Here is a 72,089-nt window from a genome sequence, read left to right as displayed (position 1 = left end):
TGCAATATAACAATATAATTTAGAAATTGTTCATCTACTTTTGTGAAAATTAAGTGAAAATTCTCAATAGAAAGTTAACTAGAAAATGTTTCCATTAAAATTTTGAAGAAATCAACACCTTTAGATGTAAAAGATAGTACACATTTATATAGCCAATAAACATCAGTGTATATATAGCAAAAAAAATGGTCAGAGTCTCTTTATTTCAGAGATACCATATATCCCAGCTCTTAATTTCTAAATCTCTATATTCATCTGAGTATAATTCCAAAAACAAGAAGCAAAATGACTGCTGAATCATGAAAACTATAAAAGTGGGGAAAATGTATTTTCTTCATTTTATCTTATTCTTACATTTTCTTTATCATGTTTTCCTTTCAAAGTTGCAATGTTGCTAAAGCTTTTTTAAATTGCATAATCTTCATTTTTTTTTTCTCTTCCTACTTTCATTTTTTTTTTTTTTTATTTAATAGCCTTTTATTTACAGGATATATACATGGGTAACTTTACAGCATTAACAATTGCCAAACCTCTTGTTCCAATTTTTCACCTCTTACCCCTACCCTCCCTAAATGGCAGGATGACCAGTAGATGTTAAATATATTAAAATATAACTTAGATACACAATAAGTATACATGACCAAAACATTATTTTGCTGTACAAAAAGAATCAGACTCTGAATTATTGTACAATTAGCTTGTGAAGGAAATCAAAAATGCATGTGTGCATAAATATAGGGATTGGGAATTCAATGTAATGGTTTTTAGTCATCTCCCAGAGTTCTTTTTCTGGGTATAGCTAGTTCAGTTCATTACTGCTCCATTAGAAATGATTTGGTTGATCATAATCTTCATTGATAAAGAAAAATGTTCTAGAATCTACAATTAAGCATTAATTAAGCTTTTAATTATTTAAGCACAATTAAGTAGATTGGTAGATAGATAGATATAGATAAATGACAGATAGATAGACAGACAGTCATCCTGCCATCTGGGGAAGGACATAGGGGGAAGGAGGGGAAAAATTGGAATAAGAGATTTGGCAACTGTCCATGCTGTAAAGTTACCCATACATATAATCTGTAAATAAAAGGCTATTAAAATAAAAAAAAAAGATAGACAGACAGTTCTGACTTCCAATATTAAGAGAAAAACTAAGCAAGAACCTAATGTGAATTTATTGAAAAATTAAGTTATTAATAATATAGCCTAATTAATTGAAGAGAATATGAATATGTACCAATAGAATCATGACCCCAAAAAAGAATAAAAGAATTTTATTTACTAAGGAAGGATAGTAGACTAATTCACTTCATATTTATCACAAGAGGAGCTAATACTAATCCACTGCTACTCCAGCAAAATAGTGCATGGTTAACCTCATTATGTATAATATTTGATTAACAAGAATATTATATGCCAATATTCTAGTGAAATGAAGTTTCATAGTACAAAATTTAATGTCAAGGGTGAACTAATCACTTAATTCTTTGATTACACTAATTTTATAGTTTCTTTTTCAAAAGACACAAATCCAGTCCTCATTCATTGTCAGAGTTTGAGATGTTAGGCAGTGGGGGTAGTCTTTTAATATGTTCTGTGTGGGTTGAGAGTTTTTAAATAGTACTGTACTATTATATGCAATGTCAATTTCTTTGAAAGGTTATAAATATCTCAAAGTAACTAGCACAATGATCTGTCAATGCTTAAAGGCCCATCACTAAAAAGGGGTAAAACTTACATACTTATATTTGTGGCAATCAGATCAATTCACTCATGTCTTCCTGCCTATTTGATGGCTCTTTCTTCACCTGATGGACAGCACTGAAATAGGAATGAGTAATTTTGAGAAGCCCTGATATATTCAGTACTTGGATTTTTATAGGCTTCTCCCCCCCAACAATGACTTCTATGCCAGAGAATTTTTAGAATCAGAACTTCTGAATCTCCTTCTAGCATCAATTACAATATTAAAGTTCCATCTCCAAATATTTTGCATGGCAACAGTTACTAAGAAAAATCTGTAGTCTAAAAAACCAAATTGGAGGCATTCAAGTTTCCTTCAGTGTTTCTAGCACCTGATCATGACTAATTATACACACATGGCCAATTGCTGCCACTGCAAGGATATTTTGATAACAGAAAAGTGGACTCAACTCACTATCCAAATCTGTGCTCCTTGTGATAACTGCATTCTTGAGAAATCATAAAAGGAAAAGTATAAATCTTCTTGCTTTTTAAAACTAAAATCTAATGTACATTACTTCTTCAGAATAGTATCAAAGGCATCATCTTCCTCATGGTAGCAATTAGTCAGAAGCTTGCCTCAGTTCTTCCTCAAACCCACTAAATGTTTTTTCAATAATAACTGCAAACCAGTTCCAGAGCTACAGAACCCATAATTGAAAAGGTCATCAAGAAAAAGCCTGTTGAACAGCTCAGTCCAACAAATGCTGTACTAGCTCAGACTGGACCCCAGCAAACAAGAATCATATCTTGGGGGTTTCTGAACTCAATGGCAGCAGCATGATTTCCAGACTTCTTAACTCACAGATGATAAAAAGCTTCAACACTGGGTCAGAAGATTTGCAGGGATGCCTTTGCTGGCACCAGAAGTAGAACTTACTTACATTACATATGCTTGAATCTGAGTCCCAACTGTGGGTCTTAGTCACAATGCATAGAGGAGAAACACTAGCACAACAGAGATTTTGCCAAAAACAGAATTACAGGAGGGAAAAGAAGGCTGAGAGTCACTCACAAACCATTGAACACTACAAAAGAATATTAATACATGTCTTCCTAGATCATACCACTCTGGAAGAGTCCAAAAATGTATAGGTCCCAAGAATTACATCTGAAAACAGTTGCACAAAAACAAAAATTGGAAATGTCCTTCCATTCATAAAGTAGATCACTACTTTAACAGAATTAATGATCATGATATAGACTGGGGAAAAGAGCTAACAGGAGAAAAATAATTCTGGCTGTAGAAAGATGTTATAATGACAAGGAAGATCAAAACATACTCCAAAGAAGACGAAGTCAAAATTTCTGCCTCCAAGCCCTTAAAATATGAATTGGCCTCAAACCATGGTAGAGCTCAAAAAGGATTTCAAGAATCAGGTAAGGGAGGTAGAGGAAAAAATTGGAATAAAAATAAAAGTGATGAAAAAAAAAATCTTGAAAAAAGTCAATGGCTTGGTAAAGAAAGCTCAGAAATAAACCAAAAACAACTTTAAAAACAAATAAGCAAAATTGTTTTAAAAAAGAGGCATTTAAAATCATGGAAGACAAGATCTCCTTAAAAAGTAGAAAAAGATGTACAAAAGCTACCTGAAGAAAATAACTCTTTAGATGTTAGAATTAGGCAAATCCAAGTTAATATTTTTATGAGAAATCAAGAAACAATCAAATAAAATTAAAAAAATGAAAACAAAAGACAATATAAAATATTTCATTGAAAAAAACAACTGACCTGGAAAATAGATCCAGGAAAAATAAATTTTAAAATATTGAATTGCCTGAAAGTCACAATAAAAAGAAAGAGCCTAACATCATCTTTCAGGAGATTATTAAGGAAAATTGCTCTGATATTCTAGAACCAGGATAAAATAGAAATTGAAAGAATCCACAAATCAGAGATACCAATATGAAAACTCCCAGGATTATCAGCCAAATCCAGAATAAATAGATCTAGGAGAAAATTCAGGAAACGGCCAAAGGGAAACAATTCAACTATTATGGAACTACTGAACTACTGACTACTTGATCACACATGTCAGATCAGTTAATAATGACAGAATATTAAAATGATAATTGTTAACAAAAATGTGGTAAAATTAACACTTTAACACACCAGTAGTAAAGTTGGATATAGATTCACCCATTTTGAAAACAATTTGAAATTATGACCAAAGGACAACAAATCATACATACCCTTTGAACAATTAATACCATTATGAGACCTGTATCCCAAAGGAAAAAAATACAAAAAGGAAAAAATAAGGCCTAACTATACAAAATATATTTATAGCAGCTACTTTAGTGGTGGCAAAGATTTGGAAACTGAAGGGATATCCACCAATTGAGAAATGACTGGACAAATTGTTTTATAGGATTATGATAGAATATTATTGTGCTTTAAGAAATAATGATCAAGGGGCAGCTGGGTGGCACAGTGGATAGAGCTTAAGCCCTGAAGTCAGAAGGCCTGAGTTCAAATCTAATCTCAGAAATTTAACACTTCCTAGCTATGTGACCCTGAGCAAGTCACTTAACCCCAATTGTCTCAGCAAAGAAAAAAAAAAAGAAAGAATGATCAAGATGGCCTCAGAAAAACATGGACAAAACATGAACTGAGCAGAACCAGGAGAACACTACACAACAAAAGTAATACGGTATGATATCCTAATATGAATAACCTAGCTATTCTCATTAATATAATGATCTAATACAATCTAATACATCAAAAGTAGAACTTATGATGAAAGATAATAGCCATCTTCAGAGAAATAACTCCATAGAGCCCAAATGCAGATCAGAGATGCCTTTTTCTTTATTTTAATCTTTTTGGTTTTATTTGTGTTTTCTTTTACAGAATGATATATATGGATATATATTTTGGAAGACTACACATGTATTACATATTAAATTACTTCCCATCTCAATGTATGGGATGGGGAAAGTGAGGAAGAGAATTTGAAACTCAAAAATTAGGGAAAAATGGAATATTAAAATTGTTTTTGCAAGTAACTGAGAAATAATAAAATATTACATGAGATTCAATTTAAAAAAGATGAATGCCACATAAAAGGAAAATCTAATAAATTCAATATGAATTCTCTAGACAATATTTAAAGGGACTTAAGAAAAAAATAAGATGGGATATAAAAGTAGAAATCAATTTCCATTCAATTGGATTCACAATCACATGACTGAGGCTGTAAGATAATAGATGCTAGACCTACATAGAGAAAGGAGAATATTCATACTTATATATCAGAAAAAATGTGGTATAATGCACAAAGAGCTAGCCTTTTTAAAAGGAAGGCATGAGTTTAAATTTTTTTAAAGCTATACTTAACAGAATACAAAATTAAAAAAAATAAAAAAGAAATACAGAAAATGAAAATTAAAAAACAAACAAACAAATATTGTCATGCACCCAGCAGAACATCGGGAGGGTTCATAATATATAACAATAAATTTCCATTTAAATAAAGCATTTTAATTATAAATTATATTCATGAGTGTTCATCTTTCCTTTGTTTTCTTGTAGGTTATTCTTTTATTCTCTGCTGTGCAGATTGTGTTTACATCTTTTACCCCCCCCCCCAACCTCTTCCAAGCAGGCTACAATTAAATACATATGCACACATATGCATATAGACATATAGACATATATGTGCATATATATTCACACCCATCTACATAATCACATATATATTATGGATATATATATAGATATAGATATAAATGTATTAGATATATATATATATATATCTAATATTTAATACTTATCTTTAGTTGGCAGTAATTTGGGGAGGGGGAATATTATACTTATTCTTTTTACCAGCCCAGAGCTTAGCAAAGTAAGTCCTTAATGAACGCTCATTAAACTCAAAACTTAGAGACAACTTTTTTCATAGCTAAGTTAAATAAGTCAATTTTACTTTGATCACTTGTTAACAATTTCTAAGTTTCACTTTTTGGGTTATTGTTGTGTATCTCAATATTAAGCCTGAAAATCAGTCTGAGGGGCAGAACCAACAGGGTAGAGAGAAGCAATGCAGATACCTGAGATCTCCTCAGTTGCCCTTAAGGAAAAAAAAAATCAAATCAAATCTCTTAAAATGAGCTGGAGTGACAAAATCCACAAAAAGAAGGAATGAAAAAAATATATTTCCAGCCTAAGATAACTTAGAAGTATTTCAAGAAAAGTCTGTCTCACTTTGATAAAAGGGGAGCACAGATCAGGGCAGAGAATATTAAGCACATCAGCCAGAGGCCCTGCACCACAGCATAGATAAGCAATGGAGACTATGCAGTTCTGACTCATTAGGCCAGTGAGACAGCAGGCTAGTTAAAAGGCCTCTAGCCTCAATGTGACAGATAAACTGTCAGCCTCCAAACCCAGGACATAATAGATACAACAAGGCCAGGCCACCATGGCACAATGGACATGCTATCAGTCATAGAAGACCCTACATACAAAGTCATGGACCAGACCCAGACCCCCAGTCCATAAAACTTGGGACAGTGCCCTGTGTACTTCAGGAACTGAACTCAACTTTTAAAAGTGAGCAAAAAACAGGAGTTCTACTATGGGAAGCTGATATGGTGAGAGGGAAGATAAGCTTAAAGGATGACAACAATGTGAAAGTGTTTATATGTGAAGGCTGAAAGGGAAATATGTATTGGTTTCAAGCTCCATAAGTCCTTTTGGAAGACCTAAAAAAGGATTTTAAAAATCAGATAGGAGAAATAAAAGGAAAATTGGAGAAAGAAATGAGAGTTATGCAAGAGAACTATTTTTTAAAATTGTTAACTTAGCAATTTGGAAAGGGGAATGCAAAATTGAGTGGAGAAATGAACTCCTTAAAAATGGAATTGACCAAATGAAAAAGAAGGTACAAAAACTAACCAAAGGAAAAAAAAAATTCTTTAAAAATGAGATTCAGGAAAATGGAAGCTAATGATTCTGTGAAATATCAAGGAACAATAAATAAAAAAAAAAGATTATTAAATAACAGAATAGAAGAAAATATAAAATGTCTCAATAGAAAAACAAATGACCTGGGAAATCAGTCTAGGAGAAATAATTTAGGGATTATTGAACTACATGAAATTCATGACCAAAAAAGAGCCTGGACAGCATTTTTTTTTTAAAAGAAATCAGCAAGAATGATAGCTTACAACTAGAAAGCAAAATAGTCATTGAAAGAAGAGATCCCAAAATGAAAGATTCAAGAAAGCTTCAAGAAATTGTAGCTAAATTTGAGAACTATCAGAGCAAGGAGAAAATACTACAAGCATCCAGGAAGAAACAATTCAAATATCAAGGAGTCACAGTCAACATTACACAGAAATTAGCAACTTTTGTATTAAAGGAAAGAAAGACTTTGAATATAATATTGCAGCAGGAAAAAGAGTTTGGATTACAACCATTAACCAACTACTCAGCAAAATTAAGCATAATCTTTCTGGAGGAAAACTTGACATTCATCAAAATATAGGAATTTCAAATTTCCACGATGAAAAAACCAGAGCTGAATAGAAAATTTGATCTTCAAGTACAACACTCAAGAGAATCATAAAAAGGTAAATAGGAAAGGAAGAAATGGGTATTTAATGAGGTTAAATACATGGGAAGGTGTTACTTGTATTCTTAAAATTTTCTTTTCTATTAGGACAGTTAGAAGGAGTTTACAAAGATAGAGTTAACTTTGTTGTAATGATAAAAATAATTAAGGGGTGAAAAAAATACTTCTACTGAGAGAGGAGGAAAGGAAGATACAAAATGGGGTTAAATTATATTACATGAAGAATTATAAGAGACCTATTATAATAAAGGGAAAGAAAAGAGAGAGGGAGACTTGCTTGAACCATATTCTCATCATATTTGATGCAAAGAATGAATAACATACTCACTCAACTGGGCAGAGAAATCTGTCTTTCACTATGGGAATTAAGAGGGGGAAAAGGGAAAAAAAAAAGAAGGGCTGAAAGGAGGGAAGATAGAAGGAAGTGGTGGTCAGAAGCAAAACACTGGGGAGGAAGGATAGATTGAAAAGAAAAGTATTAAAAGTGAAACAATAAAATTGAGGGAAATATACAAAGAAAGAGAGAGACAGAGAGACAGAGAGACAGAGACAGAGACAGAGACAGAGACAGAGACAGAAAGAGACAGAAATATTGAGGGGATGAAAAAAATTGAGAGGATGAGAAAAATACACAATCAGTAACCATAACTGTGTATGTGAATGGGATGAGCTTTCCTATTAAATGAAAGTGAGTAAGAAGAATGGATTAAAAACCAGAATCCTATACTATGTTGTTTACAAGAAACACATTTAAAACAGAGAGATATTGTTTCACAAGAAACAAATTTAAAGCAGAGAGATACACATAGAGTAAAGCTGAAGAGCTAGGGCAAAATATATTATGAATCAGCTGAAGCTAAAAAAAAAAAATACCTAATTGAAAAAAATAAGGAAGGAAACTACAGCTAGCTAATAGGTACCAAAGACAATGAAGAAATATCAATAATAAACATAGATATAAAACAAAAGATATAGCATTCAAGCTCTTTTTAATAGCTTATTATTGACAGAACTTATGCATGGGTAATTTTTTACAATATTGTCCCTTGCACTCACTTCTGTTCCAACTTTCCCCTTCCCTCCATCCACCTTCCCTACTACCTATCATCCACCCCCTTTCCTAGATGACAGGCAATCTCATACATATCAAACATGTTAAAGTATATCTTAGATATAATATATGTGTGCAGATCTATACAGTTCTCTTGTTGTAACAAGAAAAAATGGATTCAGAAGGTAAAAATAACCTGGGAAGAAAAACAAAAATGCAAATAGTCCACATTCATTTCCTAGTGTTCGTTCTCTGGGTATAGCAGATTCTGTCCAGCATTGATCAATTGGAACTAAATTGGATCTTCTCTTTGTCAAAGATAGCCACTAACATCAGAATACATCCTTATACAGTATTGTTTTTGAAGTGTATAATGATCTCCTGGTTCCGCTCATTTCACTTAGCATCATTTCATGTAAGTCTCTCCAAATCCCTTTGTATTCATCTTGCTGGTCATTTCTTACAGAATAATAATATTCCATAACATTCATAGACTACAATTTACCCAACCATTCTCCAGTTGCTGGGCATCCATTCAATTTCCAGTTTCTAGCCACCACAAAAACGGCTGCCACAAACATATTGGCACATACAGGTCCCTTTCCCTTTTTTTAATATCTCCTTGGGAATTAAGCACAGTAGTAACACTGCTGGATCAAAGGGTATGTACAGTTTGATAATTTTTTGAGCATAGTTCCAAATTGCTCTCCAGAATGATTGGCTCCATTCACAACTCCACTAAAAATGCACCGGTGTCCCAGTTTTTCCACATCCCCTCCAACATTCAGCATTTTCTTTTCCTCTCATCTTAGCCAATCTGACAGGTATGTAGTAGTATCTCAGAGTTGTCTTCATATGCATTTCTCTGATCAATAGTGATGTGAAAAACCCTTTCATATGAGTAGAAATAATTTCAATTTCATCATCTGAAAATTGTCTGTTCATATCGTTTGACCATTTATCAACTGGAGAATGGCTTGATTTCTTATAAATTAGAGTCAATTCTCTATATATTTTGGAAATTAGGCCTTTATCAGAACCTTTAATTGTAAAAATGCTTTCCCAGTATATTGCTTCCCTTCTCATCTTGTTTGCATTGGTTTTGTTTGTACAAAAGCTTTTTAATTTGATATAATCAAAATTTTCTGTTTTGTGATCCATAATGATCTCTAGTTCTTCTTTGATCACAAATTCCTTCCTCCTCCACAAGTCTAAACTCATTCTTTATTCATATTTATATTTTTATTTATTTATTTATAACCTCGTTCTTTATGCCTAAATCATGAACCCATTTTGATCTTATCTTGGTGTATGGTATTAAGTGTGGGTCCATGCCTAGTTTTTGCCATATTAATTTCCAGGTTTCCCAGCAGTTTTTGTCAGATAATGAATTCTTATCCCAAAGTTGGGATCATCAAACACTAGGTTGCTGCAGCTATTGACTATTTTGTCCTGTGAAGCTAACCTATTCCACTGATCAACTAGACTATTTCTTAGCCAATATCAAATGATTTTGGTGACCACTGCTTTATAATATAGTGTTAGATCAGATACAGTTAGGCCACCTTCATTTGATTTTTTTTTTCATTAGTTCCCTTGAAATTCTTGACCTTCTGTTCTTCCAGATGAATTTTCTTATTATTTTTTCTAGGTCATTAAAATAGTTTCTTGGGAGTCTGATTGGTATGACACTAAATAAATAGATTAGTTTAAATAATATTGTCATCTTTATGATATTCACTCAGCCTATCCAAGAGCACTTAATATTTTTTCCAATTGTTTAAATCTGACTTTATTTGTGTGGAAAGTGTTGTATAGTTTTGCTCATATAATTTCTGACATTCCTTTGGCAGATAGATTCCCAAATAGTTTATGTTATCGACTTTTTGATGGAATTTCTCTTTATCTCTTGTTTGAGTTTTTTGGTGATGTATTGCTGAGGATTTATGTGGTTTATTTTGTTCCTCCTTTTTAATATTTTTATTATTTCTAATAGCTTTTTAGGGATATCTGGGGTTCTCTAATACACCATCAATTCATCTGCAAAAAGGAAATTTGTTTTCCTCATTACATCTCTAATTCTTTTTTTTTTTTTTAATTTAATAGCCTTTAATTTACAGGATATATTGGGTAACTTTCAGCATTAACAATTAAAAACCTCTTGTTTTTTTCCTCTTTCCCCCAACCCCTCCCTAAATGGCAGGATGAAGTGATTTAAATATATTAAAATATAACAATACACAATAAGTTACATGACAAAACATTATTTTCTGTACAAAAAATGACTCTGAATTTTACAATTAGCTTGTGAAGGAAATAAAGTGGGTTATAAATTAGGGACAAATTCAATGTAATGGTTTTGTCATCTCCCAGGTTCTTTTTCTGGGTATGCTAGTTCAGTTCATTCTGCTCCGGGAAAATTTGGTTGATCCGTTGCTGAGGATGGCCTGATCCATCAGGACTGGTCATCATCTAATTGTTGAAGTAAAATGATCTCCTGGTCCTCTCATTTCATAGCATCAGTTCTTTAAGTCTCCCATTTCGAAATCATCCTGTTGGTCATTTCTTGAACAGTAATATTCCAAATTTCATATACCACAATTTATTCAAAATTCTCCAACTGGTGGACATCCATTCAGTTTTCCAGTTTCCTACCACTCAAAAGGGCTGCCACAAACATTCGTGCACATGGTCCCTTTCCCTTCTTTATAATCTCTTTGGGATATAATCCCAGTAATCATCTGGATCAAAGGGTATGCACAGTTTGATAACCGACAGTTCAAAACTACTCTCAAAAATGGTTGGTTCGTTCCCTCACAACAATGAATCAATGTCCCGTTTTCCCACATCCCCTCCAACAATCATCATTATTTTCCCTGTCTTTGCCAACGGAAGTTGTTATCTTAAGTTGTCTTAATTTGCATTTCTCGTTAAATAATGACTTGGGCATCTTTTCATATGCGAAATGTTCAATTTTTCATCAAATTTCTGTTCATATCCAATTTTCAATTGGAGAATGGCTTGATTTTTTTATAAATTAGGTTAATTCTCTATATATTTTGGAAATGAGGCCTTTATCAGAACCGACTGTAAAAATATTTTCCCAGTTTTTGCTTCCCTTCTAATCTTGTCTGCATTGTTTGTTTTACAAAACTTTTCGTTTGGTTAATCGAAATTTTTATTTTGTGATATAATGATCTCTGTTCTCTTTGGTCATAAAACCTTCCCCTTCCACATTGGGGGTAAATTCCTTGTTCCTCAATTTTTTTAATTTCATTCTTTAGAAGGCGAACCCATTTGACCTTATCTTGGTTGGCGTTAAGTATGGATAAGCCTAGTTTTCTCCATAGGTTTCCAATTTTCCCACAATTTTATCAAACAGTAAGTTCTTAAAAGCTGGGATTTTGGGTTTTCAAAGGGTTGGTTGCTATTTGTTGACTGTTTTTTCCTTGAAACTAATCTTTCAGTGATCAATAATCTTTCCTTAGCCAATCCAAATGTTTTGGTAACTCTGCTCTTTATAGTTTTGATCTTTTTGGAACCACCATCATTTGATTTTTTTTTATTAATTCCTTGAAATTCTTGACCTTTTGTTTTCCATTGAACTTTGTTGTTATTTTTCTAGGTCATTAAAATAGTTTTGGATTGATTGGTTGGCCTAAATAAATAGATTAGTTTGGTAATATTGTATCTTTATTATATTTCCCCCATCAAGACATTTAATTTTTCAATTGGTTGTCGACTTAATTTTGTGTGAAAAGTGGTCTGTTTTTGCTCATAAAGTTTCTGTTTTCCCTTGCAGATAGATTCCTAAATATTTTTATATTATGTGTTCTTTAAATGGAATTTCTCTTTGTAACTCTGCTTTGGTTTTTTTGTATATATAAGAATGTGATGACTTATGTGGGTTTATTTTATAACCAAAACTTTCTAAAGTTGTGGTTTTTCTAATAACTTTTTAAGAATCTCTGGGGTTCTCTAATTTACCATCATGTCATCGGCAAAAAGAATAATTTTTTCCTCATTCCTTTATTCTTTTCCTTTAATCTCTTTCTCAGCTCTTTTGCTATAGCTAGCGTTTCTAATACAATATTAAATAGTAAAACGGGATAATTGGGCAACCTTTTTCCTCCAGATCTTATTGGAATGGTTTGGTTTGTCTCCATTACATATGATGCTTCTGATGTTTTTTAAATAGATGCTGCTGATTATTTTAAGGGAAAGTCCATTTTTCCTATAACTCTCAAGTGTTTTTAAAGGAATGGATTTGGTTTTATCAAATGCTTTTCTGCATCTATTGAGATGATCATATGGTTTTTGTTAATTTGGTTATTGACATGGTTAATTGATGTTTTCTAATTTGAACCAGCCCCTGCATTCCTGGTATAAATCCTACTTGATCCGTGTATTATCTTGGAGATGATTTTCTGAGTCTTTTTGCTAATATCTTATTTAAGATTTTTGATCAATATTTTGGAATTGGTCTATAATTTTCTTTCTCTGTTTTCACCTACCTGGTTTAGGTATGTCCATGTCTGTGTCAAAGAAGAATTTGGTGGATCCTTCATTCCCTATTTTATCAAATTTTTATACATTGGGGCCTTGTTCTTTAAATGTTTGGTAAAATTCATGTAAATCCATCTGGTCCTGGGGATTTTTTCTTAGGGAGTTGTTTTTCCTTTCTATTTCTTTTTCTGAAATGGGACTATTCAACAATTCTTTTCCTCTGTTAGTCTGGGAAGTCTGTATTTTTTGGAGGTAGTCATCCATTTCATTGGTTATCAAATTTTTAAAAGTTGAGCAAAATAACTCTATTATTTCTCTAATTTCCTCTTCATTGGTGGAAAGTTCTCCCTTTTCATTTTAAACTACTAAATTTCATTTTCCCCCTCCTTTTTCTAATAGATTTACCAAAAGGCATCTATTTTATTGGCTTTTCTAAGAACCAACTCTTAGTTTTATTAATTAGTTCAATAGTTTTTACTTTCAATATTTTTTTTCTCCTTTTAATTTTAAATTTCAATTTAGTATTTGATTGGGGTTTTTTTTTTTTTTAGTTTTTATTAAGCCCAATTCATTAATCTTTTCTTTCTCTGTTTTATTCAAGTAAGCCTCTAAGGTATAAAATTCCCTCTTATTACCCTTTGGCTGCATCCCACAAATTTTGGTATGATGTCTCATCATTGTCATTATCTTGGGTAAATTAATTTTAATTATAATTTGCTCTTCAAATCATTCTTTAAGATGAATTGTTTAGTTTCAATTACTTTTTGGTTATTTCCCCTAACTTTTTTTGAATTGATTGCATCATGATCTGGAAAAAAAGCATTTACTATTTCTGCTTTCTTGCATTTAATTTTGGTCTTTATGTCCTAATATTGGTCAATTTTGAATAGGTTCCATGAACTGCTAGAAGAAAGTATACTCTTCTATCTCCATTCAATTTTCTCCAAAAGATCCAAATACCTAATTTTCTAATATTCATTTACTTCTTTAATTTCTTTCTTATTTGTTTTGTGGTTTGTTTGTCTAATTCTGATAAGGTTGGTCTCCCTATTTAGTTTTGTTGTCTTTTTCTTAACCCTCTTAACTTCTCCTTTAAAGTTGGTCCATACCACTTTATATTGTTTAATATTGATATTGCTTCATTGTTTATTTCCCTTTAGCAGGATGGTTATTCCTTATCTCTTTTAATTGATCAATTTTTTCTTTTTCTTAGTCGAGATAAGGATGGCTCTTTTACCCACCTGGCATAATAGATTTTCTCAACCTTTTACTTTTTATTATATTCCCCCTCTTTAAATGTTTTCTTGTAAAAACATATTGTGGGTTCGACTTTTGATCCAGTCCTATCTGCCTCCTCTTTATGGGGAGTTCATCCCAACATTTACGTTGAATTACTAAATCTGGTTTTTCCATCCTAAAACCCCAATTTCTTTCCCACTCCCCCCCCCTCTTTCCCCCTTTTTAAACTTTGCCCCTCTTGTATCCTATCATCCCTTTTTCCTTCCCTCCCCCGGTCTTTTCCCCCCTTCCCCCTTATTCTCTTTTCTTCCTTTTTCCTCCCCCAATGGGGGCGGGAAAATTTTCTCTAAAACAAATGTCAATTATTTTTTTTGAGCCAACTCTGTGGAGTAAGATTCACCTGTTTTCCCCTCTCAAATTCCCTCAGATTGATAGTTTCTTAGCCTCTTTTTGGGATGTGGTTTCCCTCTTTTTTCCCTCCTTCCACCTTATTCTGCCATCATCCCTTTTCCATTCTACTTCCTTTTTATTTATATCGGTACAGTCAAATTAACATGTATTCTTTTGTATATCCACAACAGAAAACTTCTCAAAGTTATTTTACCTTTTCTGCATCTCTTGGGTTCTATCTTGGAGATCAAATTTTTTTTTAGTTCTGGTTTTCTTCAGAAACAAATGGAATTCATTTGTTTCATTAAATTCCATCTTCTTCCCTGGAAGAAAATGCCACAGCTGCGTAGTTTATTCTTTGGCTGCATCTAAGTTCTTGTGCCTTTCGAATTCATATTCCAGGCCCTTCTTTTCCTTTAATGTAGGCGAATCTTGGTGATCCTTATTGGGCACCTCAGTAAAATGGTTTTTTTGGCTGCTTGTAAAATTTTTTCCTTAATCATAGTTCAAATTTTGCCACAATATTCCTTGGGGTTTTCATTTTAGGGTTTCTTTCAGAAGGTGTTCAGAATTCTTTCAATCCTTTTTACCTTCTGATTCTAACATCTGTGGAGTTCTTTTGAGTTTCTTTGAAAATAGTATCTAGGCTCTTTTTTTTCATCATGTTTTCAGAAAGTCAATAATCCTCAGATTATCTCTCCTAGATCTATTTTCCAAGTCTTCGTTTTGCAAGTAGATAATTCCGTGGTTTTCCAGTTTGTCATTTTTGTTTTGTTGACTGATTCTTGCTGTCTCAATGAATCATTAGTTTCAATTTTTGTTCAATTTTTAAAGTTTTTCTTCAATGCTTTTTTACTTCTTTCTGTATATGTCAATTGAGTTTTTAATGTATTTTTTGGTTTGAATTTTTCCATTTCACTAATTTTTTTTTATGGTTTTTTCTTTTCAATTACGATCCTACTTTTCCGTGTTCTTTGTCTTTTTCCATTTCAGGTCCTTTCTTCAGTTCTTTTTTTCCAATTCACCAATTTTGTTTCCCTACTTCCCCAAAGGAATTTTTAACTTTTCAATTCTATTTCAGGAAGTTGTTGTCTTTGGCTTCTCTTTCCTTTCCCAATTTATCTTCTAATCTCTTTTGAGACTTTTAATGGTCTCTTCTTGGGACATTAGTAAAAGGAGGACAGTCGATGCATTTTGCTGTTTGGGTCTCTTCAGGTTTGCTGACCTGCTCTTTTTCTGTAAACTGTCATTGTTCTTTTCTCTTTTTATTCATGTTTAAAACCAGGGTGGTCTCCCTAGGCAAGGGGTTCCAGCTTCCTCCGGAGCAGGAAGATGTAAACGTTTCCCGCTCCAGTATGGGGTGCTCGGGTGAGACTTTTCCCTTCCCCCAACAGGAAGTGGATTCAGCACTGGCGACTATCAAACCTTAGTAGGGCTGGTGGATTATCATCCCTTGGCTGGCTAAGTGGTGAAAGTGTCCCAGCCGGAGGCCTCTTGGGGACTGTGGTATAGCAGCTGACTGCAAAAGCAGGGACCCCACAAACTCTGCCCAGCTCTCTGCCCCAATGCTCGGCCCTGGAAAAGCTCATAAAGCCAGCTCCCCCCGCAGATTGGAGCTAACCCAGGCCTCCTCCTGCCGTGCAGGATCACAACTCCCAAGGAAAAGCCCCTTACTGCGGTTGGGGATGCCGCTTGTGTGAATCTGTGCCTTCACCCTCGGTTTGGACCTCCCGGAACTAATTTTCTATCTGTTGATCTCCCCCCTTTGGGGAACCAACCTTTTTTGGCGGACTCAATTTTTCGGCTGGTGGTTGTTTTACTTCTTTCTTTACAATTGTAGCAGTCAAGACTATTTTTGAGGCTCGATATAATATTGATAAAGAGGGTAAAAGAGCTTAGAAAGACGCGTGTGTCTTCTCCGCCATCTTGGCTCCACATACTCTAATTCTTTTAATCTCTTTCTCAACTTTTATTTCTGAAGCTAGTATTTCTAATACAATATTGAATAGTAATGTTGATAGTGGGCAGCCTTGTTTCACTCTTGATCTTACTGAGAATGGTTCCAGTTTATCCCATTACATATGATGCTTAATGTTGGTTTTAAATAGATGACGCTAAGTATTTTAAGGAAAAGTCCATTTATTCCTATACTCTCAAGTATATTAATTAGGAATGGATTTTGTATTTTATCAAATGCTTTTTCTTCATCTATTGAGGATATCTATTTTGTTTTTGATTATTGAATGGACAATTATTTGATGTTTTCCTAATATTGAATCACCCCATTCTTGGTATTCCTACTTGGTCATGTATTATCTTGGGAATGATTTTCTGTAATCTTTTTTGCTAATTTTTATTTAAGATTTAGCTAATATTCTTGGGAATTGGTCTTAATTTTCTTTCTTTGTTTTTCAGCCTAGGTTTGGGTATCAGTACCATGTCTTGTCATAAAAGGAATTTGGTAACTCCTTCAATCCCTATTTTTCAAATAGTTTATATAGCATTGGAGTTAATTGTTCTTTAAATGTTTGGTAAATTCAAGAAATCCATCTGATCCCCGGGGATTTTTCTCAGGGGTTGATTAATAAACTTCTTCTATTTCTTTTTTTTTAAAATGGGATGTATAATCAATTTCTTTTCCTCTTTAATTTGTAAAGTTTTTTTAAGTTATTCTTCCATTTCATTTAAGTTTAAATTTATTGACATAAAAGTTGAGCAAAGTGACTCTTTATTGCCTAATTTTTCTCTTCTTGTGGTGAATTCTCCCTTTTCATTTTAAGACTAAATTTGATTTTCCTCTTTCCTTTTTTTAATCATATTTACTAAGGGTTTTATCTATTTTGTTGCTTTTTTCATAAAACCAACTCTTAGTTTTATTTACTAATTTATTAGGTTTTCTATATTTTCAATTTTATTGATCTCTATTATTTCAAATTTCAAGTTTAGTGTCTGGCTGGTAGTTTTTAATTTGTTTCTTTTCTAGCTTTTTTTAGTTGCAAACCCAATTCATTGACCTTCTTTTTTTATATTTTATGCAAGTAGATCTCTAGAGATATAAAATTTCCCCTTATTACTCTTTTGGCTGCATCCCAGACATTTTGGTATGATGTCTCATTATTGTCATTTTCTTGGATGAAATTATAAATTATGTATATGATTTGCTGTTGCACCTAATCATTCTTTAGGGTAAGATTATTTAGTTTCCAATAATTTTTTGGTCTATTTCCCCCCTGGCATTTTATTGAATGTAATTTTTATTTCATTGTGATATGAAAAGGATATATTTAATATTTCTGCCTTTCTGCATTTTGGGGGTTTTTTTTTAAATATGGTTGGTTTTGTATGGTTCCATGAACTTGAGGGAAGAAAGTGTATTCCTTTCTATTCCATTTAGTTTTTCTCCAGATCTTCATACCTAACTTTTCTATATTCTTTTTTCTTTGACTTCTTTTTCTTTTGTGGTTTGATTTTCTAATTCAGGTACAAGGTTGGGGTCTCCACTATTTAAATTTTCTGTCTCTTCTTGGCTCTCTTAACTTCTCCTTTAAAAATTAGATGCTATACCAATTGGTGTATTTATGTTTAGTATTGATATTGTTTCATTATCTATGCTATCCTTTGGTAAGATATAGTGTCCTCCTTATTTTGTTTTTAATTGATCAATTTTTACTTTTGCTTGATCTGAGATCAGGATGGCTACTCCTACTTTTTTTACTTCATCGGAAGCATAATAGATTCTGCTCCAGCCTTTTACATTTACTCTGTGTGTATTGCCCTGCTTCAAGTGTGTTTCCATTAAACAGCATATTGTAGGATTCTGGCTTTTAATTCAGTCTGCTATCCACTTCCACTTATGAGGGAGTTTACTTCATTCGCAGTTATGGTTAAAATTACTAATTCTGTACTACTTGCCATCTTAATCCCTGCTTATGCTTCTCTCTTTTCCTTCTCCCTTACCCTCCTTCCCAGTATTAAACTTGTGAGTACCACTTGCCTCTCACAGTCCTAGCTTTTTAGGATCCCCCCACACACTTTAGAGTTCCTCCTCTTTTCTTACCCTTTTTCCTCACAAGTTTTGTATTCCCTTCTACTTAGCTTACTCCTTCCCTTTTCACTTTTCCCCTCCCACTTTTCAATGATGTGGGAGAAGTTTCTCTGTAAATCAAATATGTCTAACATTTTTCTCTTTAAGCCAATTCTGGTGAGAGTAAGATACACACTATTTTCATCCCTGTCTCTTCTTTCCCTCAGATATAATTGATTTCCTTTGCTTCTTCGTGTGATGTAGTACCCCCCACTTTACCATTTTTCAGGTACAATTTTCTTTCCACCTCTAGTTTCTTTTTTTATATTATAAGTGTAAAACCAAATTATACATGTGTCCTTTATGTATATTCATAACAGAAATATAGTTCCCAAGATTTCATTTTACCTTTTTATGTTTCTCTTGAGTCCTATATTTAGAGATCAAACTTTTTTGTTTCGTTCCAGTTTTTTCATCAGAAATAGATGAAATTCACCTATTTCACTGAGTGTCCATCTTCTTTCCTGGGGGGTAAAAATGCTCATTTTGGCTGGGTAAATTATTCCTGGCTGCATACCAAGTTCCTTAGCCTTTTGGAATATCAGTTTGGGCCTTAATCCTTTAATTGAATGTGAAGATCCAAGTTCCTTATTGTGGCTCCACTGTATTTGAATTGTTTTTTTCTAGCTGCTTGTAGTATTTTTATCTTGGTATGATAGTTCTGGAATTTAGCCACAATATTTCTTGGAGTTTTGATTTTGGGGTCTCTTTCAGTGGTGATCAATGAAGTCTTTCAATGTATATTTTACCCTCTTTTTCTATAATATCTGGGTAGTACTGTTTGATAATTTTCTGGAAAACAGGGTCTAGGCTCTTTTTTTCATCATAATTTTCAGTATGTCCAGTAATTCTCAGGTTATCTCTCCTAGATCTGTTTTCCAGGTCTGTTGTTTTCCCAAGTAGGTATTTAATATTTTTCTCCTTTTTTTTTCTTTTTTGTTTTTGTTTTATTGGTTTACTTGACTGATTCTTGGTGTCTCCTTGAGTCGTTTATTTCCATTTGTTTAATTCTGATTTTTAATGAATTATTTCCTTCACTTACTTTTTTTTTAATTTCTTTTTAATTGTACAATTGAGTTTTTGAGTGAGTTGTTTTGTTCTATGGAATTTTTTTCCATTTTGCCAATTTTATTTTTTTTTCTTTTTCCAATTCACTAATTCTGTTTTCCTTGGAATTCTTTACCTTTTCCAATACACTAATTATGTTTTTCAGGGATTTGATTTCTTTATCCACTTTATCTTTAAATGAGTGGGATGACTTATCCAGACTGCCTTGTTAAGCTTCCCTTTCCTTTCCCCCCTCTTTCTTCTAGCTTTCTTGTAAGATCCTTTTTAATTTCTTCTATGAGAGCTTTGTGTGGTGGGGATCAGATCATATCCGTCTTTGGGGATTCACCTGAAGACACTCTGTTTTTAGTCTCCTCAGAGTTTGAAGTCTGCACTCTATCCATATAAAAGCTATCTATAGTTAGAGTGTGCTTTAATTTTTTGCCCATTTTGACAAAAAAGAATCAAAGAAAACAAACAAACAAAAGCAAATGTGGTCTGCTTTCCGGGCAGTATGATGTTACCAAGCTTCCTCTACAGACTGCAGGAAGTAACGGTGAGGCAGCAGTGGAACAGTAATGGCTACGCTGGTTGCACAATGGCCACTCTCTGAGACTCTGAGAGTGTGTTGAGTCACTCTGGGTATTGGGTGGGTGTGGTCAGGTCCCAAGAAACCCAGTGTTTTGCGATTGAAGTCTTTACCCCTGTGTTTATAGCTTCTCTACTGCTCTACTGCTCAGAGCAAAGAAGTTCACACTGGGTAGAGCTCTCACTACAAATTTTCTGATGGCTGAGGCTACACCCCGCCCCCCCTCCAGTCTGTTCAGTGTGATCTGCCTTCTATGCTCTCACTGCCTGCCTGCTGTCTGGGACTGGTCTAACTATCCCCACCCATGAGGAAAAACAGACCTTTTCTGGTGAATTTTGAGGATATCTTCTGTTGGTAACCTATTCTTGGGTTTTTTCAATCAAACACTAATTCTGAGGTCATATCATGAAAAAAGTATTCTGAGGGCAAGAAAGGGCTTAGATAGATGTGTGTGTCCTCTCTGCCATCTTGGCCGGAAGTCCACCTATTCCAGCATCCAAATTCTTAAAGTAAAAATAAAGTGAGTTAAAGGGAAAAATAAACAGTAAAACTATATTATTAAGGGATCTCAATCACTTTCTCACAGACTTAAATACATGTAATCACAAAATAAGCAAGAAAGATACAATGGAGTTGAATAGAATTTAACAATATTAGCTATTTTAGGCCTCAAGGAAAAAAATTAAGGAGAATTTAGAAAAATATATCTTTTTCTCAGTGATACATGACATATACACAAAATCTGTGTATTAAGGCATACAACTTTCACAAACAAAGATAGAAACATGGAGATATTATATGTATACTTTTCAGATCACGATGCAATACAAATTACATTCAATAAAGGGCCAGGGGAAGAGAGATTAAAAGTTAATTGGAAAATTAAAAAAAAAATCTACTTCTAAAGAATGAGTGAACAAAGCAACAAATCACAGAAACAATCAATAATTTAATTGAAGTGAAAGACAATAATGAAAAAACATACCAAAATTTATAGGCTACAGTTAAAGCAGTAATTAGGGAAAATTTTATATTGTTAAATACTTACATGAATAAAATAAAGGCCAATTTTAAAAGCCAGAAGAAAAAAAAGCAAATTAATTCCACAAATAAATACCAAGTTACAGATACTAAAAATCAAACAAGAGATTAACAAACTTTAGAAAGAAAACTATTGAACTAATAAATAAAACAAAGGGCTGGTTTTATAAAAAAATTTGATAAAATTTATTTAATTCAGTTTTTTTTTAAAGAAGGCAACTAAATTGCCATATCAAACATGAAAAGAATGAATTCACATCAAGGATGCGGAAGCTAAGACCTGTAATTAGGAGACATATTTCCCAACTGTATGCCAATAAATCAGACAATCTAATGAAATGGATGAATATTTGCAAGTCTATAAATTGCCCATATTAAAAGACGAGGAAATAAAATATTTAAATAACCTCAGTTTTAGAAAAAGATATTGAATAAGCCACCAATGAACTACCTAAGAAAAAATCTTCAGAAACAGATGGATTTTCAAGTGAATTCTACAAAATATTTACACAACAATTAATTCTAATATTACATAAAATATTTGGGGGAAAAGGAGGAGTTCTACAATTTTCTTTTATGACTTAAATATGGTGCTGATCCCTACACAAGGAGGAGCCAATACAAAAACAAAACAATATACCAATTTCTTAATGGATATTAATGAAAAAAATCTAAAATAAAATAATAGCCAAGACATTACATCAATCTATCACCTAGATAATATATTATATCCAAGTGGGATTTATACCAGGAATTCAGGACTATTTAATAGTGTCAGCATAGTTGACCATATCAGTAATCAAACTAATTAATATAATATGATTGTCTCAATAGATGCAGAAAAGAAATTTGACAAAATAAAACACTCATTTCTGTTAAAAACACTAGAGAGTATGGGAATAAATGAAGTTTTCCTTAAAGTGAAAAGTAACATCTATCTAAAACATCAGCAAGTATTTTAATAAAATTACATTTTTTGTAAAGGGAAGAAGCTAGAAGAATTCCCAGTAAGATCGAGGTGAAATAAGGTTGCCTGTTATCATCATATTATTCAATATCATATTAGAAATGTGAGCTTTAGCAATAAGAAAAGAAGACAATGTAGGAATTAGACTAGGCAGAGGAAAAACAAAATTATCATTCTTTGCAGATGATGTGATGGTCTATATAGAGACTCTTAGATAATTAATTTGAAATCTAAATGAAACAATTAACAATTTTAGCAAAGTTGCAGGATTTGAAATAAATCAACACAAATCATTAGTATTTTTATATATTATCTACCAAACACAAAAAGAAATGCTAGAAATAGAAATTCCATTTAAAAAACTGCAGACAATATAAAACATATATGAGTCTACTAGCCAAGAAATGTACAGAAAGTATATGAAAACAATTATAAAATACTTTTCCCACAAATGAACAGATTTAGATTGTTGGGGGAAAAATCAATTGCTTGTGAGTAAGTCAAGCTAATAAAATAAAAATTACAATTCATTCCAATCAAACAATATATTATTTTAGAGAGCTAGAAAAAAATAACAAAATTTACTAGATCTAAAATCATATTATAAAGCAAGAATCATTGAAACTATTTGGCGCAATTGAGAAATAGAGTGCTGGATCAGAAAATAGAGTAGGTACTCACAAAACAATTGTAAATGACCAACAATAGCCTACAGCTTGGTAAACTCAAAGATCCCAGCTTTGGGGATAAGAACTCATGGGAAACAATAGGATACAAACTAGGTATAGACCAATATTTCACACTATATACCAAGATGAAGTCAAAATGGGTACATGATTTAGACATAAAAGGTGACATCATTAGTAAATTAGAAAATCAAAGAATAATTTGCCAATGAGACCTATGGGAAGAAAAAAATGCATGATCAAACAAGAGAGAGAAAATATTACAAAATGTAAAACAGATAATTTAAATTACATTAAAATTTTAAAAAATACAAACAAAATCAATACAACCAAGATTAAAAGGAAAACAGAAAGTTTTGAAACAATTTTTGTAGCAAGTATCTATGATAAAGGCCTCATTTCTTAAAAACACAGAAAACTGAGTCAAATATATAAGAATATGAGCAATTCCTCAATTTTTAAATGATCAAAGCATTTGAACATGCAATTTTCCCATGAAGAAATCAGAGCTATTTATAGGCATTTTAATTTTCTAAATTACTTTTGAATAGAGAAATGCAAATCAAAACAACTCTTAAGTACCACTTCATATCTATCAGATTATTTAATATGACAAAAAGATAAAATGTTAAATTTTGGAGAGGATGTGGGAAAATTACCACATTAATGTGCTAATAGTGAAGTTGTGAACTGAAAACAATTTGGAATTATGCCCAAAGATCAACCAAGCTCTGAATATCCTTTGATCCAGCAATACTACTATTTGGTCTAAATGTACTAAAATATTTATTACAGCTCTTTTTGTGCTGGCAAAGAATTAGAAATTGAAAAAAAATGATCATCAATTGGATTTACTTTCTACAGAGATAAGTGGCTAAACTATATAGAAGAAGTCACAAATTAAAATAAGTAGCAGTCAGTTAGATGTAGAAGGAATGCATATACATCCAAACAAGTTGAATGACAAGAGGAGATATAATTAGAGCGAAAACTGATATGGAGGGACATTCTGAATTGGATGTAACCTCTTTAGTATACAGTCTATGAGGAATCAGGGAAGAGACTTGCAATTCAGGGACAGGATATAAAAAGTATGCTCAAATATTTCAGGTGTGCCAATTTCTGGACATTCAGGCATGCAAACTTATGAATAAAAATCCTTTCTTCTCTTCATCAATAGATTCATAGAATTCTTGATAAAATGCTTGTCTCTTACAGGGAGAAGATAAGAGAAGGAAAAGAAAAAAATTGAAACTCAAAATCTTATAAACATTTAATATTGAAAACTATATAAGTAATTGAACAATAAAATATTATTTACCAAGCAAATAAAGTTTAATGCAATTTTGAATTTTGTCTCCTCATTTTATCACAATGTTAAAAATGCCATTTATAACTCACAAATTATTATCTTTGTACATTTTCACAAATTTAAAACCCATATGAGTAAGACATTATGAAGAATGACATAAAATCAATAAAAGCTACCACAAAAGAATTGTTTTGAAGAATGAATACACAGTGAACTGAATAAATTAGGAAAATATGTTGGCATAATCATAAATTTTCAAAAGATTAAGTCAAATCTTCTTAAATTCTTCAAATGAAATCTTTAAAGATTTCAAAGATATTCAAATGCATTTCATTTTGTTTCTAGTTCCAAAGTGACAGGTTCTTATTGTTTCAGTTCATTTTATTTCCTAAGCTAGAATGTAATAACATTTCATTTCTAACACTTCCATCTCTATAAGTAAAAAGAAAAAAAAGTAGTTGGACTTGAGGTACACCATGACACAGAGGTTTATTGTCTGTTTATTTTTAATATACTTATTCTGAGTGCCTTTAATGTGATGCAGGTGCCGATTATATTAAAGGAATAAAAATGTAAAAGTACTGAATATTACATACATTTAAATCTCAGAAGTAAATCATTTTAAAATGGTAAAAAATGTAAAACTTATACTGTAATGGGCTGAAGTTTGAGTTGATGCACTGAGGTCTCAAGTACATGAGGCTAAATAGTAATTGGGCTATACTCTATTAATATACATGATTGGATAAAGAATGGTCCCTGCCCACTCTCTGTGCAAGTCCTGATGTGTTGTACAGAAAGTGACGATTTTGGTGGGTGGAGGCAGAGAGAGGAACAGGAAGAGAAGCTGGGAGAGATTGGGCCTGGGTCCATTCTCTTAGCTGCTGGTCATGTGGCTGTGGGTCTAGCTAGCTTCTTGACTCAGCTGCACACATTGCTATCGCCAATTCTCTTCCGCCTCCGATCCGTCTTCACTGAGAATAAAGACTGACGATTTTCCCCTAACCTGAACTCCGGACTCCTGCTGATTTAAAAATACACGGTCCTCGCATTTGGCGCCCAACAGTGGGAACCAAGGACTGAAGAAGTCTCCAGTGACCAGGAACTTGGGTGAGTATTGTTAATAGACAAACAGGGAACTTATTTTCTTAAAAACTAAACCAATAATCTTTTTTTTTGGCTAAGATGGGACAAATGCTAGCTAAAGAATCTCCATCCCCGCCCCCAACCCCTTCAACCCCTTCAACCCCTTCAGCCCCACCCATGAGTGGTGCTATAGAAAGCATGCTTAAGCTGATAGAAGGACAAGGGCTACTTATAACTTGGGAATAGGTAGCTAGACTTCTGGGTACATTAAACCGCATCTCCCCTTGGTTCGTAGAGCAGGAGCAGATCTCTTGAGAGATCTGGTCCCTGGTTGGACAACAGTTGTCTGCATATTACGGTGAAAACGGTCCTCATTCAATTTCTATTGAGGTATTTTATTTATACAATATAATTCAGTTAGCACTGAGAAACCCTATCCCTAGAAGAAGGAAAAAAACCATTGCTCCCGTTCAGAGTAGCCAAAGAGGGAGGCCTGATATTAAGGAGGAAGGCAATGAAGAGATTAATGACCATATATCCCCACAGGGCATGGAGACTTAAGTGAGCAAGGGTGTGGTGACTTTCCACCTCAGGAGGCAGCTTCAGCCCCACCTCAGGAGCAAGTGATTGAATCTTCTCCATCAACTCCACCCTCCAGGATGGAGGGAGGAGGGGCAGTGGGGGAGGCAGTGACAGCACCAGCATCTCCCCCCCACCATCCCAAGTATCCAGTTATGAGTAGATTACAAGAAGGCTTAATGAAGGCCAAAGAAAAGGGCGTGGACGTCAGAGAGCTCCAGCCACATATCTTTCCTGTAATTTCCCAGTTTAATGCCTCTGGACAACAAAGTCGAAGATACGCCCCTTTTAACATAGAAATCATCAAAGACCTAAAAAAGGCATGCACTCTTTATGGGGCTACATCAGCTTATGTTAAGATGCTATTACAGAATTTGGCTTTTGAAATCTTGACTCCTAATGACTGGAAATCTATAGCAAGAGTATGCCTAGAACCTGGACAAAATTACATGTGGCTTTCTGAATATAGTGAGCTCTGTAGGATACAAGCCCAACAAAAGAGTCAAAATGCTGTTCATGCTGCGATCACCTGTGACCTACTAACAGGTATAGGTCCCTATGCAGACGTCACAACACAGATTAATTATCCAGTAGCAACATATGAGCAAATTGCTTCTAATGCTATCAAAGCGTGGGCTTCGATTCACAATAAAAATGACAAAGGTGAGGCCTTCACAAAAATAACACAAGGGCCAGATGAGCCTTTGCTGACTTTGTGGGACATTTGCAGACTGCTATCACAAGAACTAATGGGGAAAATTCATCAACAGATGTTTTAATAAGGCAACTTGCTAAGGAAAATGCTAATGAGGTGTGCAGAAGGATTATACTAGGACTGCACAAGGATGCTCCTTTAGAGGAGTTCATAAGATGCTGTGCCACAGTGGGCACAAATGCCTTTTATAGCCAGACTATGATGCAGACTTCCCAAGATCCCAACATGGGTAGACAGGGTCCCTTCCGGCAAGGAACTTCTAGAGAGACACGTCAATGCTTTCAGTGTGGTAAAGTAGGGCATCTGAAAGCTCAATGTTGGTATAGAGGCAGAGTGAGAAAGCAGGGTGGGAGAACAAGACCCAGTACCCCATGTCCAAAATGCAACAGAGGCTTCCATTGGGCCTCAGAATGTAGACAGGTTCAGGGAAACGGGATGAGGGGCCCAGCCCCAGAGCCCCAGGCAAAAAACACTTGGAGCATAATGGCAGCCAATGATGCACCCAGAGAGTGCCTAGAAGTCCAATACCCAGACATGACCAATCAGCCAGGAAGCCATATGACGGGAGAAAGGGATTACACAATTCTCGGGAAGCAACCTGAGGGAGAAAGGGATTAATTAGGGGAGAATAGAGTTGTATACAGCTGAACAACTGAGATACCCCTGAGAGGTAATTGTTCCTTCCAGCCATGGATCCCTTTGCCCCAGGCACAGAAGGCTTGACCATTTTACCTCCTGAGGGCATGTACAAAACAGTGTCCATCCACACACTGATGTGGGAAACTGGGAATGTAGAAATCCCAGTCACCAATAAGGCAGAAAATGTGGATTATCACCCAGGAAAATGTGATCAGGTTGACTCATTCAGAATTTAATAAGAGCTTTGGGGATAGTCACCTAGATTCCAATTTGACCAAAAACAAGAAATATTGGAAGCAGCTAAATAACTGACCAACCTATGCTCATGATTTAATAAACCTTATTGGAAATTGGAGATACGGGCAGATGGACAGTCATTGAGGTGCCAATTGGCCCAGTCATCCAAAGATTAAAGGGACAATTTCTGGGTAGGAGGACAATAGGCTGAAATTAGTGCTGCCCCTATGAGGTAACTTTTTAATTTTTTTATTTTTAAAGCCTTTATTTAAATATACATGGTAATTTTACAATTAATAATTGCCAAACCTTTGTTCCAATTTTTCACCTTTACCCCCCACCCTCCCTAGATGGGGATGATGTAGATGTTAATATATTAAAATATAAATTAGATACAAAATATAATGACAAAATTATTTTGTGAAAAAAGAATCAGACTTGAAATATTGTACAATTATTTGAAGGAAATCAAAATGCAGGGGGCATAAAATAGGGATTAATTAATGTAATGGTTTTAGTCATTCCAGAGTTCTTTTTTCTGGGAAGGTCAGTTTTTATGTCTTTTTGGAAATGATTTTTGATCTCGTTGTTGAGGATGGGGTCCATCAGAACTGGCATCATCTTATTGTTGTTGAAGTATATAATGATTCCGGTCCGCCTTTTCCAACCAGCATCAGTTCAAAGTTTCTCCAGGCCTTTCTGAAATTATCCTGTTGGCTTTCACAGAACAGAATATTCCATAATATTCATATACATAATTTATTAGCCATTTCCAACTGAGGAATCCATTCAGTTTTCAGTTTTTAGCCACTACAAAAAGGGCTGCCAAAACATTCGTGCACAAAGGTCCCTTTTCCCCTTCTTTTATAATTTCTTTGGGATATAATCCCAGTAGTAACACTGTTGGACAAAGGGATGCACAGTTTGATAACTTTTTTGAGCATAGTTCCAAACTACTTCCAAAATGGTGGATTCGTTCCAACCCACCAACAATGCATCAATGTCCCAGTTTTCCGCATCCTCCAAAATCATATTATTTTTTTTTTCATTTTAGCCAATCTGAAGGGGTGTAGTGGATCTAGAGTTGTCTTAATTTGATTTGAGGATAAGGATGGCTACCCGTTTTTTTGACTTCACTTGAAGCATAATAGATTTTTCCCTCCAGCCTTTTTTCCTTTATCATATGTATCTCCTGCTTTAAATGTTTTTGTAAACAACATATTGTAGGGTTCGAGTTTGATCCAGTCTGCTATCTGCCTCCCTCTTTATGGGGGAATTCATCCATTCACATTTACGGTTAGAATTACTAAATCTGTATTTCCTACCATCCTAATAACCCCAGGTTGTGAGTTCTTTGTCTTCTCCAATTCACAGATCCTACTTTTCTAGTGAATTTTTTTTTTCCATTTCACAATTCTTACTTTCCTGAGATGTTTTTACTTTTTCCAATTCGTATTTCAAGAAGTTGTTGCTTCTCTTTCCTTTCCCCATTTATCTTCTAACCTCTTTTTGAGACTTTTAATGGTCTTTCTATGGAGCATCATGTAAAGGAGGACAGTCTGATGCATTTTTTGTTTTGAGGTCTCTTCAGGTTTGCTGACCTGCTCTTTTTTCTGCATAGAAGCTTTGTCGAAGTTCTTTTCATCTTTTTATCCATGTTTTAAAGCCTTTATAGGTCTCTAGGGAAGGGGTTACCCCCTTCTGGAGCAGGGGAAAGATGTAAACCTATTTCTCCTGAGGTTGGGAGGTTTGAGGAGAGTTTTCCTTCCCCAAAGGAAGTGGATTCAGACGGCGAGTATCAAACTGCTTAGTAGGGCTGAGGGTTAGAGATTGCCTCGGTAGAGACTAAGGGTGAAAGGTCACTGCCCCAGGCCAGAGCTTTTGTGGGATTGAGTATTAGCACCTGACTGCAGACCCCAGACGCAGACCACCGCAAACCTGCCCAGCGTCTGCCTGATGCAAATCGGCCGGAAAGCCATGGCCCGTGACCCCCCACTGTGCAATTGAGGCAACCTGGCGGTCCTCCCAAGAAGGACCAATGCCCCCAAGGAAAAGCCCTGTACTGGGTTGGGGCTGCCCTTGTGCTGAGATTTGGCTTTCACTTTGGTTTGAGGCCTCCTAGGAACCTAATTTCCTCCCGCTGAGTGATCTCCCCCTGGCCCCAGAACCAAGTTTTTTTTGAGATGGATTTTCTTTTGGCCAGTGAATTGTTCTACTTTTATCTTTACAAATTGTAGCAGTCAAGACTATTTTTGGGTCTATAATATTAAAAGAGGGTGAAAGAGTTAGAAAGTCGGTGTGTCTTCCCCCATCTTGGTGTTTGTTGAAAAAGAACTGAAATGGAGTATGTTAACATTTGAAAAGAGAATAGGAAACTTGGGAACTCTTCAACCTGACTTCCATCTCCACTAGTTGCCAGAGAATGGCCCTTTTGGGTCATGATATTAAGGATTTTTTTTTCTTCCCTCTGATAAGGAAGATATGAAAAGATTTTTCCCAGTGCCCAGGTTAACTTATGAGCCTTTATAAAAGATATGAATGGAAGTTTTGCCAAGGGAATGAAAACAGCCCTACTATGTGTCAAAATGTTGTTGCTGTTTTGTCCAGTAAAAAAGATTCCTGTTAGATTACATTAATGGATGAATATTGGGATGATGAGGAAAAATGTTGAAGGTTCAAAAAGACCTAGAAACTAAGGAATTAAAATTATACATAGACCAGAAAAATTAAAGACATGCTCCTTTTCAATATTTAGGATATGAAGATATTAAGGTTTACAGTTCAAAACTGTCCTTAAAACAGAAAAGCTAAAAATTGAATGATTTTGAAATTGATAGGAGAATTCCATGATGCGACAGTGTTATTTGATACCTATCAGTTACAACTGTTATATGGCATTTTAAGGAGAAGTGTTTAAATTACCACGCTAGCTTAAAAGAAGCTAAATTTGAGAGAAGTTAATGGTTTTATCCAATGTGGTTGAAAGAGAAAAAAATCCTTGGAGATACGTTTTTACACAAAGAGGAACCACAGCAGTCCTTCATCAAGGAAGTGGATAGAGGGGGACCTTCCGCACAACCAGAACAAAGCCTTAACTTACCCAGTACTTGTGGCTAGAATTTTTATTAAAGACAAGTGAGCAGTACAATTATTGGGACAAGACCTGACGAGATATAATTTTTATACCAAAAAAATTAATTTGTGTTGTAGAATCCCTAAATTTAATTAGATGGTCCTTTTTTAATGGGTCTCCATTAAAGATAATCGACATTACATAATTGGTGATGTTTTTGAAGAAAAAGTTTCAAAGTTCCTCTTAAAGGACCAACTATTTCACGGATGCATCCAAAATAATATTTTTGGGGTACTGTTTAATTAAAAAAGAGTCAAAACCCTTTTCAGTCCATCAGCAGAATGAATTGAAGATCATTCTAGCTCTTACTTATTATCCAGGAGAAAAATATAATATCTGATTCCCATTCAGTAGGGTGGTAAAAGAATTGCCACGCCCAAATAAAATTTGGCTTAATTTATATATCAGTCTTTAAGAAACTTGAGCAAGGGAAAGCATCCGGTAAGATCTTATATTACATGTCCATTCCTAGTGGACTTCCAGGTCCCATATTTGATGGAATTCAAAAGGGATAGCCTTAATATGTTGATCAACCCTTTATTCCAGGAAGCCCAGGATCTCATTCTAAATATCATCAGGTGCTGGAGCTTAGTTTTAATTTGGAAAACAAAGAGGAAGCTAAGATAAAAAATGTACAGCTTGCCTTCCTTTTCCACGCCCTACACTGCCTCCAGGGGAAGAACCCCATGGTTTGAGACCCAATGAAATCCAAAATGATGTACCCATTATAAATCTTTTGGTTCTGTCTTTCATCCATGTTGTAGACACCTTTTTTGGGATTCACTTTTGCAAGCAAGAAAAGAGACAGCCTGAGTGGTCACTGAATTTATACAAGATTTGCCATTATGGGTGTACAAGAAAAAAAGACAATGGTCCTGCTTATACTAAAAACATTTTTGACACTTTTTGTGAAGTATAAGATTTTTTCACACCACGGGCATACCTTTTCAACCTCAAGGACAGGCAAAGTGGAGAGGAGAAACAAGATAAAGACGCCCTCCAAAACAAAAGAAAGGGGGAGCCACAGGTAACCCAGAGAACTTTAAATTAGCCCTTTATATTAACTTTGATTTTTAAAGATGCATGGTCGTGAAGGGTTTTATAACCCACTGGAAGGTCAGTGTCCAAAGGGAGCAGCCCCTACTTTTTAGATAATTGCTAGGTGATGGGAGAGACCCAGAAAGTGGTGAATGGAAAGGACCAGATAGGCTAACTGTTTGGGGGAGAGGGTTTGCTTGTATCTCACAGGTGGAGAAGGAACATATGGGTGCCAATGAGCCATATTCGCCTTGCCATCGCAGAGAGACAGAAAGACCCGAAACAATGGAGAAGACCCAAGAATATCAGGTGGTTCTGTTGTGATTGTGCCACTATTGAAAAAGTGTGGAGTTATGGATTTGACCATGGAACAAAGATTGTTGGATTCCCAAAACCTCAGCAATCATTGATTTTCTGAGACATAGATTGATAACCTGGGAACCTTTTTGAGAATAATTTGAAAACCTCAGGAGCTTGGATTTTCTGAGAAATGATAAGATGTTACAGGACTTCAAAATTGCTGGAATCATTGGATTCCCTAAACATAAAAAGACTTTTGCAGGACTTCAAAACTCAGGGGGATCATTGGATTCCTTGACATGTGAATCAATGGACAGTAGATTGGTTTTGGACTATCTCTTGGCTGCTGAAGAAGGTTTATGTGTGACTGTTTACATATCCTCCTTCTAGGACTTCTGGTGATCTTTTCCAACACCATGTTGATTTACATTGTTTGCTATGCCGCTACTTGTGTGTACAATTCATGTTTGTTACACCACATCGAGCCTGCACTGACTGTGGGGAGAGTCATCCCTAATAGACTCTGCATTATTGCTAAGTGCTTGTGTAATAACTCCCATGCTGATGGGTTTGTGCATAATAAGACCCTTCAGCCCAGAAACCTGCAGCAACCCCCACTTCCCTTTGGTGTTTTCATCTCCTTCCTGAGAAGTCAGGGAGGCTGTGATCACCTCCCTTGGGGCTCTGACCTCCTGAGGAGTCAGGGATGCAGACCACCTGTGTTCTAAAATAAAAGAAAGTGGGAGACGTAATGGGCTGAAGTTTGAGTTGATGCACTGAGGTCTCAAGTAGGTGAGGCTAAATAGTAATTGGGCTATACTCTATTAATATACATGATTGGATAAAGAATGGTCCCTGCCCTGCACAGGTCTCTGTGCAAGTCCTGATGTGTTGTACAGGAAATGATGATTTTGGTGGGTGGAGGCAGAGAGAGGAACAGGAAGAGAAGCTGGGAGAGATTGGGCCTGGGTCCATTCATTCTCCTAGCTGATGGTCATGTGGCTGCGGGTCTAGCTAGCTTCTTGACTCAGCTGCACACATTGCTATCGCCAATTCTCTTCCACCTCCGATCCTTCTTCACTGAGAATAAAGACTGACGATTTTCCCCTAACCTGAACTCCGGACTCCTGCTGATTTAAAAATACACGGTCCTCACATTATACAGACTTTAAATGTCTTCCCCATGGGGAAATATAGAGGAAGCTGGTAGGGGAGAATGAAAATAAAACAAAACAACGACAACAAAAGATTCAGATATAAAGAGAACCTTCTAACAATAAACTTTGTGAAACATGAAATAGGTTCTCTCAGGAAGTTTCAAGTCTCATTTCTTGGGTCTTCCAAAACAAAACAAAATAAAATAAAATATTCAATGAATGGCTTTTCAAGTAACCTGCATGCAGCATTCTTTGTGTATGGGTTGTACCACATGATCACTGAGGAGTCTTTCCATTCTGGGATTCTGGGATTTTGTGAAAATGTGGATTTCACAGCTCATGATGTCTTTGGCTGCCCTCGATAATACAAGAATCTTTATAGCCATACTGAGCTAGATGAAAAAATGATATGGAAAAGAGTGTGAAACCTCAGGATGAAAATCTATTCAAATAAATTTGCATCATTTATATATTCAGCAGAAATTTTAGTCCCCAGCTAAATTTAATTTCAAAGATAAGAATGTTTTGATTCTGCTTGATTTCCAGATGTAAAGTTCTGTTTCTATCAAGTTCTAACTAACCAGGAAAAAGAAGAAGAAAATAAATGTGATCAAATTCAATTCTAAATTTTCACAGGCATTTCTTATGGTATGGACTACTCAAGAGGTTTCTTCATCCTCAAAGATCACTAGATAAGAACAAATGCTATTGATTTCTTAGGAGATATATAATGACAAACTAACAGCTTTTACTTCTTCCTACAGGTGGCTAACTCAGTACCCTGAAAATCCCCTTTGAAGTGAACCCTCCACTTTCTTTTGTTTCCTTTTGTTTGGAGTTGGAGCATGTATCTTGTTCTAAAGGGCAAGACTTGGAGTTGGGATAAGAGGTGATTTATTAAATTAAATATAAATTAAATTAAAATATTATTAAATTATTAAAATATTATTTTTGCTGACCATTGTTAGTTAGAGGGACTAGTTTGAAGGTATATTTCAATGATAATAGAATTGATACAATGGGACTCCATAGATGGTTCTTCAAATAACTTCCCTAACTCCCAAAATAGCTCTCTTGATTCAGAAAAAGTATCAATCAGCCTCAGAATTCAAGTTGTCTTAGAAACTTAAAGAGAGACCTTTTCCTCTTAAAGTGAAAGGCCATACAAATCTTTAAATAAATGGCAGAGTGAAACTTCCTCAAAAGAGAGTAGTAAAGTCTTACTGTCTTCGAATAAAGTATTTGGTTTCATTGAGTGTTTCTGTTTCAAGAACAGGAATAAGGAAAGTGTGTGTTCTCTGAGGAAGAGGAAGGGAAAAGTATTAAGGGAAAGAATCAAAATAACATTCTTAATTCTATGGCTTAATGCAGATTGAAATTGAAGCATTTTTGAATGAGCAACTGAATACTTTTAGAAAAAAACATAGACTTTTATTTAAAAATAAAGAAATAAGTATTTAAGTCACATTTTAAAAAAATTAAAAATTAATTTTTCTTTGAAGTTCAGCAGGTTAGCTTAACTCATTTTGATTATTAATTCAACATTAATTTGTTGTTTCTTAAAATTTATTTATTTCATTAAATATTTCCCAAATACATGTAAAAGAATTTTTAACATTTTTTTAATTTTAATTTAAAATTCTTTCTCTCATGGGAACATTGCAGAGTCAGTCAGTAAATTTCAGGCTCTTCAGATTTTCCTCACAAACAGAAAAAATTTGCCCCTCAGGGAGAACATAGACTAATGAAATATCAAAATGGAGAAAGGGGCAGAGCCAAGATGGCAGAGAGGCCACACATTTTTTTTTTCTGACTCCTTGCCATGATCCTTAAAATAACAAATCTAGCCTCTGAAATAGTTCTGGACTGGTAGAACCCATAAATATTGGGAGTGTAACAAATTACCATCAGAAGATAATTTCAAAGGTCTCTAGAAAAGAACTGTTTCAATCAGGCATAGAGAGAGGTGGGCAAAACACAATCAGGCTGAGCAAGCCAGTGCAAGCAAAGCACAGTCCTGGGCCAGTGTGGTCTCCATGTGCTAGAGTGTGATGATCGCGTATTTTAAAATCAGACGGAGTCAGGAATTCAGGTTAGGGGAAAATTGTCAATCTTTATTCTCAGTGAAGAAAGATCAGAGGTGGAAGAAAATCGGCAATAGCAATGTGTGCAGCTGAGTCAAGAAGCTAGCTAGACCAGAAGCCATGAGACCAGCAGCCACCAGAACCGAACCCAGCCCCAATCTCTCCCAGCCTCTCTTCTTGCCCCTGTGCCTCCACCCACCAAAATCCTCATTTCCTCTACAACACATCAGGACTTGCACAGAGAGTGGGTGGGGGCCATTCTTTATCCAAGCATGTATATTAATATAGTCTAATTAAGTATTTAGCCTCATGTGCTTGGGACGTCAGTGCATCAACTCAAGCCTCAGCCCATTACACTTGAGAATCTTCAGGGAGGAATCTACAGCAATGTTGGCTACTCTGCCCTGGTTGCAAGCCAGTTGATGAGTAGAGAAGTTGTAAACCATCCAAACAAAACAAAACAAACAAACAAAAAAAACACACACACACACACACACACAAAAGGTAGGTAGTGAATCCCAAAACACCAGAATTTCAAGAGACTTGGCTATGCACACCCAGCATAGCAAGTTAGTCAGCACAGTCACTATCATTTGTAGAGAAAGCTTGGAGAAGTTCCCTTGCCCTAAAAGCAGATCTTTACTTTAAAAAAATGAGTAAAAAAGCAAAAAGAACTCTGACCATAGATAGTTTTTATGGTGAAAAAGAAGAGCTGATTGAAAATTGTGAGATTCAAAACATATGTCTCCAGATGAAGCCCCAAAAGGTGATATAAATTGTTCCCCATCACATCAGGCTCTCCTAGAAGAAATTAAAAAGGATCTTAAAAGAGAGCTATTTCCCCTTTCTCCTCCCACTCTTATGGGAAATGAAATAGTAGGGGAAAAATATAAGAAAGGGGAAAAGTTATAAAGGGAAAGAGCTGCTTGAGGTAAATGTTTCTCAAAAGTAAAATATGGGGGAGGAAGAAAGGGGAAAAGAAAGAGAAAAGTATAATTTTAGGGAAATATAATGACGAGAAATATAGAAAATGGTAGTTTTAACTATAAATGTGAATGGAATGAACTCTCCCATAAAGCACAGGCAGACAGCAGATGGATTAAAAGCCAGACCCTACAATATACTGTTTACAAGAAACACATTTAAAGCAGAGTGATACATACAGAGAAAAGGCAAAAGGCTGAAGCAGAATTTATTATGTTTCAGGTGAAGTAAAAAAAAAAAAAAAGCAGGGGTAGCCATCCTGATCTTAGATCAAGCAAAAGCAAAAATGGATATAATTAAGAGATAAGGAAGGAAACTATATTTTTTTTCAAAAGGGTTCCATAGATATGAAATAATATCACTACTAAACATATATGCACCAAGTGGTATAGCATCTAACTTCCTAAAGGAGAAGTTAAGAGAGTTGCACAAAGAAATAGACAGCAAAACTATAATAGTGGGAGATCTCAATGTTGCATTCTCAGAATTGGATAAATCAAACCACAAAATAAATAAGAAAGAAGTCAAAGATGTAAATAGAATACTAGAAAAGTTAAGTATGATAGATATTTGGAAAAAACTAAATGGAGACAGAAAGGAGAACACTTTCTTCTCTGCAGTTCATGGAACCTATACAAAAACTGACCATATAGTAGGACACAAAAACCTCAAAATCAAATGCAGAAAGGTAGAAATAGTAAATGCATTTTTTTTCCAGATCATGTTGCAATAAAAATTATATTCAATAATATGTCAGGGAGAAATAGAACAAAAAGTAATTGGAAACTAAATAATCTCATCTAAAGAATGAATGATTAAAACAGCAAATCATGGACACAATAATTTCATCCAAGAGAATGACAATGCTATGTTGTGAACCACACTCAGTTCCCACAGTTTTCTCTTTGGGTGTTGATGGTTCTCTTCAATATTGGACAATTGGAACTGGTTTGAGTATATTGAGTTAAAAAGTGTTTATAGAAACAAAACTAATGTAGACAAGATTAGAAAAGAAGCTCTAAATCACTATTGATCAGACAAATACAAATTAAGACAACTCTGAGGTACCATTACACACCTCTCAGATTGACTAAGATGACAGGAAAAGGTAATGATGAATATTAGAAGGGATGTGGGAAAACTGGGATACTAATACATTATTGGTGGAACTACGAATACAAATAGATCCAATCATTCAGAAAAGCAATTTGGAGCTATGCTCAAAAGGCTACCCAACTGTGCATATTCTTTGATCCCAGCGGTGTTTCTACTGGTCTTATATTCCAAAGACATATTAAAGGAGGGAAAGGGACCCACATGTGCAAAAGTATTTGTAGCAGGTCCTTTTCATAGTGGCTAGAAACTGGAAACTGAATGGATGCCCATCAATTGGAGAAGGGCTGAATAAAATATGTTATATGAATGCTATGGAATATTATTGTTCTGTAAGAATTGACCAAGAAAATGATTTTTATAGCTTTTTATTTACAAGTTTTTACAACATTGACAATCGCCAAACCTTTTGTTCCAATTTTTCCCTTTCCTTCCCCCACCATCTCCCCTATCTGGCAGGTTGACCAATACATGTTAAATATGTTAAAGTATAAATTAAATACAAAATAAGTATACATGTCCAAACAGTTATTTTGCTGTACAAAAAGAATTGGACTCTGAAATAGTGTACAATTAGTCTCTGAAGGAAATCAAAAATGCAGGTGGACAAAAATATAGGGATTGAGAATTCTATGTAATGGTTCTTAGTCATCTCCCAGAGTTCTTTTGCTGGGTGTAGCTGGTTCAATTCATTACTGCTCTATTGGAACTGATTTGATTCATATCATTGCTGAAGATGGCCAGGTCCATCAGAATTGATCATCATATAGTATTGTTGGTGAAGTATATAATGATCTCCTGGTCCTGCTCATTTTACTCAGCATCAGTTCATGTAAGTATCTCCAGTCCCTTCTGAAATCAGAGGATGATTTTTTTAATAAAGCTTTTTTATGTTCAAGACATACACATGGATGATTTGACAACACTGACCCTTGCAAAGCCTTGTCTTTCACATTTTCTCCTTCTTCCCCCTACTTCCTCCCCTAGATGGCAAACAATTCAATATATGTTAAAATGTTAAAATATATGTTACATTCAATATGTATAAACGTATTTATATAATTATCTTGCTGCACAAGAGACATCAGATCAAAAAAGAAAGTAAATGAGTAAGAAAACAAAATCTAAGTGAACTACAGCAAAAAGAGTGAGAATGTTATATTGTGATCCTCATTCAGTTCCTACACTCCTCTCTCTGTGTGTACATGTAATTCTTCATCACAAGATCATTTGAACTGTTATCAATCATCTCATTGTTTGAAAGAATCACATTCATCATAATTTATCATCATATAATATTGATGTTGTTGTGTACAATGATCTCCTGGTTCTACTCATTTTACTTAGCAAAAGTTCATGTAAGTCTCTCCAGGCCTTTCTAAAATCATCTTCCTGATAATTTCATGTAGAAAAATAATATTCTAAAACATTTATATATCATAACTTATTCAGCCATTCTCAAACTGATGGGAATCCACTCAATTTCCAATTTCTTGCCACTACAAAAAGGTCTTCCACTAATATTTTTGCACGTGTGGGTACCTTTCCTTCCTTTAAGATCTCTTTGGGATATAAGCCCAATAGAAACACTGCTGGGTTAAAGAGTATGCACAGTTTGATGACTTTTTGAACATAGTTCCAAATTGTGGAGAGCCAAAATGGCTACATTCATTCACAACTCCACCAATAATATATTAGTGTCCCAGTTTTCCCACATCCCCACTAACATTTGTCTTTTTCTTTTCCTATCATCTTAGCCAATCTGACAGGTGTTTAGTGGTTTCTCAAAGTTGTCCTAAATTGTATTTCTCTGATCAATAGTGATTTAGAGCACCTTTTCATATGATTAGAAGTAGTTTCAATTTCTTCATCTGAAAATTGTGTGTTCATATCCTTTGACCATTTATCAATTGGAGAATGGCTTGATTCTTGTAAATTTGAGTCAAATCTCTTATGCTTTATCTGTATATGTTGTATAATCTATATTCTTTTGGAAGAGGGGAGAAAGGAAGGAGAAAAATTTGAAACTCAAAATCTTGAAAAGCTGTATGCTAAATTTTGTTTTGATGTAATGTGAGAAAATAAAATAGTACTAAAAAAATTGAGTCAAATCTCTATATATTTTGGAAATGAAGACTTTATCAGAACACTTAGATATAAAAATGATTTCCCAGTTTATTGCTTCCCTTCTGATCTTGTCTGCATTAGTTCTGTTTGTACAAAAACCTTTTCAACTTAATACAATCAAAATTATCTATCTGGTGTTCAATTATGAGTTCCAGTTGTTCTTTGGACAAAAATTCCTTCCTTCTCCACAGATCTGAGAGATAAACTATCCTATGTTCCTCTAATTTTGCTTACAATATAATCCTTTATGTCTATCCTCTTATCTTGGTATGTGGTATTTAGGTGTAGCTCGAGCTCTGATTTCTTCCATACTAGTTTCTAATTTTCCCAGAAGTTTTTGTCAAATAGTGAGTTCTTATCCCAAAAGGAGGAGTCTTTACGTTTGTCAAACATTAAATTGCTATAGTTATTGCCTATCTTGTTCTGTGATCCTCAGCTATTCCACTGATTGACTACTCTATTTCTTAGCCAGTAGTAAATGGTTTTGATGACTACTGCTTTACAATATAGTTTTAGGTCTGACATAGGTAGGCCACCCTCATTTGCATTTTTTCATTAATTCCCTTGAAATTCTTGACTTTTTGTTCTTCCAGATAAGCTTTGTTCCTATTTTTTCTACATCTGCAAAATAATATCTTGGTAGTTTGATTGGTATGGCACTAAATAAGTAGTTTAGGTAGTATTGTCATTTTTTTACATTCACTTGGCCTGCCCATGAGCACTTAATATTTTTTTTTTCAATTGATTAGAATTTATTTGTGTGGAAAGTGTTTTGTAGTCATGGTTGTATAGTTTCTGACTTTCCCTTGGCATCTAGATACCCAAATATTTTATACTATTGACAATTACTTTGAATGGAATTTTCTTTTTGGTATCTTGCTGTTGGACTTTGTTAGTAATATATAAAAATACTGATGATTTATGTGGATCAATTTTGTATTCTGCAGCTTTGATGAAGTTGTGAATTGTTTCTAGTAGTTTTTTAGTTGATTATCTAGGGTTCTCTAAGTATACCTTCATATCTTCTGTAAAGATTGACAATTATGTTTCCTCATGACCTACTCTAACTCTTTTAATCCCCTTTTCTTCTCTTATTGCCAGATGTAACATTTCTAATGCAATATTGAATAGTAATGGTGATAGCGGGCAGCCTTGTTTCACTCCTGATTTATTAGAAATATTTCTAATTTGTTCCCATTACAAATGATGCTTGCTGATGGTTTTAAATAGATTCTACAGATCATTTTAAGGAAAAGTTCATTTATTCTTATACTCTCTTGTGTTTTTCATGGGAATGGGTGTTAGATTTTATCAAATGCTTTTTCTTCATCTATTGAGATATTCATATGATTTTTGTTAGTTTGGTTATTGATATAGTTGATTATGCAGATAGTTTTCCTAATATTGAACCAGTCCTGCATTTCTGGTATAAATCCTACTTGGTCATAGTATATTATCCTGGGGATGACTTTCTGTAATCTTGTTGCTATTTAAGATTTTTGCATCAATATTCATTAGGGAAATTGGTTTATTGTTTATTTCTCTTTTTTCACCCTACCCGTTTTACTTATCAGCACCATATATGTGTCATAAAAAGAATTTGGTAGGACTCCTTCTTTCTCCATTTTTTAAAAATAGTTTATATAGTATTGGAATTAATTGAAAATGTTTGATAGAAATCACATGCAAATCCATCTGGCCCCTGAGATTTTTTCTTAGGGAATTGATTAATAGCTTGTTTTATTTCTTTTTTTCTAAAATAGGACTATTTAAATAATCCATTTGCTTTTCTGTTAACCTGGGAAATCCATATTTTTGTATATATTCCTACATTTCATTTAGATTATCAAATTAATTGGCATATATTTGGCCAAAATAGCTCCTAATTATTGCTCTAATTTCCTCTTCATTGGTGGAAAGTTATCCCTTTTGATTTTTGAGACTAAGAATTTGATTTTCTTCTTTCCTTTTTCTAATCAAATTAACTAAATGTTTATCTATTTTGTTGTTTTTTTTCCCCATAAAACCAACTCTTACTTTTATTTATTAATTCAGTAGTTTTCTTATTTTTAATTTTATTAATATCCCCTTTTATTTTCAGAATTTCAAATTTGGTATTTAATTGGGGAGGAGGGGTTAATTTGCTTTTTTTCTATATTTTTTAGTTGCAAGCCCAATTCATTGATCTTCAGTTTATTTTTTTTTTATGTTATGCAAGTCAGCATCTAGAGATATAATATTTTCCCTTTTAACCATTTTGTCTGTATCCTACAAATTTTGGCATGTTGTCTCATTATTGTCATTCTCTTGGACAAAATTATTGATTGTGTCTACGATTTGTTGTTTCATTCATTCTTTCTTTAGGACTGAATTATTTCATTTTCAATTAACTTTTAGTCTATTTTCTCCTGGCCTTATGTTGCATGTGATTTTTATTCCATCATGATCTAAAAGAAATGAATTTAGTATTTCTATCTTTCTGCATTTGATTTTGAGGGTGCTATGCCCTAACACATGATCAGGTTTTTTTATAAGTTCCAGGAAACGTTGAGAAAAAAGTAAATTTCTTTCTGTCTTTATTCAATTTTCTTCAAAGATCTATCATACCTCACTTTTCTAACATTTTTTTAACATCCTTAACTTCTTTCTTATTCATTTTGTGATTCAATTTATCTAGTTCTAAGAGAGCAAAGCTGAGATTCTCTGACTAGTATAGTTTTGTTATCTATTTATTTTTGCATCTCTCTTAGCTTCTTCTCTAGGAATTTGGATGTTATACCACTTGGTACATATATGTATAGCATTGATATTGCTTCATTATCCATGGTATTCTTTAGAAAAATAGTTTCCTTCCTTATCTCTTTTAATTATAGCTATCTTTGCTTTTACTTGATTTGAGATCAGGATTTCTACTCCTGCTTTTTTTACTTCACCAGAAGCATAATAGATTCTACTCCAGCCCTTTACCTTCACTCAGTATGCATCACTGTTTTGAATGTGTTTCTTGTAAACAACATGTATAATTTTGATTTTAATCCAGTCTTATATCCACTTGTTTTATGGGAGAGTTCATCCCGTTCACATTCACAGTTAAGATTATTAATTCTATATTTCCTGACATCTTATTTACCCAAAGTTATGCTTTTTTCTCTTTCCTTTCCCCCTCTTCCCTCCCCAGTATTTTGCTTTTGACGACTACCTCTCTCAAACAGTCCCCTCCTTTAGAGCCCCTCCCCCCTTTTTACATCTTTCCCCTAATACTTCTCTTTTCCCTTCTATTAGTCTTTCCCTTTCTTTCCCCCCTTTCCCTTCCTCTTTCCTATAATGTGAGATAAGTTTCTCTGTGAAACCAAATATATCTGATATTCTCTCTTTGAGTCAAATCTGATGAGAGTAAGTTTCACACAATGCTCATTGACCTCCCCTTCTTTCTTTCAATTATAATAGCTCTTCCTTGCCTCTTTGTGAGATGTAATTTCCCTTATTTTACCTTATTTTTCCTCTTTTTCTAATATGATCCTCTTTCCACCTCTAGTTTCTTTTTTCATATAATCATAATAAAATCAAATTATGCCTGCACTCTCTAAATATACCCATAATAGAAATATAGATCTCAAGAGTTATTTCTTTTTTTACCTTTATATGCTTCTCTTTAATTCTGTGTTTAGAAATCAAAATTTTTGATCAGTTCTGAGTTTTTTAAATTAGAAATAGGTAAAATTCATTTATATCATTGAATGCCCATCTTCTTGCCTGAAAGATAATGCTCATTTTAGCTGGATACCTTACCCTTGATTGTAATCTATTATGGGCCAGAACTCTGAACTTGAAATAAAGGATTCTTACAAGGTACTAAATCAGTGGAATTGATAGTGACAATAGTTATCTAACACTGTGTGGTGCTTAACAGTTCTCTAGTTCAGTACATGTACTTAGTACTTACTATAGTTCTACAAGATTCACAACTTTGATAAGAGAGCATACAAGCTGGGACAAACTCAGCCAGATTGAGAACTAGGGAAGACAGAGAAGTGGTGGCAGGCTCTCCTCCTTCACTTCTCCATTGAAACCAAGATCAGAAGGCCTCCAGAAAACTAGCTGAGCCCCAAGTGAAGGAGACAAGACTTTGAAGGAGACAATAAAGGATTTGGACTTTAATCCTGGCTACTTGTGTGGTGATTACTGAACTGAAACAAAGGCTACCTCCAGAGACCCCAAGAAAACCTCAATAGAGAACACTAGCATTTTAGAGAGCAGTAACACAATTTCCTTTGCTTTTTGAAATATGAAATTCCAGGCACTCCATGCTTTAAGGTGGAAGCTTCTAGGTTCTGGGTAATATTAATTGTGTTTCTTCAGTATTTAAATTGTTTCTTTGTGGCTGCCTGCAATATCTTTTCCTTGGTGCCATAGTTCTGAAATTTTTCCATGTATTCCTTGGGGATTTAATTTTGGGGTGTCTTTCAGGAGGTGACTGGTGAATTCTTTTGATGTCTATTTTACCTTTTGATTCTAAAATCAAAAAAAAAAATCAAAAGGACAGTTTTCTTTTATGATTTCCTGTAATATAATATCTAGGTTCTTTTTTTTTTTCTTTATGGCTTCCAGGAGGTACAATAATCCTTAGATTTTGTGTCCTAGATTTATTTTCCTAGGCCAGTTGTTTTTCCTAGAAGGTATTTCATATTTTCCTTTAATTTTTCTTTTTTTGGTTGTTTTTGTTTGATCCTTGAAGTTTCATTGAATCATTCACTTCCATTTGTTCAATTCTAATTTTTGGTGTATTATTTTCTTCAGTTACCTTTTTTAGCTCCTTTTTCAATTGGACAATTGAATTTTTTATTCATTGCATTGGGCTGTGGTCTGGGCTTGGCAGGAAGTCCTCCTACCCACTTGAAACAGACCTGTTCTGAAGTTCTTCCAAGGTATCTTTGTCTGAAAATTTGTTGTATTTCAAATATTTGTGGATTCATTAACACCAAAATCAGTTTATAGGCTTAATATGCTGTTAGTTTGAGAGAAGATCAGAGGAGGTCACAGAAAGTCATGTCTGTTCTCAGCTATCTTGGCTCTGCCTCCCCAGCAGGATGAATTCAGAGAGGCTTGGACAAACTTACATGAACTGATGCTAAGTGAAATGAGCAGAACCAGGAAATCATTATATATAGCAACAAGAAGATGATAGGATGATCAATTCTAATGGACATGACTGTCTTGAACAATGAGATGATTCAAACCAGCTCCAGTTGTTCAGTGATGAAGAACCATCTATACCCAGAGAGAGGACTGTGGGAACTGAAAATGGTTCATAACATAGCATTTTCACTTTTTTATTGTTATTTGTTTGTATTTTATTTTGATTCTCTCTCTCTCTCTCTCTCTATCTATCTATCTATCTCTCTCTCTCTCTCTCCTGGTTAAATTTGATTTTTTTATGGGTGGCACACTAATTGTATAAATATGCATGCATATATTGGATTTAACATATTTTGACAATGTTTAAAACATATTGGAATTACTTGCAATTTAGGGGAAGGCATCAGGGAAAGGGGAGAATTGGAACACAAGGTTTTGCAAGGGCTAAAGAATTATCCACGCATATTTTTTTAATAGATTTTTTATTTACAAGTATATGTATGGGTAACTTTACAGCATTGACAATTGCCAAACCTCTTTTTCCAATTTTTCCCCACTTTTGCGCTACCCCTTCCCCCAGATGGCAGGATGACCAGTAGATGTTAAATATAGTAAAATATAAATTAGATACACAGTAAGTATACATGACCAAACTGTTATTTTGCTGTACAAAAAGAATGAAATATTGTACAATTACCCTGTGAAGGAAATCAAAAATGCAGGTGGGCAAAAATATAGGGATTAGGAATTCAATGTAATGGTTTTTAGTCATCTCCCAGAATTCTTTCGCTGAGCATAGCTGGTTCAGTTCATTACTGCTCCATTGAAACAGATTTGGTTCATCTCATTGCTGAAGATGGCCAGGTCGATCAGAATTTGTCATCATATAGTATTGTTGTTGAAGTATATAATAATCTCCTGGTCCTGCTTGTTTCACTCAGCATCAGTTTGTGTCTCTCCAGGTCTTTCTGAAATCATCCTGTTGGTCATTTCTTTTAGAACAATAATATTCCATAATATTCATATACCAGAATTTTTTCAGCCATTCTCCAATTGATGGGCCTCCACTCAGTTTCCAGTTTCTGGCCACTACAAAGAGGGCTGCCACAAACATTCGTGCACATACAGGTCTCTTTCCCTTCTTTATGAATGCTTTGGGATATAAGCCCAGTAGTAACACTGCTGGATCAAAGGGTATGCACAGTTTGATAACTTTTTGACCACAGTTCCAAATTGCTCTCCAGAGTGGTTGGATGTATTAGTGTCCCTGTTTTCCCACATCCCCTCCAACATTCCGTATTATCTTTTCCTGTCATTCTAGCCAGTCTGACAGGTGTGTAGTAGTATCTTAGAGTTGTCTTAATTTGCATTTCTCTGACTAATAATGACTTGGAGCATCTTTTCATATGGCTAGAAATAGTTTCAACCTTTTCATCTGAGAATTGTCTGTTCATATCCTTTGACCATTTTTCAATTGGAGAATGGCTTGATTTCTTATAAATTAGAGTCAATTCTCTATATATTTTGGAAATGAGGTCTTTATCAGAACCTTTGACTGTAAAAATATTTTCCCAGTTTATTGCTTCCCTTCTAATCTTGTCTGCATTGATTTTGTTTGTACAAAAACTTTCCAGTTTGGTATAATCGGAATTTTCTATTTTGTGATCAGTAATGATCTCTAGTTCTTCTTTGGTCATAAATTCCTTCCTCTTCCACAGGTCTGAGAGGTAAACTATCCTGTGTTCCTCTAATTTATTTATAATTTCATTCTTTATGCCTAGGTCATGAACCCATTTTGACCTTATCTTGGTGTACGGCGTTAAGTATGGATCAATGCCTAGTTTCTGCCATATTAGTTTCCAATTTTCCCAGCAATTTTTGTCAAACAGTAAGTTCTTATCCCAAAAGCTGGGGTCTTTGGGTTTATCAAACACTGGGTTGCTATAATTGTTGACTGTTTTGTCCTTTGAACCTAACCTATTCCACTGATCAACTAATCTATTCCTTAGCCAATACCAAATGGTTTTGATAACTGCTGCTCTATAATATAATTTTAGATCTGGTACAGCTAAGCCACCTTCATTTGATTTTTTTCCCCATTAATTCCCTTGAAATTGTTGACCTCTTGTTTTTCCATATGAACTTTGTTGTAATTTTTTTCTAGGTCATTAAAATAGTTTTTTGAGAATCTCATTGGTATAGCACTAAACAAATAGATTAGTTTAGGTAGTATTGTCATTTTTATTATATGTGCTTGCCCTATCCAAGAGCATTTAATATTTTTCCAATTGGTTAGATCAGACTTAATTTGTGTGAAAAGTGTTTTGTAGTTTTGCTCATAAAGTTTCTGATTTTTCCTTTGCAGATAGACTCCTAAGTATTTTATACTATCATTAGTTACTTTAAATGGAATTCTCTTTGTAACTCTGACTGTTGGATTATGTTAGTGATAAATAAGAATGCTGATGATATATGTGGGTTTATTTTGTATCCTGCAACTTTGCTAAAGTTGTGAATTATTTCTTTTAACTTTTTAGTAGAATCTCTGAGGTTTTCTAAGTATACCATCATATCATCAGGAAAGAGTGAAAATTTGGTTTCCTCATTGCCTACACTAATTCCTTTAATCTCTTTCTCAACTCATTGCCAAAGCTAGCATTTCTAATACAATATTGAATAGTAATGGTGATACTGGGCAGCCTTGTTTCACTCCTGATTTTATCGGGAATGGTTGCAGTCTTTCCCCATTATATATGATTCTTACTAATGGGTTTTAAATAGATGATGCTAAGTATTTTAAGGAAAAGTCAATTTATTCCTATACTTTCAGGTGTTTTTCTAGGAATAGATGTTGGATTTTATCAAATGCTTTTTCTGCATCTATTGAGATGATCATATGATTTTTGTTAATTTGGTTATTAATATGGCCAATTATATTGATAGTTTTCCTAATATTGAATCATCCCTGTATTCTTGGTATAAATCCTACTTGATCATAGTGTATTATCTTGGGGATGATTTTCTGTAGTCTTTTTGCTAATATCTTATTCAAGATTTTAGCATCAATATTCATTAGGGAGATTGATCTATAATTTTCTTTCTCTGTTTTCAACCTACCTGGTTTAGGTATCAGTACCATGTCTGTATCATAAAAGGAATTTGGTAGGACTCCTTCATTCCCTATTTTTTCAAATAATTTATATAATATTAGAGTTAATTGCTCTTTAAATGTTTGGTGGAATTCACATGTAAATCCATCTGGTCCTGGAGATTTTTTTCTAAGGCAGTTGATTAATCCCTTGTTCTATTTCTTTTTCTGAAATGGGACTATTCAAGCAATATACTTCTTCCTCTGTTCATTTGGGAAGTCTATATTTTTGGAGGTAGTCATCCACTTCACTTAGGTTATCAAATTTATTGGCATAAAGTTGGGCAAAATAACTCCTTATTATTTCTCTTATTTCCTCTTCATTGGTGGAAAGTTCTCCCTTTTCATTTTTAGAATTACTAATTTCATTTTCTTCCCTCCTTTTTTTAATCTGATTTACCAAAAGCTTATTTTTTATTGGCTTTTTTATAGAACCAACTATTAGTTTTATTAATTAGTTCAATAGTTTCTTTTTTACTTTCAATATTATTAATTTCTCCTTTTAATTTTAGAATTTCAAATTTAGTATTTGATTGAGGGTTTTCTATTTGGACTTTTTTAGTTTTTTTTTATTTGCAAGCCCAAGTCATTGATCTTCTCTTTCTCTGTTTTATTCAAGTAAGCCACTAAAGATTTAAAATATCCTCTTATTACCACTTTGGCTGCAACCCACAAATTTTAGTATGATGTCTCATTGTTGTCATTATCTTGAGTGAAATTATTAATTGTATCTGTAATTTATTATTTCACCCAATCATTCTTTAAGATGAGATTGTTTAGTTTCCAATTACTTTTTTGGTTTGTTTACCCCTAACTTTTTGTTGAATGTAGTTTTTATGGCATCATGATCTGAAAAGAAAGCATTTACTATTTCTGCCTTCTTGCATTTAATTTTGAGGTCTTTATGTCCTAATATATGGTCAATTTTTGAATAAGTTATATGAACTGCTTAGAAGAAAGTATATTCCTTTATGTCTTCATTCAATTTTCTCCAAAGATTTAACATACCTAATTTTTCTAATATTCTATTCACCTCTTTAATTTCTTTCTTATTTGTTTTGTGGTTTGATTTGTCTAATTATGAGAGTGCAAGGTTGAGATCTCCCACTATTACAGTTTGGCTGTCTATTTCTTCTTGCAACTATCTTAACTTCTCCTTTAGGAAGTTGGATGCTATACCATTAAGTGCATGTATGTTTAGTATTGATATTGCTTCATTTTCTATGTTACCCTTTAACAAGATGTAGTTTCCTTACTTGTCTCTTTTAATTAGATCAATTTTTGCTTTTGCTTGATCTGAGATAAGGATGGCTCCCCCTGCTCTTTTGACTTCACCTGAAGCATAATAGATTTTGCTCCAGCCTTTTACCTTTACTCTGTATGTATCTCCCTGCTTTAAATGTGTTTCTTGTTAAACAACACATTGTAGGGTTCTGACTTTTGATCCAGTCTGCTATCTGCCTCCACTGTATGGGAGAGTTTATCCCATTCACATTTATGGTTAAAATTACTAATTTTGTATTTCATGCCATCCTAATATCCCCAGATTATGCTTTTCTTTTTCTTGCCTCCCCAACCCTCTTTCCCCGTTTTAAACTTATGTGCCCCACTTGTATCACAATGCTCATCCTCTTTAGAATCCCTCCCTACATCACTTTGAATCTCTTCCCCTTTCTTGTACCCTTCCCTTATTACTCTTTTTCTTTTCCCTTTTTCCTTTCCCCCTTTTTAATGAAGTGAGAGAGGATTTTCTCTAATACAAGTATGTCAATTATTCCTTCTTTGAGCCAATTCTAATGAGAGTAAGAGTCACATAGTGTTCCTCCCCCTCTCTGAGTTCCCTCAAATATGATTACTCTCCTTTGCCTCTTCGTGGGATGTGGTTTCCCTCTTTTTATCCCTCCTTCCATCCTTTTCTGTCATCATTCCTTTTCCATATCTACTTCCCTGTTTTATGTTATATCAGTAAAATCAAATTATACATGTAGTCTTTTTGTATATCCAAAACAGAAGTACAATTCTCAAGAGTTCCTTTTACCTTTTCTCCATCTCTTGAGTCCTATGGTTGGAGATCAAATTTTTTGTTTAGTTCTGGTTTTTTCCTTAGAAACAAATGAAATTCATTTGTTTCATTAAATGTCCATCTTCTTTCCTGGAAGAAAATGCTCAGCTTAGCTGGGTAGTTTATTCTTGGCTGCATTCCAAGATCTTTTGCCTTTCAGAATATCAGATTCCAGGCCCTTCGATCCTTTAATGTGCAGGCAGCCAGATCTTGGGTGATCCTTATTGTGGCACCTCGGTATTTAAATTGTTTTTTTCTGGCTGTTTATAAAATTTTTTACTTAATCTGATAGTTCTGAAATTTGGCCACAATATTCCTTGGGGTTTTTTATTTTAGGGTCTTTTTCAGAAGGTTTTTGATGAATTCTTTCAATGCCTATTTTACCTTCTGATTCTGTTACCTCTGGACAGTTCTCTTTGATGATTTCTTGTAAAATAGTATCGAGGCTCTTTTATTCATCATAATTTTCAGAAAGTCCAACAATCCTCAGATTATCTCTCCTAGATCTATTTTCCAAGTCTGTGGTTTTTCCAAGTAGATATTTCATGTTTTTTTTTTATTTGTCATTTTTTTTTTTTTTTTTGGTTTTGCTTGACTAATTCTTGCTCTTTCAATGAATCATTAGTTTCTATTTGTTCACTTCTGATTTTTAATGAATTATTTTTCTCATTAGCTTTTTTTACTTCTTTCTGTATATGTCCAATGGAGTTTTTAAATGCATTATTTTACTCTATAGAATTTTTTTCCATTTCACTAATTTTTTTTAGTGAATTATTTTCTTTTTCCAATTCACAGTCCTACTTTCTTGCAAGTTCTTGTCTTTTCCAGTTCACAAATCTTACTTTCCAGAGTTTTTTTACTCTTTTCCAATTCACAAATTTTGTTTCCCTGCACTTCCTGGGAATTTTTTATCTTTTCCAATTCAAATTTCAGGAAGTTGTTGCTCTCTTGTAAAGCTTCTCTTTCCTTTCCCCATTTATCTTCTAACTCTCTTTTGAGACTTTTAATGGTCTCTTCTATGAGAGCGTTATGTAAAAGGGGACAGGTAATATTCCCCTTTGGGGTATTGTCTGGTTCCTGTTTGCTATTAGTCTCCTCGGGTTTGTAGACCTGCTCTTTTTCTGTATAGAAGCTGTCAATCATTCTTTTCATTTTTTTATTCATTTTTTAAAGCCTTTAGGGTATGCCTTCTAGGCAAGGGGGTTACCAGCTTCTTCTGCAGAGCAGGGAGAGATGTAAACTCGCTTCTGGCTCTGAGATATGGTAGTCTGAGTGAGAGTTTCCCCTTCCCCCCACTGGAGATGGATTTAGCATTGGCTGAGCTATCAAAGTGCCCAGTTGAGTTGTGTGGTTTAGCGACTGCCCTAAGGCTAGAGACTAAGTGGTGAAAGTGTCTGCCCCAGGCCAGTGCCCGTTGTGGGGTTGTAGGTATTAGCAGCTGACCAGCAAATAGCCTGGTTCTACCAGAAGTCTCTGCCTGGAAGTCTCTGCCTGGATGCAAATCACCTTGCTAGAACTCTATTACCCCAAGCTGAGCCCTCCACTGTGCAGATTAGAGGCTGCCCTGGGCTGTAGCCCCCTGCCGTTTAGGTTCAAGACTGCCCCAAGGAAAAGTCCCAGACTGCTGCTTGTGCTGTGATCTGTGCTCTCACTTCCAGTTTGGGGCTCTGCTCAGAGCCTCTGGTTCTCTCCCTGCTTGTGCTGATCTCCCCCGACCCCCATCCCCACCTTGGCCCCAAGGAAAAACCTTTTCTGGCGAGACTCCAAATTATCTTTGGCTGGTGAGTTGTTATACTTCTAATCTTTATGAATTGTAGCAGTCAAGCATATTTTTGAGGCTAGATATAATATTGATAATAAGGGTAAAAGAGGAGCTTAGAAAGTTGTGTGTGCCTTCTCTGCCATCTTGGCTCTGCCCCCACACATACGTTTTGAAAAATACAAAGCTTTAATAAAATAAATAAATAAATAAAAAGATTGGGGATAGAGTGGAGATCCTCCAGGTACAATCCAAGAAGATCTGAAGAAAAACCCCAGGTCAGGGATTAACTAGTGTGAAGTACAAATACCTACAAGCTAATTCCTCATAAATACCAAGTGGGGAATCCTGAGGCTAGTTGGATTTAGCTGGAGCCTTAGCAGAAACCACAAGAACCTTCGTCTTCCAGACCATTTTCCAAATTGAGGGTTTGAGACCTGGAAAACTGAAAGAATCTCAGCTAATCAGTAGCACAAAGCCCAGTTGTGCTGCCAAGATCATGGGAGAGAAGAAGCCAACACACCAGGTAAGTGTAGAAACAGAAGGACAGGGATACTGCTGGCTGTAGGTATTTACAAGAGGATAAAGCTTTTGGTTTGGGATTCCAGGTTAGGGCAGAGAAATGAAGCAAAGTTGGAAGCACCCCCACCCCCACTCCATGATTACAGGTCCAAAATCTCACTTCAGAATAGCTAGATCAATTCATAATTTCTCCAACAATGAATTGATGTCCCATTTTTTCCACATCTCTTTTTTTATTTTATTTTTTTATTATTGCTTTTTATATACAAAACATATGCATGGGCAATTTTTCAACATTAGCCCTTGCAAAACCTTCTGTTCCAACTTTTCCCCTTCTTCCCTGACTCCCCTCCCCTAGATTCCAGGTACTCCCATACATGTTAAATACTATATATATATATATATATATATATATATATATATATATATTCATAGTTATCTTGTTCCACATCTCTTTTAAAATTTATCATTTTCTTTTCTTGTCATTTTAACCAATCTGTGAGGTGTGAGGTAGTATCTCAGAGTTGTTTTCATTTGCATTTCTCTAATCAACAGCAATTTAGAACATTTTTTCATATGACTATAGATGGCTTTAATTTCTTCAACTGAAAATTGTCTGTTCCTATTTTTGACCATTTCTTAATTGTAATATGACTTGTATTCTTATGAATTGGAGTCTGCTTTCTATTTTAGAAATTAAAATCTATTTTACAAATTAAAACTCTGACTATAAAAAATGTTTCCCAGCATTCTGCTTCCCTTCTAATCTTGGCTGCATTAGTGTTTATGTAAAGACTTCCTAATTTAATGTAATTAAAATTATCCACATTGCATTTCATAATGTTTTCTAGTTCACCTTTAGTTTTAATTTGCATTTCTCTGAACAATAGTGATTTATAGCATATTTTCATATGGCTATATATGATTTTAATTACATCATCTTTAAATTGTTCTGTTGATTCTTTTTGACTTATTTATCTTTTGATGACCTTTGAAAATTTATCAATTGGGGAATGACTTGCATTCCTATAATTTGACACATTTCTTTATATATCTTAGGAATGAAACCTTTATCAGAAACACTGGCTATAAAAAAAAAAAATTCCCCAACTTTGTATTTCCCTTTCAATTTTGTTTCTGTTGGTTTCATTTGTGCAAAACCCTTTTATTTTCATGTAATCAAAATTGTCTATTTTGCCTTCCAGAATATTTTCTAGTTCTTCTTTGGTCATAAATTCCTCCTTTCTCCAATGATCTCATAGGTAAATTATCCCTTGCTTTCATAATTTGCTTATGGTATCACCCTTTATGCCCCAATCATGTAGCCATTTTGACCTTATTTTGTTATGGGGTGTGAGATGTAGGTAGGTGTATGTCAAATTTCTGACATACGCTTTCCAGTATTCCCAGCAATTTTTGTCAAATACTGAGTTCTTATTCCAGAAGGTAGAGTTTGGGGGTTTATTGAAAACTAGATTGCTATACTAATTGATTATTTTGTCATGTGTATCTAATCTATTCCACTGATCTCCCACTCTGTTTCTTAGCCAGTACCAAATAGTTTTGATGGCTGCTGTTTTATAATATAGTTTTAGGTTTGGTACTGCTAAGTCATCCTTTTTTTTTTTTTTTTTTTTTTTGCTGAGGCAGTTGGGGTTAAGTAACTTTCCCAGGGTCACACAGCCAGGAAGTGTTAAGTGTCTGAGTCCAGAATCCTTTGTATTTTTCTTCATAAATCCCCTTGATATTATTGACCTTTTGTTCTTCTAGGGGAATTTTGTTATTATTTTTCTAGTTCTATAAAATAATGTTTTGATAATCTGATTATGTGGTACTGAACAAGCAGACCAAAAATTTCATATTTATTATATTAGCTGAGCCTGGCCATGAACAACTGATATTTTTCAAGGTAAAAGTATAAAAGACCAAGAAATAACAAAACAAAATATAAAGAATGAAAAAAATAAATAAAACAAGATATGAAACATCTTATAAGAAAACCAACAAATCTGGAAAACATATTAAGAAGAAAAATATAAGAATAATTTGACTACCTAAAATTTCTGACCAAAAAAAAAAAATCTTTACATGATAATGCGAGAAATAACTCAAGAAAATTGTCTTGGAGTGATAGAACAGGAGAGCAAAGTAGAAAGAAACTACAAAGAAGAGATCCTTTATGGAAAGCACATAGGAATACTGTTGCCAAATTTTAAAAGCTCCTGATCAAAGAGAAAATTTTGCAAGGACTAAGAAAAAAAGCTAATTTAAATATTCTAGAATTATAGTTAGAATCACTTATCAGCAGCCACAACAAAAGACCACAAGTCAGGGAATCATATATACTGATCACTAAAAGAACTAGACCTGTGTCCAAAAATATCATATATAGCAAAAATATCTATAATATTGAATGAAAAAAAAAAGGACATTTGAGAAACTTGCAGTTTTTCAGGACTTTCAACCAAAAGGGAACTCAACAAAAAATTTAACATATAAGAGCCAAAATCCAGGATTAATTTTAAGAAAATAGAAAAGATGTTTATGATTTTTTTATATGAAAATGTTTACCATGTTTAAAATTGCCATAAGTAATTAGGTCACTCAAAAGAATGAATTATACAAATTAAGTGTAGAGGGAAAACAGACATAAAGGTATTAGAGAAAGAAAGAGGGCTTGTTTTGAAAACCTACTCACATTATACATACAATTGTAAACAATGAAGGGTATAACTCCTAAAATCTATAGAAAATTTAGGATGGGAGGGATGGGCAAAGGAGAATGCAAAGGGTGGGAGAAGATAACAAGGGAGGGATCCATGGGTGGAGGAAGTTTCATCCAATCATTTTTTTTTAGGATGAGATAATTTAGTTTCCACTTATTTTTTAATCTATTTTCCCCTATCTTTATTGAATGTAATTTTATTGCGTCATGGTCTGAAAAGGATGCATTTACTATTTCTGCCTTTCTGCATTTGAATTTGAGGTTTTTATGTCCTAATATATGGTCAATTTTTGTATAGCTTCTAAGAACTGCTGAGAAGAAAGTGTACTCCTTTTTGTCTCCATTTAGTTTTCTCCAGGAATCTATCATACCTAACTTTTTTAGTATTCTATTTACCTCTTTAACCTCTCTCTTTGTGAAGACCGTGTACTTTTTAAAATCAGCAGGAGTCGGGAGTTCAGGTTAGGGGAAAATCGTCAGTCTTTATTCTCAGTGAAGAAAGATAGGATGTGGAAGAGAATCGGCAATAGCAATGTGTGCAGCTGAGTCAAGAAGCAAGCTAGACCCACAGCCACACGACCAGCAGCTAGGAGAATGGACCCAGGCCCAATCTCTCCCAGCTTCTCTTCCTGTTTCTCTCTCTGCCTCCACCCACCAAAATCGTCATTTCCTGTACAACACATCAGGACTTGCACAGAGAGTGGGCAGGGACCATTCTTTATCCAATCATGTATATTAATAGAGTATAGCCCAATTACTATTTAGCCTCACCTACTTGAGACCTCAGTGCATCAACTCAAACTTCAGCCCATTACATCTCCCGCTTTCTTTTATTTTAGAACACAGGTGGTCATGCCATCCCTGACTCCTCAGGGAGGTCAGAGCCCCCAAGGGGAGGTGATCACAGCCTCCCTAACTTCTCAGGGAAGGAGGTGAAAGCACCGAAAAGGAGGTGATCACAGCCTCCCTGACTTCTCAGGAAAGGTGGTGAGAGCACTAAAAAGATGATCACACCCTCCCTGACATCTCAGGAAGGGAGATGAAAAGCACCAAAGGGAAGTGGGGGTTGCTAGCGGGTTTCTGGGCTGAAGGGTCTTATTATGCACAAACCCATCAGCATGGGAGGTATTACACAAGCACATAGCAATAACGCAGAGGCTATTAGGGATGACTCTCCCCACAGTCAGTGCAGGCTCGATGTGGTGTAACAAACATGAATTGTACATGCAAATAGCAGAATACCAAACAATATAAATCAACATGGTGTTGGAAAAGATCACCAGAAGTCCTAGAAGGAGGGTATGTAAACAACAGTCACACATACACCTTCTTCAGCAGCCAAGAGATATTCCAAAACCAATCTACTGTCCATTGCTTCACATGTCAGGGAATCCAATGATCCCCCTGAGTTTTTGAAGTCCTGCAAAAGTCTTTTTATGTGTTAGGGAATCCAATGATTCCAGCAGATTTTGAAGTGTTGTAACAGTCTTATCATTTCTCAGAGAATCCAATGATTCCTGAGAGTTTTCAAGTCCTATGTCTCAGAGAATCCAATGATTCCTGAGGATTTTCAAGTCCTATGTCTCAGAGAATCCAATGATTCCTGAGGGTTTTCAAGTCCTATGTCTCAGAGAATTCAATGATTCCTGAGGGTTTTGAAGTCCAAAAATCTTTGATGTCCATGAGTCAAATGCCATAACTGCCACGCTCTTTCAATAGTGAGCACAATCAGCAACATTTCTTATTTATTTTGTGGTTTGATTTATCTAATTCTGAGAGTGCAAGGTTGAGATCTCCCACTATTTTAGTTTTGCTGTCTATTTCTTCTTGCAGATCTCTTAATTTCTCTTTTTAAGAATTTTGATGCTATACCACTCGATGCATATATGTTTAGTATTGATATTGCTTCATTGTCTGTGCTACCCTTTAGCAAGATATAGTTGCCTTCCTTATGTCTTTTAATTAGATCAATTTTTGCTTTTGATTGATCTGAGATCAGGATGGCTACCCCTACTTTTCTGACTTCATAGTCATAGTAGATTCTGCTCCAGCCTTTTACATTTACTCTGTGCGTATTGCCCTGACTCAAGTATATTTCCTGTAAACAACATATTGTAGGATTCTGACTTTTAATCCAGTCTGCTATCTGCTTCCACTTTATGGAGGAGTTTACTCCTTTCACATTTATGGTTAAAATGACTAATTCTGTGCTACTTGCCATCTTTTAACCCTTGCTTATGCTTTTCTCTTTTCCTTCTCCCTTCCCCTTCCCCCCAATATTAAACTTGTGAGCACCATTTGCCTCTTACAGTCCTTGCTTTTTAGGATCCTTCCCCCCACCTTAGAGTTCCTCCTCTTTTCTTACCCTTTGTCCTCACAATTTTTGTATTCCCTTCTACTTAGCTTACTCCTTCCCTTTTCACTTTTCCCCTCCCACTTTTCAATGAGGTGGGAGAAGTTTCTCTGCAAATCGAATATGTCTAACATTTTTCTCTTTAAGCCAATTCTGATGAGAGTAAGATACACACTATGTTCATCCCCCTCACTTCTTTTACTCAAATATAATAAGTTTCCTTTGCCTCTTCGTGCGATGTAATACCCCCCACTTTACCATTTTTCAGGTACAATTTCCTTTTCACCTCTAGTTTCTTTTTTTAGATTATTAAGTATAAAACCAAATTATACATGTATTCTTTATGTATATTCATGATAGAAATATAGTTCCCAAGATTTCATTTTACCTTTTTATGTTTCTCTTGAGACCTATATTTGGAAATCAAACTTTTTGTTTAGTTCCAGTTTTTTCATCAGAAATAAATGAAATTCACCTATTTCATTGAGTGTCCATCTTCTTTCCTGGGGGGTAAAAATGCTCATTTTGGCTGGGTAAGTTATTCCTGGCTGCATACCAAGTTCCTTAGCCTTTTGGAATATCAGATTTTAGGCCCTTCAATCCTTTAATGTGGACTCTGCTAGATCCTGAGTAATACTTATTGTGGCTCCACTGTATTTGAATTGTTTTTTTTTCTAGTTGCTTATAGTATTTTTTCCTTGGTCTGATAGTTCTGGAATTTAGTCACAATATTTCTTGGAGTTTTGATTCTGGGGTCTCTTTCAGTAGGTGATCAATAAATTCTTTCAATGTCTATTTTCCCCTTGGTTTCTATAACATCTGGACCATTATCTTTGATAATTTCCTGGAAAATAGGATCTAGGTGCTTTTTTTCATCATAATTTTCGGGAAGTTCAATGATTCTTAGATTATCTCTCCTAGATCTATTTTCCAGGTCTGTTGTTTTCCCAAGTAGTTATTTGACATTTTTCCCATTGTTTCATTTTTTTTTTTTTTTTTTTTTTTTTTTGCTGATTCTTGGTGTCTCCTTGAGTCATTCATTTCCATTTCTTCAATTCAGATTTCTAATTAATTATTTTCTTCATTTACTTTTTTTTTTCTTTTTGTAATTGTCTAATTGAGTTTTTAAGTGAGTTGTTTTGTTCTATGGAATTTTTTTTTCCCATTTTGCCAATTTCATTTTTTAGAGAGCTATTTTCTTTTTCCATTCACTAATTCTATTTTTCAGGGATTTGATTTCTTTATCTACTCTATCTTTAAATGAGTAGGATGACTTATTCAGACCCTCTTGCCAAGCTTCCTTTTCCTTTCCCCATTTTTCTTTTAGCTCTCTTCTAAAAACCTTTTTAATTTCTTCTATGAGAGTCTTGTGTGTTGGGGACCAGATCACATCCCCCTTTGGGGATTTATCTGGAGGCACTCTGTTTTTAGTCTCCTCAGGATTTGATGTGTGCTCTCTATCCATATAGAAGCTATCTATTGTTAGAGCCTGCTTTAATTTTTTGCTCATTTTTTCAAAGAACAATCAAAGAAAACAAACAAACAAAAAAACAAAACAAAACAAAACAAAACAAAAAAAAGCAAATGTGATCTGCTTTTTTGGGCCAGATGGTATTACCAGGCTTCCTCTACAGACTGCAGGGGACTGCAGTGAGTCAGCAGCAGGACAGCAATGGCTGCACTCTGCATTCTGAATGTATGCTGAGTCACTCCCATTATTGAGTGAATGTGGCCAGGTCCCAAGAGACCCTAGTGTTTTGAAGTTATAGTCTTTACCTTCTGTATTTATAGCTTCTCTGCTGATCTACTGGCTTGCTTTCAGGGCAAAGTAGCCACCCTGTGGTAAAGTTCTCCCCGCTGAAATGGCTGAGATCACACCCCAACCCCTACTCTGGTCTGCTCAGTGTGAGCTGCCTACCATGCTCTTGCTGCCTGCCATGCACTCACTGCCTGTCTGCAGTCTATGCCTGATCTAACCACCCCTGCTCACGAGCAAAAGCAGACCTTTTCTGTCAAATTTCGAGAATATCTTCTGTTGGTAATTATTTGTGTTTTTTTTCTGTCAAGTACTAATTCCAAAGTCTTGTCATTAAAAAAAGTATTCTGAGGGTAAGAAAGAGCTTAAATAGATGTGTGTGTCCTTTCTGTCATCTTGGCCAGAAATCCCTATTACTATATATTTTAAATCTTCTCTGATGTGCGGGTGGGCATATGACAATGTTCTTTTCTGTTTTATTTTGCTAAAACAACAAAAATACAACAAATCAAAAAAATGCTCTCCTTCTATCCCTCTCCTCTTTGAGAATATAAGTATATTATGTAATAGATAATATAATATATATAAGTATATTAATATAAGAATATAAGTACTTTGATTTTAATTATATTTCTAAGGTCAATAAAAAAACCTTATTTCCATATTAGTCATGTTGCTAAAGAAAACACAAGCACAATAAAACAATTGAAATAAGGAAAGTTTTATTTTTTTAAGTATGATTCTATCTGCTTTTAGAATTTATCAATTTTCTCTATGGAGATGGATAGCTTTTTTCATTACAGCTCCTTTGAAATTGCCTTGGATCATTATCTTGATGAAAGCATCTAAATTTTTTTACCTGATCATCCTGAAAACAATGCTATTAGATATAATGTTTTTCTAGATCCATTCATTTTAGTTTACATGAGTTTATATAAATATTTCAAGGTTTTTCTAAAACTATCCTTCCTTTTGCTACAATAGTATTTCATCACAATCATATACCACAGTTTGTTTACCATTCCCAAATTTACACCCTCAATTTTCAATTCTTTGCCTTCACAATAAGAGCTGCTATAAATGTTTTTTTTATAGAATTAGGTCCTTCCCCCCTCCCATTTTTTTTTAAATTTTAATCTCTTAAGGATTCAGAATTCCTGTCAAAACTATGTATGCACGGTTTATAATTTGGGAACAAATGTCCCAAATTGTTCTTCAAAATGGTGGAACTTGTTTAACAACACCACCAACAGAGCATGTTCTCCATTTTTTCCAGTATTCCCCTCCAGTTTTATTATTTTTCTTTTTTGTCATGTGAGTCACTCTAATTTGTATAACATCTTAGAATTGTTTATATGTGTACTTCTCTGAGTTGTAATGATTTAGAACATTTGATCATGTGAATTATAAGTGGTTTTGATTTCTTCTTCCGAAAAGTGCCTGTTCATTTCCTTTTTCCATTTTTCAACTGGGGAATGACTTTAAAAAAAAAAATTGGATCAATTCCCTATATATATGAGACATGAAGTCTCTATCAGAATAACACCTTCTATTCCCTCCCCCCATTTCCCATTTTCTTACTAAAATAAGTAAAGCATCTCTAAGTTTGTTTCCAAGTCTTATATTGGGGAATATTGTTATTAACTAACCTTAATAAATATGAGTATGCAGGTATACACAAGGAAATATGTATTTTTCCTTTTGTACAGTTGTCTGTAGGAAGATATAGAAATATACACATGTGTCCCAAAGCATTCAAACTTAGTGTGTATGGTAGATAATACTTCCCCTTATCAAAATATAGTTAAATTAAATAGTTCCAAAGGATAAATGTACTGTATGATATGAACTCTAAACCTACTTATTCTGTCCTTTTGTAAAGAAATGCTAAGATGAGCATATCCTTTTCCTATTATCAATCATAACTGCACACAAAAAAGTTTATCTTTTCCAGATTGTCTTATCAGTATAGTTAAGATACTCATGATGTGAACTTTCTCAACCATAATCACATATAAAAGGAATTTCATTTTCCCAGATGATCTTGTTAGCATATTTGAGACATTCAATACATTAAACATCTAGTTCAAGGATCCTCAAACTCTTTAAATAGGGGGCCAGTTCACTGTCCTCAGACTGTTGGAGGGCCGGACTACAATAAAAACAAAAAACTTTATTTTGTGGGCCTTTAAATAAAGAAACTTCATAGCCATGGGTGAGGGGGATAAACATCCTCAGCTGCTGCATCTGGCCCATGGGCCATAGTTTGAGGACCCCTGACTAATTCCTCTTTCTAGTTCCATCTCTTCCCTTGGATCTATCTAAAGTTTCCCCCCAAAAAACATGTTGCTTAATCATCTATGTTTCTACTTTGCCTAATCATATTTAAGCCTGAGCTATTTCATATAATAAATGGAAAAATCTTTGTAATCTGTCATAAATGCTGACCTGATTGTTCCCTGATTATTTTAGGGAAATCAACTGACCTTGATTATAGATAGAGAAAAGGTAATTTTTGAATTGTTATACTACCTGAAAGACATGAGCAAAAAAAGAACTTAGATACCATATTTCAATAAATTATAAAGGAAAACTACTTAGGTATCTTTGAAACATAGGGCAAAGTAAAAATTTAATTAACACACTCTCAACTCCTAGAAATAATCTTAAAATTAAACATTTCAAGAATATCACAGACAAAACACTATAATGGGCTGAGGCTTGAGTTGATGCACTGAGGTCCCAAGCACATGAGGCTAAATAGTAATTGGACTATATTAATATACATGCTTGGATAAAGAATGGCCCCCGCCCATTTTCTGTGCAAGTACTGATGCGTTGTATTGGAAATGACGATTTTGGTGGGTGGAGGCAGAGAGACAGGAAGAGAGGCTGGGAGAGGTTGGGCCTGGGTTCTATGCTCCTAGCTGCTGGTCATGTGGCTGCTGGTCGAGCTAGCTTCTTGACTCAGCTGCACACATTGTTATTGCCCATTCTCTTCCACCTCCAATCTTTTTTCACTGAGAATAAAGACTGACGATTTTCCCCTAACCTGAATTCCTGACTCCGGCTGATTTTAAAATACGCAGTCTTCACAAAACACAATCCTCTTAATTAAAGGAAAATATATTACAAGCAACGAGGAAAAAAAAATCAATTTTACTACTATAGACCTATAACCAAGATCACACAAGATTTAGCAGCTGCCACTGAAAAGGAACACATGAATTAAAAAAGGATATTCTGAAAGTCAAAGGAGCTAGGTTTACTACCAAAAATGACATCTCAAGAAAAATCAATATAATTCAAAAAGGATGGGAAATTGGCATGTAATGAAATAGAGACTTTTCAAGCATTTCTAATGAAAATACTTGAGTAGATTAGAAAATATGATATTCAAATACAAGATTCAAGAGAAGTAATAAAAATAATCATGAAAGATTAATCATAAAAGACTGAAAAAAATTAAACTATTTGCATTCCTATGTGAAAGATGATACATGTAATACCATAGAACTTTATATCAACAGGATGCAAAGTGTACTAGGATGAAGGGCTTGGGCATGATTATTTGAGGGTTAATATCAAAAGAAAAATGGAAGGATGATAAAGAGGAAAATTTATTTCAAATATTAGTGTATACAAAAAATTTATATAATAAAGGAGGGACTAGGAGAAGTTATAGATATGAATGTAATAGAATATTATTGTTCTATAAGAAATGATGAGCAGGATGATTTTAGATAGGACTGGAAATACTTATATGAACTGATGGTAAGTGAAGTAAGCAGAACAAAGACACTAACACACTAACACTACACACTAACAACAAGATTATGTTATATTCAACTGTGACGGAGTTGGTTGTTTTCAACAATCAGGTAATTTAAAGCAATTTCAACAGACTTGTAATGGAAAGTGCCATTCACATTCAGGGAGAGAACTATGGAGATATAATGTGGATGAAAAAATAGTATTTTCACCTTTTTTTGTGGTTGGTTTGTTTGCATGTGTATTTTTTTTTCCTTTCTCAAGGTTTTTTTTTTTTTTTTAATTTATTTTTTCTTGTGCAGCCTGATGACTTTGGAAATATGCTTAATAGACTTGTACATGTATGACCCATATCAGATTGCTTTCTGTCTTGGGCAGGAGGGTAAGAGAGGGAGATAAAAAGGAAAACAAGGTTTTACAAAGGTGAATGATAAAGACTATCTTTGCAAGTATTTGGAAAATAAAATAACATTAAAATGCAAATAAAGTAACATAAATATATAAAAAATGAATGCTAAAAAATTCTTTAACATGTAATTGAGGAAAATACTATTAAAATTTTTAAAAAAGGTTTTTTTTTAATGTTAGTGACCTTTTATTTAATTATTGCTGACATGATCAATAAAATGATTAATAACCCAGAAAATAATAGATATTTAAAAAAAAACCTTTTGACAAAATAAAAATATTATTTTGGTTGCAAACATAAAGCTATAAGGAAATTTCCTTTAAAAATAAGCAATACTAAAGGCAGTGGTAAATAGTATTTATCTTTGATAGGTACTAGAAGCCTTTCCAGAAAAAAAAAAGAAAAAGGTTGAAAAGGGATGCCCATTATCACCTTTATCATCTGATACTGTAACAGAAATTCTAGTTATAATAATAAGGCAAAAAAAAAAAAAGAAATTGTCAAAATAAACATAGGCAACAAAGAAACAAAGCTATCACTTTTTCAGATGATATGATGATTTACTTAGAGAACTGAGAACAAAATGTCCAATAAAACATAATGAAAGCAATTAACAATTTTAGCAATATTTAGAGGAAATAAAATGATTTCTTACAAATAAACTGTATTTCTGTATACTAGCAGGAATAATATAAAGAAATAAATTCTATTTATAATAACCACAGAAATCACAAAGTAATTTGGAGTCCACCTGCCAAGACACACAAATATTAATGCAGTTATACATTTTTTAATTTTTAAAATTCATTTTAAAAGATTTGAGTTTGAGGTATTGCTGTATCAAAGGGTATGCACAGTTCTGTAAACCTTTAATAAGGTTCTTACTTGTTCTAAATTCTAAATTAGAACTTTGTTCTAAAATGCACTCCAGTATGGTTGAATGAGTTTACAACACCACCCATAATACATGAGTGTCTATATTTTTCCACATTGATTGCAGCTTTTAAACTTTTTCCATTCCATGTTATCCAATTTAATGGGATTTAGATGGTAGCTGAGATTTATATTGTTTTGTATTGCTTCTAATGAATGATGATTTAGATCATTTTTTCATGTTGTATTTCTCACTTTTATAATGCTTTTGATAGTTTTGTAAATATAAAGAAAATATCATTCCTATTTTCCTTCAATACCCAGATTTAATTATACCATTGTTTAGGAAACGTAACAATTTCTAGTTTTTACCTAATGGATGAGTATTAATTTGGATATGAAATAAGTTTTGAAAGTCAGTAAGTCTTTCATATATTTTTCATATTCTGATATATGATTACCTCATGAATAATTGTTATATATTTAGTATCATATGAACAGAGATCATTAAAATGAAAGTGTGCATTCCATGTAAATGAAGAGACCATTGGAAGCAACTGCCACTTGAGAAGTCCTTTATACATTCCTGGTGAGCCAAGAGCAGACAGGAATAATTATCCCTTCATCTGGTCACACCAGGTTATCTCCTTGAATTGTATTTTCTATTATTAGTAATTAGCTGGGCTTTAGAATTCTCTTTTCCAGACAAGGCACTTGAAATGATTAAGCATCCCTACTGAGAATGATCTGATTTTGTTTTTAATAGCAGCCTGATGTTGCATCAGTGGAAACCTAAGTGTTTATGAAAAATTCAGCTGTGTCAACAAATGGGTAAAAACAATGTTAAGTAACAGCAACTTAACTAAGGTGCAAGAGGCCATTGCCAATATGTGAAGTCACTGAGTTCTAACCCACTCACTGAAGTGTGCCCCCAAAATGAACATGTTTGAGATACTTTAAAAGTGCTGCTCCCCCAAAAGGCCTAGTATTACAGATAAGTAAGTGAAAGTATAATATTTATTAGAAAGATTTTTCAGCCTAATTATATGGCTAATAAAGTTTCCATATTGGTATTTTATTTATTAGTAGTATCATACTTTAAAAATCATTGCTAAGTGAAATTTTGTAAGAATTGTATGTTTATTTATGAGTTATAATTATCTGCTCATGTTAACAAGTCTAGATGACTTTATTTATTTACCTATTATTGTTTTTATTTTTTAAAAAAATGAATATATGCCCCCTGAGCCATGGGAAAATCATATTTCTGCTAATTAAAAGTAGTCTTTCCTACCCAGTTGAGATGCCTTGCAGAGAGCTGAAAATTTTGCATGTCTTTCAGAGAATGATTATGATTATGATTATGTGGAAATAAAAGGAGATTTGGGATGGTGTGTGTAATATTTAGACTTTCAGATTCTCAAAACACTAAAGCAAGTACATATTAGCAAAGTAAAACAACTAATATCATATTGAATATGATCTATATCTAATACTTCAAAGATAAATAATTTAATCAAGGGATATGTCTCTCTGTGTGTGTGTGTGTGTGTGTGTGTGCATGTGCACATGAAGGGTAATAGAGAGATTATGTACTTTAACAAAACACTATCTTGTTATTTATTAGATGGTATTTAACATTTCCTATGACCAAAATATCCATTATCATTGAATCAACTTGGTAGTAAGCCTTTTTCAATTATGTTTTTTTGTTTGTTTGTTTTTTAGATAAAAAACATAAGAGTTGGTTACTAAAAATTATCTCAAAGCCTTTCTAGTTTGGCAGAAAGATAAATACTCATGCTTCATTTCAATAACTTTTATGAATCCAGTGTCAGCAATCTTCTATTATGATGAATCATATTGGGGACTTTAATAGATTTGTATAAAGATTTAAAAGATATTGTACAAAGAATCAATGTGTGGAAAGCACATATAATGATAATTTCTAAACACCATGATATAGATAATTCATATCATGTTATACATATATCAATCTCACATTTCAAGATGCCTTTTAGACATCTCAAATTGGATGTTCCAAAAGCATTTTAAACTCAAAAAGTACAAAATAGAATTACCTTTCCTACTGTCCTTCTCTAGTCTTCCCAATTTTCTTATTACTGTTGAGGGTTTCACTATCTAGTCACCCAGGCATGCTATTTTGATGCTATCCTTGATTATTCTCTTGTATTTATCCCACATATATAATTTGTTTTCTAATCTTATTGTTTCTAACATGAGATAATATTTCTACAATGTACATTGTAGGTATTATATCACTGCTATTTCCTTTATCGTAACTTCCCCCATCTTTTACACTCACAAAGCCATTGCTTGTCTTCATCATCTTTCGCCTGAACTATTTCATTAACCTTCTAATTATCTTTCTATCCAATCTCTCATACTCCAATCCATTATCCATACAACTGAAAAACAGATTTTCCAAAAAATTAGGTTTAATTATGTCTGTCTCTTTTCAATGAACTTCAGGTTCTTCCTATTATCTCTAGGATCAAATGTAAAACCATAGTTTATCATGTAAAGTCCTTCACAACTTAGTTCTTCATTAGATCTATCTACTCTTCCAATTTATTCCCCTCCATAAACTACTAACTATGATGGCCTAGTTATTTTTTTTTTTAATTCACACACTCCATTGCCCAATCCATGCCACTGCACTAGACAATACTGTCTTTCATGACCTTTACCTTTTAGTTACCCTTGCTTTCTTTAAGATTCAACTCAATAGAACCAAGAGAACATTGTATACAGCAACAATAAGATTTTGTAATAATTAATTCTGATAAACATGGCTCTTTTCAACAGCAAAGGGATTCAAGTTAGTTCCAATGGTCTTGTGATGGTGAGAGCCATCTGCACCCAGAGAGGACTGTGAGGACTGTGTGGATCAAAATATGGTATTTTCATTTATTTATTTTTTGCTTGCATTTTGCTTTCTTTCTCATTTTTTCCCTTTTTGATCTGATTTTTCTTGTGCACCATGATAATTGTGGAAATATGTGTAGAAGAATTGCACATGTTTAACATATATCACATTATTTGCTATCTAGGGAAGGGGATGAGAATGGAGGTGGGGAAAATGGAACACAAGGTTTTACAAGAGTGAATGCTGAAAACTATGTATATATTTTAAAATTAAAAAAAAAAAACTTTAAAATAAACAAAGATTCAATTCAAGCTCTATCTTCTTCAAAAAGTTTTTCCCAATCCTCCTAGCTGCTAGTGACTTTTTCTCCCAAATTACCTTCTCTCTACTTTTATATATATAAATACATCTTCTATGTACTTAGATCTGATCTTCTTAATTAACAATTTGAGCTTTCAGTGAAAAAGCTAATTTTCCCCTTTCTTGCTGCTCATTTTCTATGTAATTTTGACCAAATCATTCACATCTTTGAGCTAGTGTCTTTCTTCAAAAAAGAAGTGCTTGTACTTACTGATATAAAAGATTTCTTCTAATTTCTTAAATATGTAATCCTATGAGATTATATACATGAAGCTATTATAAATAATGTCTCAGTATACAAATTTACCTTGTTAGGTTAGGATAGAATATTTATTGTTGTTCAGTTGCTTCAGTCAAGTATGACTCTTCATGACCTTATTTGAGGTTTTCTTGGTGAAAAAAACTGGAATAATTTTCCATTACCTTCTTCAGCTCATTTTACAGATGAGGAAATTGAGGTACACATGGTTAAGTGATTTGCCCAGGCTCACACAGGTAGTAAGTGTCTGAGACCAGATATGAACTCAGAAAGGTAAGTCTTCCTCATTACAGGTCTGATACTTTATCCACTGTATCACTGTATCAACTACCCAAGATGAATATAGTGCCTCTTAAATCCATTGCACAGCTCCTCCCCTAACATGCTTAATTCAATATGCCAATGACTTGCATGTATAGTAGAGGATACCTTCCAACCAACTTTAGAGAAGGCATAGGTAATCTCTAATTCCTTCCTGATGCTAATGATAACAAAAAGGTTTGGAATATATTGTGGGGGGAAAAAAGGTATTTTAATAGACTTCTGAGAAGGAACTAAGTAAAAGGAGCAAAAACAAGCACTGACCACAGATAAGTATTATGGAGACAGAAAAGAACAGACCTCAGACCCTGAGGACACTAAGGACAAAACATCTCCAGATGAAGCCTCAAAGGGTGATATGAATTGCTCTCCAATTCAAAAAGCTGTCTTGAAAGAATTGAAAAAGAATCTTAGGAGAATCTTTTTAATCTCTCCCATAGTTGGTGAAATAGAAACTGAGAATAACTCCCTAAGCAACAGAATAGATGAAATGAGAAAAAATATCCAATGAACAAAAAAAAAATGCATTTAAAATTTCAGTTAGCCAAATGAAAAAGGAATTTAAAAACCTAACTGAAGAAAATAATTCGCTAAAAATTGCAATTCAGCAAATGAAAGTGAATGATTCAATTAGAAAATCAGTAAAAATAAACCAAAAAATGAAAAGAAATTAAAAATATATAAAATACCTCATCAGAAAAAAAAAAAAAAACTCACCTGGAAAACAGATCCAAGAGAGACAATCTAAGAATTATTGGACTACTTGAAAATCATGATAAAAAAATGAGCCAAAACAAAATCTTTCATGATATTATGAAGGAAAACTGCCCTGATATCCCAGAATCAGATGGTAAAATACCATTGAAAAAATCTACTGATCATCTGCAAAATGAAAATTTTAAAGAATATCATGGTTAAATTTCAGAATTATCAGATAAATAAGAAAATACTGCAAGGAAATTAAGACAACTCTGAAGTACCATTACATACCTCTCAGATTGGCTAAGATTAAAGGAAAAATTAATGACAAATGTTGGAGGGGATATGGGAAAACTGTTACAGTAATAAATTGTTGGTGGAATTGTGAACGGATTCAACCATTCAACAATTTGGAACTATGCCCAAAGGGTTATTAAACTATGCATACCCATTGATTCAGTAATATTTCTACTGGGCTTCCATATTAAAGAGACCATAAAGAAGGGAAAGCAACCCACAAGTCTCATCTGGGTCTATATCCAAAAGAAATCATAAAAAAAAGAAAGGAACCCATATGTGCACAAATGTTTGTGGCAGCCTTTTTTTTTTAGTGGCAAGGAACTGGAAACTTAGTGGATGCCCATCAATTGGATAATGGCTGAAGTTAGGATATATGAATCTTATGGTGTTAGAATCATAGTGTTAACTAAACTTGAAACAAAGTGATAACTCAAGGAAGATGTTAGAATCCTAGTGTTAACTTAATGGAATTGATACAACGTTTATTGGTTCACACCTTAGAGCGAATCCTTACAAAGTGATAAGTCAGTTGCTTAATTTAGCATGGTACTTAGCAAATTCTCTAGCTCACTAATGTATTAAAGTACTCATTCGAGTTCACACTTTTGGGAGATTCACAAGTCAGTATTCAAAGTCAGAAACCCACAGTCCCACTCTCAGATCCCATAATCCCACTCTCAGAGGAGTCAACCTTTGAGATAGTATAAAAATAGCTGAGCTCAGTCATCAGAGTTCAGTTGAAAAGATTGAGAGGGGAACATCAGTCAGTTCAGAGAGAAGCTCTCTCTCGGAGGTGCAGCCAGATTCATTCACTTCACCAAGGTGGCTGAGCTTCTGCACTTCCCCCACTGAGACCAAGGTTGGTCTGAAAGGCTCTCCAGAAAGCTGCCCAGCTCCAGGCAAGGAGATAAGAGATTCATTCCAACTTTCACCTTGGTGCTGGCTGGAGATACTTTGGAAGAAGAGAAGCTGAAACTGGCAGAGGCAAAAGATTAGCTGCAAGAGCTCTTGAAACCAAGGAAATCTGAGGCCTCTAAGAAAGCTATTGAGGCCCAAGGAATGAGAAAATAAATGTTTGGAATTTATCATTTGGCTGCGTTTGCGCTGATTGTTACTTTTAGCTGAAACTAAGGCTGCCTCCAGAAAACCTCCCCAAGAAACCTGCTCCCAGAGAACCATTATATTTTAAAGAAGAAGAACACAACATTATGGAATATTACTTTTCTATAAGAAAGGATAATTTTGGAGAGGTCTGGAGAAAGTTACAAGAATTGATGATAAGTGAAATGAGCAGAACCAGGAGATTGTTGTACATGGCAACAACAAAATTATATGAAGATCAATTCTGATGGATGTGGCTCTTTTCAACAATGAGATGATTCTGGCCAATCCCAATGATTCTGTGATGAAAGAAAAAAAAAAAGTAGTGTAGATGACTACACCAGATAACTGAGTATAGTCATCTACACCCAGAGAGAAGACTGTGGGAATTGAATGTGGATTACAACATAGCATTTTCACACTTTTCATTGTTTTGGGTTTTTTTCTTGCATTTTGTTTTCTTTCTCCTTTTTTGCTCTTTTTGATATTATTTTTCTTATGTAGCATGATAATTGTAGATATATGTATAGAAGAATTGCACATGTTTAACACGTTGGATTACTTGATATCTGGAGTTGAGGTAGGGGGAAGGAGAAAAATTTAGAAAACAAACTCTGCAAGGCTCAATGTTGAAAAATTATTCATGCATATGTTTTGAAAATATAAGCCTTTAATAAAAATAAATAGATAAAATATAGATTGTCTAGAATAACAGAAGACAAAATACTTTATTTAAACAATCTTAATTTAGAAAAAGAAATAGAACACATATTAATCAACACCCTAAGGAAAAAAAATGTCCAGGGCCAGATGAATTCACATGAATTCTACCAAACATTTAAAAAATAATTGATTCCAATACTATGCAAACTATTTGGGGACCAACAATTGTCTGGAGACTGTCTGCTATTAGTCTCTTCAGGGTTGAAGAGCTGTTCTCTTTCTGAGTAGAAACTATCAATTGTCCTTTTGATTTTCTTACTCATTTTGTTAAAGCCTTTAGGGTCTGCCTTCAGGGTCAGGAGGTTACCAGCTTCCTTTGTAGAGCAGTAAGAGGTGTATGGACAGGTAGCTGTCCTGCTAGCCGGCTGCAAAAAGCAGCAAGGTACTGGAGTGCTCTGGGAAACAGTTCCCCACTTGGAAGTAACTCAGGCTTGCAGGGTAGAGCTGGGAAAGTGCCCTGCAAAGAACCCCTGCTTTGTGAGATAATGACTGCCCTGGGGCTAGACGCTGAGCAGTGAGAGTTTCACTATCCCAAGCCAAATCCTGTCCTGGGGCTGTGGGTATTAGCAGTTGAGCAGTGAATGGATTTGCAGGGACCAGAAGTGTCTCTGCTCCGGGAAGCACAGTCCTGTTGGGGAAATTCTATTATGCAAACTATTTGGAAAAATAAAGGAGTCCTATCAAATTCTTTTTATGACACAGATATGGTGTTGATGCCTAAACCAATTAAGTCTTAACAGAGAAAGGCAATTATAGAGAAAATTCCCTAATGAATATTGATGCAAAAATCTTATATAAAATATTAGCAAAGAGATTACAGTAAATTTTCACCACAATATGCACAATAAAGTAGGATTTGCAGGAATACAGAACTTATGCAATATTAGAGAACCTATTCGCTTAATTGACTATATCAATAAGCAAACTAACAGAAAACATGATTATCTCAATAGATGCAGAAAAGGCATTTGGCAAAACCCAATACCCACTCCAATTAAAAACACAAGAGAGCAGTGGGATAAATAGAATTTCCCTTAAAATGATCAGTAGCCTCAATCTAAAACCATCAGCAAGCATCACATATAATGGAAATAAACTAGAACAAATCCAAATATGATCTGGGTGGAAAAAGGTGGCTATTGTCATTACTATTCACTATTGTATTATATATGTTAGCATTAGCAATAAAAGAATAAAAGAAATTAAAGGAATCAAAATAGATAATGAGAAAGTAAAATTATCACTATCTGCAGATGGTATGATGTTATATTTAGAGATACCTAGAGAATCAGCTAAAAAAACTGCTAGAAACAATTCACAATTTTATCAAAGTTGCAGATTACAAAATAAATCCACATAATTCATCAGCCCTTCTATATGTTACCAACAAAGTCCAGTAGCAAGACATACAAAAAGAAATTCCCTTAAAAATACTTGTAGACAATACAAAATATTTGGGAGTCTATCTGCCAAAACAAAGTTATGAACTATAC

This window comes from Sarcophilus harrisii, chromosome 2 (assembly GCF_902635505.1).
Source record: "Sarcophilus harrisii chromosome 2, mSarHar1.11, whole genome shotgun sequence".
Lineage (NCBI taxonomy): Eukaryota > Metazoa > Chordata > Mammalia > Dasyuromorphia > Dasyuridae > Sarcophilus > Sarcophilus harrisii.
This window is presented reverse-complemented; position numbering follows the sequence as displayed.